Consider the following 72089-nt stretch of genomic DNA (forward strand, 5'->3'; position numbering starts at 1 on the left):
TAAATATAAATATCTATTTAAGGACTAACACATACATTGTTAGCTAACACTTACATTGTTGTGCTTTAGCTACAATGATTTAGCACATTTTTAGCTTCTACAATCACCTAAGCAAAGTGTTAAGTGAAATAAGTGTTATAGTGAAATACCCAGATGAAAACATAACTAGAGATGTTTCCAGACAAAGTCAGACTATTATTTTTGTGTGTACAAGTGTTGTACATTTACAGCAGCCAATGTACCTGTGCAGACGTTAGCTGTTAGCTAGCTTGAAACAGACACGGCCAACACTTGTGCGTGTATTTGTGTGACAGCTAGTCTCTAATCTCGAACCTCACCAAAACCATCATCATTTTATTCCAGTGTCTCCCCTTTTTTTGTCTCGTCTCTTACAGCTATGAATCTGAGTAACAGAATTCAGTGCTAAGCGTACATTTTTAGCTCTACATTTTCAAATCACTATAGGTACATTTCACCACAGTTCATGTTGCCTATCCATTTACTGCATTGCACTAGCCCAGCATTGCTTTAACATCCTAACATCCTCGTAATGACAGTGATAACAGGTTTAATCAAAGTGGATATAATGTTTTAATGTTTAAGTTCCTACGTTAGCATCCTTACACATACATATGCTAACTACAATAAAGACTTATTGTAAAATTTGCAGCAAATGGTGATGGTAATGTCGTTAGTTTTATTTGGTATTCTGTTTTAAGCCAAAGTATTGAACAATTAAAATTCTAAAGTGATAATCTTGTAGACTTGAATTTAAATAAATGTCTGTTAAGTCATTATCTATCGCTGAATGAGGTAACACAATGAGTCTATGGCCAACTGATGAAAGCCTTTGCATTTGCAGTATTACGGACTGGGTGTCTGGTGCCACTTTCCCGGAAAAAAATCACAAGCGGTTAGTGACGCGTTTTCCATCACCCAGCAGTGGTTGGTCTGCCAGAGAGGGTAGGCGGTGCTAAGTGGCTGCTTTTCCGGTCTCTGCAAGTGGTGCGAATAAACAGTAATCTACTATGGCTGAACAAACAAAGAAAAGATCGATGACGACAGATACAACTTCAAAAATAAGTGAAAATCCCCCAAAAAATAAACAAATTTGACGCTCCGATGAAGGCAAACAGTCTGAAAACGAAAGTGTGCTCCTTCAATTACCTTTTATTGCCATAGGTGCCACCAAATAGAATGAATCTAAGATCTTTGAGATTACCACTTTAAACGGATTTTGGCAAAGATGAAAAGTCACGAATGCCAAATGTATAAATTCAGCCAGAGATGTGAATGTGTGTACAAGTTTAAATGATAATCTATGTAACAGACCGTCATCCATAGAGCCATGCAGCTAGTGTGAAAATACATGAACTTGGACAATTTTATTTCCCCCAAATGTAAAAAACAGTGGCGCAAATTGGAGCATCCATCTTTTCAGTATTGCTAGAACACATTAAACTGTAGCCAGGGAGAGAAAAGTGACCAGGGCACCAAATTGCTCAGCACATTGCTCTCCTGTCCTCCCCCTCTCTTTCTCCAGGAGCTTCAGCTGATTGTAGCCCGAGGATAAAGAGGCCTTCTGTTTGTGTAGCAGACTCAAAGCCTCAAACCCTACAGCAACACATCCTTCACATGATAAACCCAAGAAAAGTGGAAATCTAGAACAAAAGCGAATAATAGGCAGAGACATATTCCCACTGGCCAGCTAGGACGGTTTTCACGGTTTCTGTATGCATGCATGCCAGTTTGTGTGTTACCCATTGCTTCTTGCCAGAGAGAGGCCTTTTGTCTGTTCCAATATATTTCCATGATTCTATCTTTAGATTGGTTTCATTGTGATGAGACCAAGTCCACTTTTCTGAATGGTTCCAGCACTGTGCACATTGTGAGTCTCTGAGGCATTAATGTTTTGAGGTGTGAGAGTCCCTTTTCCTGGAGCTGCTTCCAAATTATAGTTCCCTCCACACGCAGGTCTCCCAGGCAGCTCATATATGAGACAGAAGCCTTTATTCAGAGGAGGGTTTGTCCCTGAGTCAGAACAAAGACCAGCGCTATCCCACAGAGCCGACAGGTGTAGAGGAGGACGTTATGACAAGGCAGGAGTATCATATCATCTACTTTCCTGTCATAGTGAAACTTCGCTTTTCTGCAGTAATGTCTTCCTACAGCTCAGAGAGAAAAAATGACTGATATTTGTTCTTTACATGTCTTCTTCTCTCAATCTAAACTGTTCTGTAATAATGGGAAAAGTATCTATGATGGATTTTTCAAAACTTTAGCAATTTGAACCAAAAGTAATGGCAGCTAGAAACCATTTGGGGGTAAGTGAAGTGAAAAATGTTTTTTTTGCGTGTGTCATAGGAGGCAATATCTTGATATGACACATGAAAAGATGCAAGGCTGTGATGTTCAGGTGTTTAAACCTAAATGTTGGATCTTTTAGTGCCCACTGCCTCTATGACAGGTCGATACCCACGATGCCTCTGGCCGCAGAACTGACAACACATTGTGTCGACTTTTATAGCTTCTGTTACAAAGTCAAGAAATGATTCACTTCAGTTCGCTGTGGGCTACATGCGTTGTGCTGTACTGTGCTGTGGCGTACATGTGGAGAATGAGTCATGGTCACGATTTCCAGCGTTTAATGTACTTTTTTTTTTTTTTCTGAAAAAAGAGGGATGGAGAGACAGGCGGTGTGTTTTTTTTGCATGCATTAATTTCTGTGCATGTTGTAATCTGCCGGAGTTATGGGACCGTTTGCACCAATGAGGTCTTTCTTATTACCCTACAGTAATTTTAGCTGTTACTGCAAGCAGTCCCATACTGTGGCTTCTGATTATTTTACTGTAAAATTATTATTGTAACAAATTCACAGACAGGACGAGACTCAGAAAAGTGAAAGGAATGTGTTCTGCCACTCTCAAAGACTTAGGAAATACTGAGTTATGATAAGACTTTACTTACTTAATTTCTTTACTTCAGACACATAGGTCCATATCAAGACTTAATGGTTCATAAAAATGCAATATTTTTTCTTACACAAAACAAATTAAACTAATTTGTTGTGTGAAGCATTATTAAAACAGTTTTATTATGTTCACTGTGGCTATTAAAACCACATCTTTTTTGTTGTGTTGCTGCGGAAATGTTATAAAATGATTTTGAGTTTTTTTTATAGTTTTGCCCGTTACTGCTAATGTCAGATTTTCTACCTATCTAACTAGTTTGGTGATTAGAACAGAGAAGTATACGGTACTACATGCTTGTACAAAGGGTTTGTTGGAATACCATCTGGTGTTATCATGTTTAGTTTTGTATTCAATTTATTCTGTGTGTCTGTCATGATTTAGTTCTAGTTTAGTTCTGTTTTTGATTTGGATTTTTAGGGTTCAAATTTCATTTCCTTAGTCTCTCATGTTGATCCTCTTCCTGCCTTTGTGTGTTTTCCCACTTGTTTGATCATGTGCCCTGCACTTTTTGTTTTCACCTGCCATTGATTGTCTCACCTGTGCCTGATTAGCCTCACCTCCCCAGTTTATTTAGTCTTTTGCTGTGTTCGAAATCAGTTCTATATACTACATACTATATACTGTGTTCGGTGGTAGTATGTAGTATGGAGCTGTTCAAATTTATTTTGCTGTATGCAACGCCAGGCGCCAGTTTCCGGTGATGGAAAGCTGAAGTAAATAATAGCAAAAAGCTGCTTCTTTAGCTATAGCTATATAGCTCCATCTGCCTTTTCAACTACCGTTGTGACGTGTCAGCGCTTTGCATTGTGGGATACAATAGGTGAGGAAGACTGGTCCAATGCATACTGGAGATTTTTTCTGAATCGACATCCGGGTATTTTTGGCATACTGCACATTTTGCTTTTGTTTGCATACTACATACTACATTTTGGCCAAATCAGTACATACTGCTAGTATATTATGGCATTTCAAACACAGCCTTTGTGTTTCCCTGTCTCAGCGTCAGTTCGTTGTTTGTCTTTTGTCTATCCTAGTGAATCTTCTGTCTAACTCTGTGATACCCTTCGTCTAGTTTTTCTCCTGTGGTCTTTATTACCTTCTGCTTGTGGCTCTTTGTGTTCCCTCCCTTTGATGGATTTTCAGTTGAACCTTTTGTTGGATTTATTTACCGGGATTCTTACAGAGTAAGTATTTGTTTTTGTATTTTTTCATTATTAAATATATCCTTGTCCGTATCTGGGTCCTTTCCCCTTTTTGTTTAAATCCCAAAACCTGACTTGGTCTAAGTCTGCTTTACAAACAGTGAGTGTGGAGTTTTGATGACAATGGTATTTTCACAAAAATTCAGGATATCTTTGAGTTGTTTAATAACAACCAAACTTGGTTTACTGGCCTTGCCTGTATAGTTAAAGGGACACTACACAGCATTTAAAAGAGAAAATAACATGTTCTTCTTTATATAATTAACGTAGGATTTATAAGCAATAAAACAAACATGGGGTTTCCTTCCACAGCCTTACTTGGGCTTGGTATGATCAGTAGCTTATGTTGGCTAATGTTAGCATAGTTTAGATAGATTTGTTTGTGTAACTGACATTAATGAATTGTACCAGTAAATTTAAGAAGCCATCCCATAATTGCAACCTGAAGGCACTGTGGCTGCTGTAAACAACCTCTCAAACACTGCGGGCTCTTCTTACTGGTGTACAGTAAAAGTACATTTTTCTTGAAGTGTGTCTTCAGCATGTAATCCACTGTTTTGGAGTTTAATTCCTCATAACATTTCAGAAGAGCAGGCTGAAATGAAGTGTAATGTGTAGCTTTTTATCTGCGAGCCGTACAGCTCTCTGTTGTTTTCATACGACTAAATGATGCCTCTCAGGGCTGTCAGAGTGTCGAGTAGAGGATGTTATCTCAGCTGCCTTTTCCCTCTGATCTTCCTCTGTCTCCGCTTGTTATCCAACAGCTCTTTTATCACTTGAACAGCTCCATCATCACAGTACAGAGTTCCTGAAGTGAGCGGCATGGCATGAAACTATGTTTATGTCACTAATGTTATTGTGTCATGAGGTCACTTATAGTTCCTTATATGTGCAAACCTTATCAACACTCGTAGTGAAAACGGGTGACTAACTAACTGGCCAGCAGGGACGATGATGTGATTACAGCGTGTGTGCATGCACAGCCGATCTGTTGTCATTAACATTTTACACTCCTCTTTGTTACATCAGTGTACCACAGTATTATTGCCTGTGGCCTTGGCCTGCCTGCAACCCTGCCAGCCTTGTTCAGGATCACTGCTGATGAGGGACCATGTTAGAAAACTCTGTTAATGGGCACAACGCAGAGGAAGCGTTTCATTTTTTCACGGCAGCTGTCAGCTTGACTTTGTGCACATACACACACACAGACACGCATCTTTATTGTTGCTCTCCCTCTAATTAAAATTTGAGTTTACCTGTCGTTGTGAAGGTAAATCAGCTTGCAATCTGTAGCATCTGCTTTAAAAAAATATGAATATTTATAAACCATATTTCAAAGCAATTAAATACTGTACACGGTTGCACAAGTATTGAAACACCATCATGATGTAATCACATATTATGCAATACAAAACATTCTGCTGACACATTAAGACGTCAGGAGTGGATATTGTCACTGAAGAGGTTTTAACCAAATTGTCTAAGGATCTTGTAATGTTTAGATAACACTGTAAAAACACACTGACCATTGCAGACCGGGAATACCCCACAAGAGCTGCAGTTTTGGAGAAGCTCTGACCCAGTCGTCTGGCCACCACAATTTGGCCCTTGTCAAAGTCGAAGTCAACTTTTGTTTTTACAGTGAAAAAATGTTTTTTAAGATCTGGTTTTCAGATTATAAAATACTTACACCATAAACTATGATTACAAATAAAAGATGTCATTAGATCATGATTAGGGAAATGATTTGTTGTAATGATGTAACTATGAGGATAGTTCTTATTCTTTACTTAAATAAGAGAATTATAAAGACCATAGATAACAAACTGCAAAGTACTGCAACTTGCATGTTGTATGTCTGAGACGATGCAGCCTCTGGGGATAACGGTGAACATGTCAGACGTGTCCGGTTTAACCCGCAATTAACGATAAAAGACTTCCAGTCAATACTTCCTTTTTCCACGTGCTGCATTGTTTACAGTCCACTTAGCAACTTGAGAAGTGACCGTGTGTTAAGATCAAAAGTGAAGCGAATTTCACCCTCCTCTAGATGTGTCTGCACAATGTGCTGTCATTTCTTGGTTCATTCACTCCCCCGGATGAGCGCCCGTTCAGCTGGTTCTGGTGAGTCTTCTCTTTCTCTGTAAATAGTAAGTTACACAGAGGCTTCACTCTGTCCAATGCTGCGGTATGGTTTTTCTTGTGATTAACTTTAATTAACGGGTCTTACCTCTGCCGAAATGCAGATTTGTAAAAAGGAAAAATTAAGCTTTGTCAGGTCTGTCCTTAAGAAGAGAAGAAAACTACTTTTAAAATGCTCGTTTGTTGAACGGTCGGATCGATCTGATGCACATCGAGAAAGTCGGGAAATCTGAATAGCGGAATAGCTTTCGTGTTAAGTGTCAAGGGAGTTTGTCTCAAGTTGAATTTATGATCTAGAATTGATTGTTAGCTGAACTTAGATGCAGATGTCTGTTCATAGAGATTAATAAGAAGCTAAATTGTCGGCAGATCACCCTGATGGGAACCGGGATGTTTTTACGGCAGATTATGTTCCGCCTGCTTTTGCTCTCCACATGGACTGTTTTTGCTGCATACTCCGCAGCCTGCTCATATGTGATTGGTCAATATTACTCGGACAACAAGCGTACTACAAACGCAAACAAGAAAACTTGCCACACCAAAAATCCACGCCCCTGCCCACATGTTCTACATTTCTATGTAGAATCTGTAGATAGAGATTATAGATCTGGTAAAAAAATAAATGAATATGTTCTATTACACTAATGCAATCCTTGTGTTTTTTACATTACATTTTTCAAATAGGCCTAAAGTTTCGTTTGATCTTGGGAGACATGATTTTTCATCTGCTGAGGAACTTTCCATGGTGTTGAAATGATGAAAAATCCAGTTGTACCATGAGCTCATGTGGGTTTGCGGTAAAAATCAAAGTGTCCCTATTTGGCGGTTTGAAAATATGGTCACCCTAATTTAAGTGCATCAAGATGTCCTTGATGAGATCCCAGTCTAACTATGGTATAAGAGTTAGGTGTATTAAGACTGTGGGTATCAGCGATCAATCCATTGAAACAGTAAGATATTTGAACAATGATTAGATATCGAAATACATCAGGATTTCTAAAAGACTCAATTTTCTAATATGTGACTAAAAATGCAATAACAGATGACATTACAGGAGAACCCTTTTGTATTTCAATATTGGGAGTACACTGTGTTCTCAAAATGACACTCATTGGTAACCATGCATGCTGTTAGAGTTGCTTCATTGCATGCAAATTCAAAGGCAGAGGCACAAAATGGGTTTTCAGGCATCCAAGAGATTTTAATCAAATAACTGCGGGTCTAACAGGTCACACTGAGGGGCAAACTGAAGGAGACCTGGTAGGATTGTAGTAGAAAGAGCTTTTGTGGAGTCACACTACACCTCACACATAAGTGTTTCTACATTGGCTGTAATCCTGATTTTCTATAAGAATTAATTTGAAAGAAATTAATCTGTAACAAACAGCATCTCTGAGGACCGGGAGAAAAAATGAAGTTGAGAAACAAATTAAGGAGAAAGTATCAGGAGTAATGGCACATTTTGTCTCAGTTCATGCATGAAAAATATAAGAATGCAGCAACTTCACCAAGTACCTTTTTGGTTACTGAGCCGACACCTGTTTTGGCCGACCACTCTCGAACCCTCTTTGCCACAGGGCTAATCGTCAGATCAAATTATCTGTTAATGTTCATCCCCACATTGTTTCAGGGATTTGCAAAAGGGCATGATAGATTAACCTGCCTTTAGCTGCAAATTTGGTATACTCCGGTGAATTGCAAGAATGTGGCTTTATCAGGAGAAAGTGGATTATCAACTCAAAATGCCAAGTAGTGGCGATAAACCGAAATAGAAAGGCCTTAACCTGGTTTGTATCCTTACAAAGAAAATATGGAATAAGTGAGCCAGTATGCAGAGAGGGCAGCACTTTACAAAGGGTAATTGAGTTTTTATCCTTCTCATCTCGGATTGGCTCATGTACAGAGGAGTAACCCGATAGATCCTAATTGCCCAAAGCGTTGGCTTGTGAGCGGTAATAGTGGTATCGTCAAGTACTATCTGATATCTACATATAAAGCTCATGTTACACAGCACTTACAGAATATTGCATTTCATCTGTCGGGAGGCTGTCTGAGCCTGTACTGTATCTGAAGCCTATTTCATTATTCTCCAGTGCTGCTGCCAGACTGCTTTGCTGGCACGGAGACTCGTCTCATTTCATAGAGAGAATAGAAAATGACAAGATGGAGCGCAAAGGGGGGAACGACGTTCTTGACAACTATGGGCTGAGATTGTAACAGGAGAAATGTATGATGCAGGAATGTAAGCATTTTCCCATTCACGAAGAAAGGGCTCCATTAGAGGTCTTGGATATATTATACACAGATGTAGAATGAGCCCTCCAAGTGATGGACATACATCAATAAAATCAATTAAAATGGAGTGTTAAATGATAACTAAGCTTTATGATTGTTCTTAGACATGCAGGGAGTTTGTTAAAGAAAAAAAATAGATATATCTTTTAATTTCACTAATTATAGTTTATTTCCCATTTTCCAGCTCCTTTATAATCCGATTTTTGCACCACCCTCAGTGTTTTATTATCACCTCCGGTCCGGTGCAGTTTGTTTTATAGTTTGTGTATCTGTGCGCAGGATAAGAGACAAACTGGTCTGATTTACATGAGCCTTGAGAAGCATTAGTAAATGAAGAACCTGTTATATTTTGGACCAGATTTACCTCACAAACAAGCAATGTTGGACCTGATCTGCAGCCAGCTCAAGAAAAAGAGATAATATTGACCTAACTGCAAAACTGTCGCTTCCAACTCACATACGAGCTGCCATGTACAAGATGTTACTTATTACTACACTTAAAACATATGATTTTGTTCATGAAGGCCTACATGATAAAAAGGGGTTTTCTAGTTTACACAAATGTATGATATGTGAAATACTTCCACTTTAGATTACATTATTGCACGTCTAAGATGATGACGCTTCAGCTAGGATAAACATATTCTACAGAGTTCTACTTGTTTTGAATCCACACATAATGATTGCACATTAGCATATGCTAACAGCAAAATTAGCTTTAGGATACACCTGCGCTCTTCTATTGCCCTTTTACATTATATGACAATGAGGTGCGTGTTTACAAGGTTATCCACAGTAACAATTGGGTTAAATTCGCCTTTCTGCCAAAAGCTATAAGCTATCCATCTCATCTAATTATAGACGAATCCGGCAACCAATTTGTGTGTAGCGCCATCTAGTGTAGCGGCCATTACTGCGGTGGCAACTCAGCCTGCCGACTGACAGCAGCATAGATAGTAAATAGGTTAGACAGCTGCCCCTAGTTACTGATGGTGACAAACTGCTGTGTAACATAACGTTATTCTACTAGCTAGTTAGCTTAATCAGTAACAGCTACAGTTACATTGGCAAACACATTTTTTTATTGATATTATTAAGCTAATTTTTTTTGCTAATGCAACTGGTCTGTAATGATTACATGCAGCTCTTACTTAATTATACCAGCTAGCAAAGGCACTGTTCATGAAGTAAAGGCTCGTAAGTTTGTCACGTCTGTTGGAAGAGCTGAGAACTCCAAAGGTTCTTCCCAATGTCATTTACATCATTGTCGAAGTAAACTTACATAGTAAGTAACGGTAAAAGTAGAAAATTGTTCACTTCTTAGGACAGCTTGCATTGAAATGCACAGATGTTGTAGGGAGACACCACTGCAGTAATGGCGACTTGTCAACGTCCGATAATTCCCTGGATTTGTGTACACCGCTCAGGATAAGACTGTAGCATCACTGTAACGCTGTAATGCATAATTTAAGCCGGGAGGCTAGCGCACAGGTTAGCTAGCCAACACAATTGCATTGAAGTTCACAAACACTAGAGTTCTACTCCATTGCTTTCTCTGTGCATGTCTTTCATGTCTTCATCAAGAATCCAATGGAAGATGTGTAGATGTGTGTGAATAAGATGTTCTAAGTGGAATCACCGCTAGCAGTGCATGCAAATTATTTAATAATTTAAATTCATTAAGTACATATCCTATTAACACATATGTGTTTTGATTATATTATTAAAATGTTGAATTAACAGGATAAAGGGGCTTTCAGAACTCATTGATTCAAACTGCTAACGTAGTTGAACTTTTGTGCGATGCTGCACTGAACCAAGCGGCGCGCATACCGCGTCCTATCTGAAAGCCCAAAGTGTATCAGTTGAAATAAGGTAAACCAAAATGCTTACAGTAATAGTAAACAGCCTATTTTAACATGTTTTACTAATCATGTAAATATATGATTAAAATATATTGAAGGACTGTAATGAGGAGGAGACAGAAACAATTTATTTACAATGATGCTATAGCAATGGGCTATGCAGAGCATGTGGATGAAGTGTACAAAGTTTATGTACACTAAAGAAATTGGATTGTGGTGAGGAAAATAGGAAATGCTGCTTGGGGAAAGAAGAATTGATAAATGATGAAATAGATATAATGAATCTTTTGAAAAATAGATAACAAAACAAGGAGCTGGGGGAAACAGCTAGGAGAGGGGTAAAATACATTATGAACCACTGAACTGGAGGTAACAGAAAAACAACTTCTTGCTTTTCCAAGTAACTGATTGGTGAGCAAAGTTCTGTTTTTCACAAAAGTCAAAAATATATCTGAAGACATTTTTTAATACTGTACTTTACATATTTTCATTTGGGGGCCCATAAACAGGTATGTTTCAATAGTGCTCCTTCTGAAGCTTCCTCTTGGATGGCATAATCTGGAATAAATATAATGTAAAATCAGCTGAACAAAAGGGAAAAAGAAAATGTTTTTCTAGACGGAGCGAGCCCAAGGAGATACAGGTTTTTCAATCTGGCTTCCTTGTCTAGAGAGCTCTGAAAAATCGGGTCATTTTAGGCAACGTAACAAATTCCTATTTCCTCTGTAAGTGCTGTAGCTGGAGGAGTTGAACCATTGTCCACTTTAACACCTCTTGTACCAACAGATTAATGACAGGGACACAGATTTCATACTCTGTGTGGACCTTGTTACACCGTTTCTTCAAGGCCTGCTGAGCATTCTAATTTGCAGGAATAAAAACTACATGTTTTTAAACAAGGGTTCTGCACAACACGACCTTGTGAAAAAGCATTGCAGGATGGCGTGTTCGGGCTCCTCCTGGCTGTCTGCACTCCTGGTCCCTTGCTGTTGCGATGCTGAGGTCATTACTCATTGTGACAACCTCTGCTGATCTACATCATATTACCAAGCGTTTAATGTTGTTCCCTGCTGACCGTATGGCCTCGCAGAACATCCACAAAGCGGACTACCAGGCTGTAGTAAATGCATCATCACCATTGTTAAAGTGCTTCTGTCAGCAAATCCCTCCTCCTGCTGTTCTTCATGGGAACTTTTTAATTTTTGCTTTGCAACTCTGTTTGACATTTTGCTTGATTAGTTATTGATCACCTCCTCTGAAGAACTTAGAGAAAATGCACAATCTATGTAAACAAAATCTATTTATAGTGTGCCTCCTGAGGTGAAAAGTGCTCAGAACTCAGTCTGACAAACAATCCTGGATTACATGAGGCCTATATCACACGTTTTCAATTATTTTGTGCACTCCACTCTACAAAATATGAAAGAAAGTGCACACAAGGAACAGGAAGCAACCAAGACTATTTTCTTTGCAGCCCAGAGGCTTCTGTATTTTCTACAGTTATTCTCTTTTCTAAATCTCTTTCATTTCTTTCTCTAAAGTGCAGTCCAACACACCTGCGATTATATAAGAGCCACTCTAGCTTTACCAGATGGCAAAAATCTGTCACGGTTTATTTGGACATGAGGGTGGAAAAAACTTTACTCTTGGTGGTGGCTCCTTCTTTAATGCTCACGACGTATAGGAGAAATGTACAGACACACATCAAGTGGTGTTTATGCGAGCATGTGAATGTTAACATGTTGACTGTGCGTGCCGGTTGCTGAGAGGATTTAGAAAAGAAAAAAACAACAATGCTTTTCAATGCATTACATACACGTCTCTCTTACTTTGGCTAACATTTATTTTTAGCCTGTTAGCCGATGAAGTTTTCCTTAACCGGAGATATGATGTAGAACAAAAACACAGACACTTACCTGAAAGGAACACTGGAAGGACACACATATTTTGGGTTATTTGCTGTCCTGAAAATTGGATAAGAAGATCCAGACAGGAAACAGTGAAACACCCTGCAGCTATAGCCAGTAAAAAAGAATAAATCTCTTTAATCTGAACAAAAAATTAACTGAATACATGGAAACATTACCTCTAGCAACTGTGGACATGCTGTCAGCTTGAAACTGGTTCCACCACAGGCCTATACTAGCGTCTAGTCTTTGTCATGACGTGTGTTGGTCTTTTCCTTATTCATATGTATGTATGTATTTATTTCTTTTTTTCCTTTATTCTCTTTTTGTATTATTTTTTGTTTGTTTTAGTATAATCATTGTATCATTGACGTTTTAGAGGTAATATGTTGTACTGCTTTTTTTTCCATATTGAAAAAATAAAACATATATTTTTTTTAAATCTGAACAAAAAATTTGTAAAAATGACAAGTTGTAGTTAATGGGGAGTAAATGTGTTGGTGTGACTATTTAGCCTATTGGCTCATTGTGCTATCTAACTGACTTCAACCAAAAACATACTGTACAATCAGCTATCAACATAATTGTGCCTTCAAGCCCTCTGATGCTAAGTTCAGGGTTGGAGGCTCAAATGCCTGTTTAATGCTGTTCTGCTGTGTTCCAAGTTATAAATTGTCTTTATTCAGGGATTATGACAATCTTTATCGTTTCACTTCCTGATGCTTAGTTATCCCAAACAGTGAAAGTGTAGAAGCACATTTGGCACAGTAAAATAACATATCTGATCAACTATGAACTACCATTGCTTAACTCATGTTAGCATTCCCAACATATTATTTAAATTTACAACAACAACTGTTAGAATGAATGCTCCTATTTTATTGCTTTACTTACTAACAGTTTAGCTAGTAAGTGGCTAAAGCTTATGATAGGTGTGGATAGTTAATGGGTTACGAAATATGTAGTTTTTACTTAGAAAAAGGCCCAATTTCCATTCCTTCATTGTCTTTTCAATTGCTGATCAATTTATAAGAGGTAGGGATATCAGAAAAAAACTGTGAATATGGTGCATTTGCCAAGCTTTAAAGCTGATCATGTGATTTAAAACACCATTACAATTATTACATGTGGTGTGATCGTTTTCTTGACTATTGTTACCATGATCTGAACATCAAGTCAATCGGTGAATTAATTCAATGACAAGTGCACATGATATAGCTACATCACATCAATTAAACTTTAAATCAACTCAGTTAAGTCATTAAAAAAAGAACGGTTACAATCAATGTCAGTATATTTGTATCTGTGCCTGTATATTTAATCACAATCAAATATGCAATTGTAATTGTACATCAGTTGTAATCCATGGACTGTGAACAAACTTAACAAAGCAATGAAAGCAAATTCTAACATTCCCAAAAACTAAGGAACTTTCCCCACATTATCTGACATTTACATTTCTTTGTTCATAACAGATGCAATACCTGTAATGTATACCTGTATACCACCACACATTTAGCATAACAGTAAAACAGTTATTAAAGTGTAAACTGACATTGTGAATAGAGCAGTGTGACCAGTAAAAACACAAAGATGGTGTGAGTGGGCAGTAGATTAAACATGCTTTCATGAGCTCAGGGTTGAATGTGTTATCTGGTCCAAATCAGGTTACCGACATCAAAACCCTGATAGAAGCAGATTCTTGACTATTCCAATGTAGCTTCCTTTCTCTGCACTGTTATCCAAATCTAAGCACCAAGTTGTAGTTTGATCATCAACATTAGGCTTCAGTGTTTGAGGTTGATGGACACCGGACACCCATCCAAAAAGTAATTTGTTTCTCTGATTGATTGCTCAGATATGACCAAAAACAGGCCAAGGACAGAGCTGGGACTCTCTTCAGACCGCTTTTTGGTTTTTCTATTTGTAAGCAAAGATGACTTTTAAAGCTCAAGGCAGGCAATGTTTCAGCAAGCTTGTCAAGATATCAGCTCATTTAAGATACAAATTAGTGTAAAAACACTCGGGCCTCTCACTTTCTGTTTAAGAGCGAACACAAGAGAGCACTTGATAGCTGAGCCCAGCATCAGATGTACATGTCCACACATTAATAAGTCTCTAGTGGGTTTTAAAATGCAATGAAAAGGCTACTCTGGTCCCTCCTGTTAGAGCCATTACAAGAGGCAGACTGGGTTTCAAGTTTGAGTTCACAGTAAATGTATTAAAGTTAGAACACCAGCTCCTTTTGAGACTGGCCCATTGATCGGCTTTGCTATTGAGTGCTGAGAAATCAACACGAAAATACTCCATGTGTGCCGGGTAGATTGTCGGCTGCAGCGCTCAGAGGTAACGCTTCAAAACTGACTTTCAAAACATGAAAAGGTTGGTGGAGATTTATCAAAGTCTGACCTCTAGACTTGTAAAACAGAAGGAATGAAATATTTACTGAACTGCTCTGATGTTCCCTGGGTTATTTTGGTTGTTGGTTTTTTGGGGGGTTTGTGTGAGCTTTAGATCATGTTTTATTTCATTTAGCTTGTGAGCTTCAATATGTTCTCATCTTATCAGTATGAAAATATGCCTGCGCGTGTGATCTGGAAGATTTTGGGGACAATAATAAAGATAGGTTGATCATGAAGACACATTTTTCCTGAAAAGGGAAATCTTGTTACATAAAGAAAATGAAATCTTTTGTGAAATTATTAAATCTATTCTCGTAAGTCTTCCTAGAGTAAAGGTCACCATTAAAGGTCAGTATATTATTAACATTTATCCTCAACTATCATGCAGTTACTCATCACTCTGTGAAAACAAACATGTAGTCTTACCTGGGCCTCAGTGCCTGCAGTTCAACAAATAAAGGTCAATCTCAGGATGCATTTTGACATTTTACATGTTCCTCATTGAGTTCCATCTTTGTACAAGATCAGCAAGCGAAGCCGCCAGACATCTTGAGCTGCATTGGCTTCCTGATTCCCCCCTATCTCTGCACTTCCCTGCCACAGTCCCTTAAGCACGTGTGGCAGATGCCGAGCTCCCTCCGAGAGGCCGCAGCGCTGTCAGCTCAGATCCGTCTTCGTTTAGGAGGCCGCTTGTTCATTAAGCCCGACATGGCTCAACAGGAGGCAGGCTTCCACAAACACGCTCATGTATAGCGCCATAAATCCACATTAGGAGAATCCAAAGGCATCTCATGTGGAGGGAGGTTGCAGAGGTGATGGTTGAGGGAGTTTATGACAAGTAGCCCGGGCCTTCAGCAGAGCCATGTTTTCCTAGAGATCAGGAGCAATGGTGGCATATCAGAGGCTGAGTGACTTTCTGTGGCTTTGTTAAAAAAAACCTTATCATAATTTCAGTCTACAAAGCGTGCCCTGTGTGACTGCCATTTACATGGCTGGATTTTTTTCTACGAGAAAGGTCAGTGGCTGGGGCAGCTTGCCAGGTGTTTGTGGAGCAGCAGACCAGTGCGGTGCAGTGAATGTAATTACGGCACTCTGGCGATCTGATAACCTGCCAGTCTGTCTCTCCTCACTGGGATAGTGCACTGGCATATTAAACATGGCTCGAAAAACATAAAACTGTGAGCAGAGAACAGTTTGTGTTCAGTATTATGGACAGCTTCCAGGGTTTGACTTACAATCAGTTATTGAAGAGCAGTATGTTTTTCAAATTTAATGAGCAATTATTCAGTACTTTTATATCTGACTCATTTCATCTGAGAAGCTTTCCAAAATTCTGCTTTATGCAGAAGTGTTAGTCCAATAAATCCCTCTATTAAAGGGATGGGTCAGAGGTTTCAGAAATGTAATACCAGCTTCCCAATATTTACGTCAGAAGAATTAAAACAAAATTGCTGTGATCAGTCTGTCTGGTCAAACTGGATGATTGAGATAAGTGATCTCTTTGTCAGGAAGGGGAAAAAGCCTGTAGTGATGTGCTTGTAGGCTGGTATACTGAATCAACCGAGGGGATGGGAGTGCTTCTCCCTCTACTCTGTGACAGTTGTCAGCGAAATAAGTGCTTTTCTGCGTTTGCATCGTACATGTAGCTGTGTTTATGTTTTGAATATACCAATCTTCCAATCTTCTGTATATATCTCCATAGGGCTCATGCATTATGGAAAGGCAGCAAGGGTTTCAGACTTTTGTTCTCTTCCTCTTGACGACAGGGCTTTTCCCGCAGGCCTGGAACACCCATTGTCTGGAAAGCTAAAGACAGGGAACAAAAGTCTCCTATGTGCAGTTCAAAGCCACAGATTACATGAAAGATTGTAGCATAATTGGCTGCAGACGAGCTCTAGAGGATGGACAGCGACTGGAATCTAGCTAGAGCTAAAAGGAGGTGTAGGAAATGTGAGTTACCAAATTCGCATGGGGATCTCCAACAGTTACAGGGCCTTTTTGTGCTGTTTGGTGTTTCGATGGGAAGAGTTTTCCTTGCTGAGCTGCAGGGGGAAGACACAAAAAGATACCCACTTGATTTGCCTTACACTGTTGCCTTGTTTTAGCTACGCCTGAAACTTGGAATGCAATTTTGTACCGAAGGAAGACCTCTTACGTTGGAGTCACAGCAATTTACTATGAACATTTAAATGTGTGTAAAATAGCATTAAAAAAACCTTGAACCTTTCCTTTAAACTCAGTAAAAATAATAAAGCACATGCAGGCACTTTGAAGGCTTCCAACTGACCAGAATCTCTGTATGTAATATTCATCTGTCCAGAGGGGAATGACATTCAGCTACAAGATTTGTTAAAGCAGTGCTCTACCCCTCGGCGAATAGCTGTTAAAACAAAAGGTAGCCTTTAAAACAATATTTCTGTCTATATCACATTGTAGCCTGAGTCCTGCTCCTGTGTGGACATAAGCTTTAGGTGACGGCTCTAACAGACAGCTGAGAAAGTCCAGGGAGCAGCCCGAGCCTCGCTGCTGCCTCTCTGGATCTCGGTTGACACGATAAGTCAATGACCGGCTATTTAGTCGCCGAAGCTGTTTGGAGACTCGTGTTAACAAGCACAAAGGGGCCACTGAGCCAGCCAGAGAAGGTGTCGCCGTGCTAATAGAACAGAGAGTACTCCCCACACTCGTCTGTTTTATTCTTCTTCCCTTTCAGCCGACCATTCACTCTCTTTTTCTTTTTTTGTTTCCTCGCTGTAATTACACCTGCTCCGCCAAGCGTAGCTCGAGGCGTGGCTGGGCAAAATCACTCGTTAATATGAATCTGCAGAGTGTGTGAGGAGGAGGAGGAGGAGGAATACTCACAGGCAGTCTCTGTGGAAACATTAGGTTGTAAGCAGCCTGCACCTGTGTGGCCCTCCTGGGACAAAGAGGTAAAGAAGCATCACTTTGGGGAATTGTGTGTGTGAAGTGAGACCATCCATTTTCAAAATGAACCTGCAACAATTACAAAGCGGTAGTGAGGAAACAAGCGCTTGTAACTAACAGCCTTTGGGTTTGGGATGTTTTTAACCAGCTGAAATCAATCTGTAAAATCACAATAGGGGGATGTCAGAGAGCCAAAACTGAAGGTGTAATGATCAGAATGGAAGCCTGAGAAACAAGCCTGAAGGCATTAAGGGTGGGGGGGTATTATGCTAATTTCAAGCTTCATATTTCACTCAGTGGTACCTGTGGAGTAGCTTAGCATAATTTACAGTTCAAAAAAACTCATAATTTTTCTCACACTGGTGCTCTGTGCAGGTGTAGGTACCAGATGTGCTCAGCTGCCAGAGCTGCTCGGGGTCCTGCGGTTACAGATGACGTTAAGCATCATGATTGGCTGACGGTCGGAAGGTGTTCGGATGCCGGGAGGTCGCGCCGCAGACTGTCAAATTTTTAAAATGAGAGAAGACGACAATCGCGTAAGAAAACAAAAGAAGAAAAGGACTGAAAATATATCTCCTTGTACCTTATGGCGTACATTCTTGTTCTTACCTCTTAAAATCAAAATTTGACCGTCTTCTTCCCTCGGTTTAAAATTTGACAGTCTGCGGCGCAAACACACATACCAGTTGTGCTTGGCTGCCAGATCGGCAGCGTGAGGAAAAAACAGTGTGAAACCTGGCGTTCACAGCAGCCCGCAGACAGAGCTGAGAAGCCTGGGGATTACTCCAACATACTTTTACCTACAGATTTGAAACTTCACCTACATTTAGTATGAACATCCAACATTGTAACATTATATATATATGTCTTAAAATGTGAAATGGCATAATACTCCCTCTTTAAGAATTGCAACATTGACGTATTACACACAATTACACACTCTCCCTTATCTCCAAGATTAGCAATCCTGCTTTGGAACAAATGTCTCCTAAACAAAGATTTTCATTCACAAAGTGTGAAACTTAAGGTGTGACAACGTTCTCATCCCTCAGTGTCAGTCAGAGCAGCTGCTGTGTTTGTCAGGAGACATTCAGAGCATTAACAGGTAGTGTAACACAGAGCTTCCCTTCCTCATGTCACACGAGCGTAATCAGACACATCCATAGATCACAATTACAGCAGCAGCTGATGGCAGAAATGAGTTTTCATACTGAAATACAAGGATACGCCATGACGACACACCATGCTGTGCTACTGTGAGGGAAATCTGCGCACGAGCCAAGCTATTCTTCTACAGATGACATGTAGCTGCAGGCTGTTAGGCCAGTTGTTAGAGATGCTGTGTGTGCTGTGTGAAACGAGTGAGAGATGAAGGAAGAGGGAAATTATTATCTCTCTAAGCGCTCTTCAACAGGGCAAGGAAGTTCACAGTCTTTCCTGTGTGCAGACACAAAAACACCCTCATTAATACAGACTGCTAGACAGCAACATGCATGGTATACTCTTCAAAAGGAAAACCACACATTAATTATTTATCCATATTATACTGGACGGCATGAAAAGTAGCAATTGGGGAGAAAACACTAATGTAAAAAAAAAACAACAACACTATTTCTAAGAATGTCACTTCCTCTTAAACAGGGTTACACATAAAGCAAAGCTGCTTGAGCTCATTTCCATAATACCTCTGTGTGCCCCAAGAGAATCTGGGGTTCAGTTTGCCTTCATTAGGCATGTGCCAGGGAACAGACATTCACCACTTATTTCAGTTTTTGCAGCTGGAGTATTTTGAAAGGCTTTCAGTGTGTGCTGGAGCCCATTGGATTTGAAACCTGGCTGCAGCTCACAGACGTTATTTTGGGGAATTCACTGCGGAGCCAAGGATTTTTATCAGATTCACAGCAGGAAGCAAATTGGACGGGAGATAACTGTTGGCTACTCTCATCACCTATAGACCTGCAGATAGCTCATTTAAATTCAGAGAGCTTGTCCTCTATTAAACTTCTGAATTTGACTTTATCTTCTACCGCAGAATCTCACTTGTTAACCCGGACCGTAGCGATTCTTTAAGTGCAGACAACTCACACATTTTTCTGACAACTTGAGCACCATTTAGTGTTTGTCACATAGCTCATGTTAGCTGTGGTGCTGCCTCAGGAATGAGTGTCTCGCCTCCCTCAAAGCCTGTGGATCACATTCCTCACTCATAAGATTAAAGGTCCTCAGTCGAGACGGATACCAGCAATCCAGAGGCTTTTTATTTAGCTGAATATCTTCACAGAAAAAAGAGCAATTACATCGACCTATAAATGCAAAAAACTATGCAATGTGCACTATTAATTCAAAAAGAGCATACCGTTTATCACAAATTCACATATTAAAAAGAACAAACTCATAAACAAGCAGTACGGCATTTCTCTGCAGCAGAGGCATAATGACAAGGATGCAATGACCAGCTGAACTTGACAGGTATTCCTCACAAAGTCACTGTACTCCGACCGTTTATCCTTTTGGAAAAGTAAAAATAGAACATATCACTCTTTGCGGCTCTTCAAAAAACCTTTACCACGATTCATTGTCCATGCAATGCAACACGGAAGACACTCAGTTGACATACAGCTGCCAAGTACTTTTATAAGACATGCGGCAGTGGTTGAATGGAGGCTGTGAGAGGGGATAGTAAGGAGCCATGACAGATGTCAAATCTGTATAGCATCAAAAGGGGAAAAGGGGGAAGGGGAGGAAGACTTTCATGCAAATCTTAACAGTACAAGTCATTTTATTTCTCACTGCGAGGTCCCAGACACTGTCCCATCCTTGCTCAGACATCTGAATTGATGCTCAGGTTGGCCAAACGTGGGTCAGAGTTTATCTCGTACCTGTAATGGTACCCCTCCATGTGGTCCCTACAAGCATCCCGGATGTTGTACATCCACCGCTTGATGCCTTTTCTGTTCAGGTAGAGTACCAGCAGGAATATGACGCCGATCAGGGCCAGCACCAGCCCCAGGAAAACATAAGAAGTCTCCAGCACGCCCTCCATGTCGCCCAAACACTTCAGCTGCGATGGCTCCAGTTGCAGGAGCGGCCGGTGTCTCAGGGCCTTGGGGTCTGAACAGGTCAGGTCCTGCCTGTCGATGATCTGAGTGTTGTTTTTCAGCCAGAACAGCATGTCCTCGATGAAGCAGTCGCACCGCCAGGGGTTCCCCGCCAGCCGGATGTGAAGTCCAGGCTTGACGGTGAACTGTGCCAGGGAGGTGGCGGGCAGGTTCCTCAGGCTGTTGTCCCTAAGGTCAAGGTCAAGCAGCGGAGGCACCTTCAGGGTCCCGTTCAGAATGGAGATGATGGAGCTGTTCTGCAGGCTGAGGTTGACCAGGTGGGTGAGGTTGGAGAACATGTCGTCTGGAAGGATCACAAGGTCATTGCTGGAGAGGTCCAGGTCTGTCAGCTGAAGGAGGTTTCCACTTTTTAGGAAGCTTAGGCTCATATCCATGAGGGTATGATTGTGAAAAGAACTACTGAGGTTCAAGAGCTGCAGTTTGTTATCACCAGGGAAAGCTGTTTCACTGAAAGTCTGGATGTTGTTGTTGCTCAGGTCCAGCCGCACAAGGTTTGGCAAGTTATCAAATACCTTTGCATCCACATACTCCATCTCATTCCCACTGAGATAGAGATCTGTTAACAGTTCCAGGCGGGTTGGGAATGAGTCCACACTAATACCGGAAATGTTGTTTCCTGTGACGAACAGCACTTTGGTGCTGTTCGGTAAAGAAGGCGGAATAGCGTCTAAGTCCTGGTTTTGGCATTTAACAGTTTGTGAGGCGCAAAAACACTCGTCCGGACAGCCGTGACAGGACAGTATGACATTTAGGAGAAACAGCAAATACATCATTCCGGATACCTGGGTTCTCCCTCTTATTTGTCCACGTTTACATCCGCACGACGTAATCAACAGGCGCATCTTGGATTTTACAAATCTGTCGGCGTAGACTGTGCGTAAAGATTTCTCAACACCCGACCCAGTCACCGCCTTGTTCTTTTACGGGAAAGAAGGGAAAGTTTTTCTACGATGTCTCCCGCTTTAATCCTTTGGAAAACTGCTCCCAGTTCCAACTCAGACTCCACATAACTACCCCCAAACCATCCTGGTTTAGGATAAGTCTACATTTCCTTGTGGATAAATTAAGCTGGCAAACTTCCAGACAATCCTCTTCGTTTGACTCCAAATCCTCAGGCTGAAGTCCCGGTGAAAAGAAAATGGTCCGAAGTAGAGGGTAAATACGGCAAAGGATTTACTACTGTTTCCGAAGCAGAATATGCTGCCTGTCTTCCAGCGCTGCCATGTACGTACTTCCAGCTTGTGGCTCTCCTGCACGGCGGGAGTATGGAGGGAGAGACTAAACAAAGTAGCACAGTGCACAGCACTGGAAGGTGGGAGCATACCATTTTTTTAGCAACAGGGGGGTGAACAGAACACTCATACAGGTTTATTCCAATTTTAAATTAAGATTTCCACTAAAAATGACCCCATAGTTTTTTTTAAATCTTAACTTTACTGTCAAACATCTAATATGAAAACTGCAAATAGGATTCCTAAACTGACATGGCCAGATGGCTTGGGGTCCAGGGACCACTAAGGGTCCCCGTGACGTCCAAAGCAATGTTCAGCTTTACTAGCTATGTCACTCTTAAATCAAGCGTCAGTTTAATTTCACTTAATAGTCTATAAATAAATAAATAAATAAATACGCTTTTTGGTATGGTAATTACTCCTCAATAGAGTCTATCTCTATTACAACCTGATTCATAACCATATTTATCTCAGAACTTTTGCACTCTCTATTGCACCTGCACTATTATCTAGTGTCTCCTGTCTATAAGTGTTATGTTTTTTAAATAATGTATTTATATATACTGTATATTAATACTTTGTAATATATATTTGTATCCATAGCCCTGTATATAGTAGTTGTAGTAGGTTTTTTAGTGTCTAAGTGTCTGTATTACCTTGTCTAGCCTGTCCTCGTTTTTACGTTTATTATGTCAATTTGTGTGTCTGTATATTGAGAGCAAAGAAAACCCAGAGTCAGATTCCTTGTATGTGCCCACATAATTGGCCAATAAAGCTGATTCTGATTCTGAATATCGTTTGATCTACTGGCCAAACATGGCATATGATATCGAATCTAGCTCAACACAAAACCTAATTCATAGGTTATGGTCGAGTTAAAGACACCCACAGTCTTTAGGTATTGAGAGGTTAAAAGAAAACTGGGGAAGGAAACACATTCATCCTTTTATTTAATGATAATGTCCCTTTACTAATCATTTACTGCTAGGAAGTCAATTTCCCTTTAAGGATCCATGAGGATAATAAGGACTTTATAGCTGCCCAGCAGTGATGTCAAAATATTAAGAGTTATTGTAGGCTATGTCAACTTTCATTTAACATAGAACAGAAACATTTACACAACAAACTCAAATAAAGAGCAATAAAAAAAGATGGCTTATTTTTATCACAGTAAGGTGCCCAGCTCGTTTTTTGTTTTTTAAGATATGAGGTCATTTTATTTTAATGCAAAACACAAATTTGAATCACAAAATGTTGATGAAAAAATCTAAAAAATGATGACTGTATGTTTGAACAATTTCACATGTGATTTTGAAAAATAAGTATCTGAAAGTCTAAACTTATGTGTCGATCAAACTCAGGTCCAGTGATGACTCAGATACCTAAGAAAGGTTTAAAGGTGCGCACACTCAAGATAAGAATGACTAATTTCAGTTAAATTGCAATAACAAAAATGTAAAAATATGAAAATAAATATTTTGGACATTTGAACACTTTCTCTCGACTGTCATCTTTGCACTTAATGCAATCTTCTCTTTTAAGCAAGATTTAGCAAATCAATTTCCTCAACCAAATCATTATTTTTTTTTAAGTTAAGTAACATCCGAGATTGTCAGTTCCAAAACATGAGATTTCATAAAACAATGAAAGATTCCTTTTATCTCTTTACATGCTCTGTAGTTCCACTATTCTTTAAAAAAATATTGTGAGAGAATTGTCTGCTGGATTATGCAGGATTATACTGCTTAGAAGGAAAACTTTGGATGTGTTCATGCATGAATGGTCAGGGAGGGCATGCTCATTAAAATGTCATATTTGGAAGCCCCGGTGTAGATCCCAGTGTAACCCTAGCTTTACCCTCCTTTGACCCCATCCTATTCTTAGCCTGGGTCAATGTGACAATCATTTCATGTCACCTGGATCGAGGATGAAAGTGATACTCCAGTCAAAGTATTGTAAGTATGAAAAGTAGTATGAGACTTTGTTTAGTGACATGTTGTTCTTGTGAAGGTTTTTTTTTTTTTAACTTCTTCAACCAACATTTCTTGGTGGGTGTGGCATGCTTAAATTATTTTTTATATGTCTGATCTTCTAATGCGGGGGGAATCAAAAGTCACACCTGTACAGAAACTATTTTAACAGCCTTATTGTTTTCTCTTATTCTCTTCCTCTTAATTGCATAAAACTAGTGTGCGAGGATAAATGTCCATCAAATAGTGAATAACATTAACCCTTTGTAAAGCCGTCGTGTTATTGGCAAGAATAAAATCTATCTGCGAGGTGCAAAATGTAACAATTGCAATACTTGCAAAGTTTTAATTGTAATTCTTTTGTCATGTAAGATTATGTTATTTTATCCCGGTTTTATAATATGTTATTATTATTATTATTAGTAGTAGTAGTAGTAGTTATTATTTTACAACTGTGCATATAATATGAATTTGACATCAAAAAATAAATATCAAACATTTCCGATGACATCATAAATCCAGCAACAGCGAACTAAGCACAACTAACACCCACAGCAACGAACCAATAGAATGTTGGGATGTACACGCTTCGACCAATCAGAAGTCTCGACACTAGCAAGTGTTTTATCTAACCTACAGGGCTTCAGTTCAGGCGTCCAGTTCTGTCAAAATTTGCGCCAGAGACAAAACCTCCAGTAGTAATGACACAGTGGATGTACGTCCTTGATGCAACTTTCTCCATGTCCTTTTTTTTCTTTATCTAACGGAAGGTAAGAACCGTTGATATCCCTGCGCGTGCTAACGTCCCAGCGTTCGATGATGTGTCAGTCAGGCTAACGCTAAGCTAGCTGTCAAGATACTATTAGACAACGTTAGGTAACAATTAATGATACATTTTCACACCTATACCTCTGAATGTGATTTTGCTTACCATGGGTGTCTAAGCTTGCAGCTGGAAAAATATATGGCAATGTATTAAGTGGCTTGGTGTGTAATGTTATCCTGTGTGCCAACACTTAGCTAGTTGAAGTAGCCTGTGCACAGTTTGCAAACATGTTTGTCATACAATGAGGGATATAAGATCGGTTTATATTATTACAATAACAAATAGGGTTGTTTATGGTTTCGGCAGCCTACTTCTAACGCAGAGGGGTTGAATTGGGGTGCAGCCAAACAGAAAACTAAGAAGCTAATGCTATCTGCTGCTAACTTAGCCTGTTACATAATCCTGCTATTTAGGCAACGTTGTGAACCTTATTATGTCATGGCACCTTATTCACAAAACCTTACCCGCATGTAAACTCTATGCAAAGTTAAAGTGTATTGGCCTCAGTCTTATCTGCACAGCGTTGTCAAACAGCTGTAAAGCAAACCTCTTCAACTGAGCTGACCTCTGCCCTTTGAGTCTGTAATTAGGCCAACCTGCTCTAACCTTTGGATCTCACTACAGCATCCTGTACACTAGGACTGGGCGATATGGCCAAAATCCTATATCACAATATTGTTTTTTTTTTGTTTTAGCTCGATAATGATATAGCATGCTTTCTGGTAATTTAACAATTCTTTATGAAATAACCACATGGTAAAGTCTATTTTTGGATAATCCTGTGTGAATTAAATATTTCTGTTTTCGCTTGGGCTGAGCCTGAATCCTTTTCTGCTTGTTAATATCCATCTTATGGCGCCTCCCACTATGGTTCGCTCAAGGTTCACTCCCACATGCAAGGATTAGAACATAAAGCGTTGTCAAAATAATGAAAAATTGGCGTAAAGCAGTTCAGCTGCTGGTTTTGTGACATCACGATAGAGACGATATAGAAAAAACTTGATTGACATTTTCATATTGTTTTAATGATATACAGTATATTGTCATATTGCCCAGCCCTACTATACACATAGTTTTACATGCATTATAAGGGTTGCAAATTGAGAAGTGTGAGAGTTGGCCATTGTTTTTCATTGATAAGTCTTCACGTTTTCTTTTTCAGGTGCACTCTACAATTATGGAGTTTTGAAACGGAAATTGAGAATTTTGGGGGGAAAGGAGGCCTTTCCCCTCAAGTTTGATGGTTGGACTGCTCGGTGAGAAGGTCAGAGGGTTGTTGGAATACTTGCCTTTTGTAAATTATTATTAGAGTATATAGAAAAAAACTATTTTTGCAAACATTAATATGTAAATCTTTGTATAAAACACACAAGAAGTTTTGTATTTATTAAATTCCTGATGCCATTGTATGCTTTAAGCACCTTAGATTGTGTACGACTTTTGGTTGAAATGGTGGACTGAATTGAGTCACAGAAAGGCTCTGGGGTTGCTAGGGTGCGGTGGAACCTCAACACAAGCACAATTCTAGCACTCCAAACCATCTCTACCTTTTGTTTACACATTTATTTTTCTTCTTGAAGAGCAGCTCTGTTATAGTACACAGTTTTATTGACAGTGTTTTTTGTTTGTCACCGCACATTGTGGTGTATTTAAGTTTGTTTGCAATTGTGGGTGGCGGGCTGTCAGAAGGACTTTATAATACAAAAGGGAGGAGGGTTCACGGTAAAGTTTGGTGGGGGTCAGGATGAGTCTGGCACTGCCGGACTGCACCCCAAAATGCCGCTCACAGAAGCATGCAGATGAGGTTGTAGCTGCACTAACGGGTGGCTCTGAGGGGCAGTTGCGGGCATTCTTGACGTCATACTGCCACAATGCAACCACCCTGCGGGATGCCTTTGGTCGCACTGCCCTTCACCTAGCAGCCTCACTGGGAAAGAAGGCCTTACTGGAGTGGCTGCTGGAGAATAAGAATGCTGACCTGATGGTGAAGGATAAGGAATCTGGCTGGACTGCTCTGCATCGCAGTGCTTTCTACGGACAGATCCACTGTCTCATATCTCTGGTCAAAGTAGGTATTTTACTCCGATTACCAAATTTGTGTCTGTCCAGTTTTATAGGTGCTCCCATTTAAATTGTCTTATTTTACCAAATCATTCAAATAATATGAAAAGTAACCTGTCGTTCCATAAAAATATTCTTACTATTCCTCACCAATTCTTAATCTTGTTTGTTTTTTTCTTATGTTTTTCTTGTTTCAGCATGGCGGCCTACTTTTCACCCAGGACAAGGAGGGTCTCTCTGTCATGGACCTTACAATGAAGGACCGACCATCCCATGTTGTGTTCAAAAATTCCGGTAAGAAGAAATAATAGTGAATTCTCTGCTTAAGTTGAGTAAGAATTTCTGGAGCAACTTCGCTAACTTCCAAGATGCATAAAGGTTGAAACTTAAACAAATCTTGTGATATAAAGAACAACTCAATTGTGAAATTATCCGGGTTTATCTTGTGGGCCATCACAACTGATTAAAAAGAAAATTGTTTGTTCTTAGATCTATATGACATTGGGGATAAAACTATTACCTCTGTAACTTAGTTGTTTTTGTCACAAGGCTAATTAGCAGTATGACTCATTCAAGATAATGAAGCCTTTCACACTTCTACATGCCTGGGATTTGATCCCTGTGTTATATAACGTGTCTTAGTAGCGATTCTGATTTGTTCTTTTCACATTACATACAAAAAGGACTTTCTGAAAATGTATGGAGGCTGAAGTACCGACTGTCGATGAGCAGGACATCCTTGTATAATTATAATTTTTCTTCACTTTTATTTGACCTTTTCAGTATTATGTAAAGCACTTTGAAATGCCTCCTTTTTGATAGGTTTCATACAAATGACTTTCTCTCTCTTAATGGTAGAAGAAACCAGTGGTTAAAACGAGCTTCAGGTGGAAGCAGTGTTGTGGCTATGCTTATAATTGTGTCCTCTTCCTCATTACAGACCCGACAGAAGTATACACATGGGGAAACAATACTAATTTCAGTCTGGGTCATGGTAATCAGGAGAGCCGACAGCACCCTGAGCTTGTGGATGTGTTTGCCAGGACTGGAGTTTACATCAAGCAGGTAGGCTAACAACACTGTGTTATTGTCCCTGCTCTCCAGGGAAGCAGAAAGGTGTTTTCCTACAGCATAGGGCTTCCCTCTCCTGAAAACATAACTCCAATGTTTCACACCAGTAATGACCTGATGCTTAACTCTGTGCCAACATGTATTGCATAAAAAAAAAAAAAGCCAATGCACATGGGTAGTCTAGATAAAGCACACCACCTGGGTAAAGCAGCAAAACACTCCCTCCCCCAGAGTCCTGTGTTTCGCAACCTTCTCTTCAGGTTAGATCAGCCTTTGTAAGAAATGTTTTCTCAAAGCCTTGCCATACAAATTACAGATGTACCAACAATGGTTATCCTTTACACTTTGAAATTGTACTTTTTAACAAATGAATGAAATAAGTGAGTGTACAGCCATGGTACAGAATATAAGGCGTGCTGTGGTGAAGCATGGACTGTGTTCTTGGCTCACTCTGGATTTGGGAGGTGGGGGTATCGGGGGAGAAACCCTCAGCGATGATGTTTGACTGAGTCAAATAGAGGGCAAAGTGGGTATTCGTTTTTTCTTCTCCTTTGTAATATTAATTTGTGACTTTGAGCCCATGTGTGCATGGTTGAACCATGCAGCCAGACTGTGCCAGCATGGCTACAATTTCATGCGTTTGTCATGTGAATGCTCTTAGTGTGATTAATATAGCAACTGGCACCGGTGCAGCTACCCCCAGTGGTGTGAGTACACACCAGGTGCTATTTGTAGTTGATTAAGTAATGCATAAAGACAGTGTTGGATATGCTGTCGTTTTAATCTATTTTAAAGACCAGTTTGCGTGTCTGTTAAAATATTATAATCCGGGCTTCGTCTCACTATATTGCTGGTGTTTACAGAAGAAACCCTGTGTTTGAGGTGTTTTTTCTGCCCTGCAGAACCTGTTATGCTGAGTAATTTCATAAAGCCTAGTGGGGGACAGATGGATCTGATTTCATGACCACACAATGACCCAGTGGCACTGCGTATAGTCTTTGTCTCCCTGGCCCAATCCAGCAGGTGCCAGAGGTTAAATATTAATTCCACAATGACATGTTTTTAATTAAATGAACTAGACTGCTGTGTGTGCATGTGTGTGGATGTCCACATCAATGTGATACTTTGGGAAACATCCCTGCGCTCTATTGAAAGCTTGAGGGGGAGCAATGTATTAGTAATGATGTTTGCTTTTCCACTTGTGCCCTGGCCTTTATTGGCATAGTGTTTTACTATCACTACAAGAGGGCTTGGCCGAGGGACATGGAAAGAGATGCATCGCAGCCTCTACTATGAGGTCAAAATTATAATGACAAGAGCCTTAATCTGCACAAACCATTGTAGTTTAAAATATGAGAACACATATTTATGTGCTTATGTTTGATCGTCTCTTCTTCCTCCAGGTGGTCCTGTGTAAGTTCCACTCTGTGTTCCTGTCTCAGAAAGGCCAGGTCTTCACCTGTGGGCATGGACAGGGAGGACGACTTGGCCATGGAGATGAACAGACTTATCTGGTGAGACCTGTTAAGTACATATTAATTTATCAAAATCGGCCAGTCATGTTGTTCACCACTGATAAAGATGGAGGTTCCTCCCTGACCACAGATACATAAACACAGACTGTAAAATTCTGAATGGTTTTGTGTTTCTGTGTCACCATTTATAAAGAAGATGAAAAGGTTTAATTTTGACACCATAACAGAGATGTTTATTTAACTTTAAATTTACTTTAATTTTAAAGTTTATTATTGAGGTTGTAGTTATCAGTGGTGTCAAAATGATTATTAGATACACCTCTTTGTGAAGCTTTTTCTATTAGAAACATTTTTAATATGTTAAGTAAGTGGACATGAAGTGTGTTTTATATTGGGGAGACAAAGATTCTTTTCATTTGTTGGATACTTCAAATTTTGAAGTATAAGAAGGAAGTGTTGTGTAGTGGGGACTGTAGCTTTCTACATTAAAAGATCAGTATGGAGTTGCTTCCATAATTTATTATGAAACTGTTCATAATATGTACTCACAACTACACATGAGATGCTGTCCGGTGTAAATGTAGAGGAACCTCTGCATCTTCAGTACCGTTTATTGGTCAAATCTATCAAAGAGATAACCATTGAGCGGTGAGCTGTTTAATACCTGCACGTGTTGTTTTCTAACCTTTTTTCAATATCCTCACCCTCTCACTCCTCTACTAGGTTCCTCGGATGGTGGAGGGCCTGATGTCCCATCACTGCTCCCAGGTGGCAGCAGCTAAAGACCACACAGTGGTGCTGACTGAAGAAGGCTACGTTTACACTTTTGGCCTCAACACCTTTCACCAGCTTGGTCTGGCTCCTCCTCCTGCATCAGCAAATGTCCCTAAACAGGTAGGAAAAGGCAGGAAGGGATACGTGAAAGGGGATAACAATCATATTAGGGCGAGTGAAATAGAAATGTAGTTGGATTTCTTCTCTCCTGTCTCTCTTTTACAGTATGAAAGTTTCTTTTTTAGGTTAATGAATATGTTAATCTTCTGATACTTGAGAATTATGTTTGATTTAAAGTGTTATCTGCACAGTGGTTTCAATGTCCTTGTAATATGTTGTCTATGTAGGTGTTCTCCAAGGCGCTGAAAGGCAGGACAGTGATCGGAGTCGCAGCAGGAAAGTTTCACACAGTGCTGTGGACCAGGGAGGCTGTCTACACAATGGGACTCAATGGAGGCCAGCTGGGTAAGTCTCAACATGGAAAGGTCAGCAAAGCACGAGAGATGTGTTCTGCTTTTAAAATAATGAATGCGACAGTTGAGGAAGATGTGTATAAGACCTGCCAGAGTAAAAATAAAAGACTATCGGTAATATTTTAAGTCGGCATGGAAAATGAAACTCTTCCAATGGTAGAATGGTGCAATTGTTTATTTACTTCTGTAGGACAGATTTATGGTGAGATGGGAAGAGCCTCCATCATATCAGAGGCGGATGACACAAAAGGCTATTATGTGATTTTCTTTTTGTATCTTTTACGCAAAAAGCCAAAATTGAACACTCACTACATAAACACGTCAAGTTTATTTAAGCAAAGTTTGATTGTTCTCCATTGTGCGATGACCCCCAGGTTACCTGCTGGATCCTAATGGAGAGAAGTGTGTGACGGCCCCTCGGCAGGTATCAGCCCTGCACCACAAGGATGTTACCATAGCAATGGCAGCAGCTAGTGATGGAGCAACAGTGGTTGTGACTGAGAAGGGGGACGTGTACCTGTTAGCTGACTACCAGTGCAAGAAATTGGCTTCAAGGTAAAGAGGACAGATGAACTTAAGATATATTTATTATACTGCAAAACATTTAAAGATACAAGTTGCGTTTAAGATTTAATAGGATTAAGATTCCATTAAATAGAAATACAAGAGTCACTCTTGCACAGTCTGTGATATTAGAATGATATGCCTCATGCAACATGATATGACTCATTTTACATTCATTTTTGAGAGGTTCCAATATATCCAGCATGCCATTTCTGAATGTTGGTAATGTTCTTGTTAATGTTATGAACAGACGGCATGTTGTGATATAAAGTCAAATGGTTCAGGAAAAGTTTAACATATAATTTCTGTGAAGAATTAAAGGTACAGACTGAGTGCAGCCTTTCGAGCACAACATAGGCTCTGTTCGCTGTGCATCATCTCAGGTATTCAAATATGACCTGATTCGAATAGCCCCAGACAGTAAATCACCCACCAAACTGGAAACATTTAGGTTATCTCTTTCTTTGATTTGCATATTAATTGCTACCACTATGTGTCTTTTAGAAAGGGTAGTGGGGCTCAGTCCACGCTGAAAGCATTGCATTTACCTCCACGCAGATGTTCAAAAAACCAGAAATGATAATTACATGAGAGTCAAAATATGTAGATCTTTATCCATGGACAGACAATTGGATAAGGTATAGTTTCTTGTGTGTACTGTTTGAAGTTGGCCGTACTATCCTTTTTATTTCCTGACAATAGATTTGATCCGTCTCTTTCAGGCAACTGAACATCAAGAAGGTTCTGGTCAGTGGTGGCAGTCTGGACCACCGTGTGGTTCCTCAGATCCTGAACGAGGGAGGGGGTGAAAAGGTGGCCATCTTGGCATTAGATGAAGCCGGGAGGGTAAGTGCATTCATGAAGTATCTAGGAAATATTCACACACACATTCACACACTGATGGCAATCTCCAATCAGTATCTATACACATTGATACCCAATGGCTATGCCTTCGAGCGAATTTGGGGTTCAGTGTCTTGTGTTGTGCCGAGGACACTTTGACATGTGACTGTAGCAGTCAGGGATTGAACCCCCAACCTTCCAACTGAGAGACGACCGACTCTACCACTGAGCCACAGCCGCCCGTATGGGACAGTAAAACTTTACTTTAACCTCACTTCTGCCTCAGTTTTTAAATGTTAGCACAAGAGGGAATGTATAACATTGTTATTTTTAACATTGCTTCACTTCCCCTGTCGTTATCTAACCCATGGTGCAAGTAGACAGTTATACAATCCAAACCCAGGTCGGCCTATATGGAGCCCTTCAGGTGAAAATGGTGACTAAGACTTGTGTTTGTAACTTTTCTTAAATTTCTCCCTCCTCCTCTCTCTGTCAGGTGTTTTGCTGGCGTTCCTGTGGCAGCTCTGTGAGACAGTGCCGGTGGGCGTATGGGCGTCAGGTTTTCATGTCAGACATAGCGCTCAGCAAGAACAGCATGATGTTTGTGACTCAGGAGGGGGAGGGCTTCAGTGGCGTGTGGGCTGGAGAATATAAGAAGTACGAGGAGAAGAAAGGTGAGGAATTTATGTACATGGTATGTTGAATCATAAAGTTGACCAATGTTTTGTACCTGTTGGCTGATGTTTTTAGATTTTTTATTAGATTTTCATGAACTTGTTTTAGACTGTGGTTTAATGTCGTCAGATACTGAACCTTAAACTGGTGAAGCCATTTTTGAAAATGAAAAGTTTAACTTTTTTTAGACACAGGATTCAAGGTGCCTTACATCAAACAACATTATTAAAAGCGACACACATTCAGGAAAACATCAAGAGGAAAAGTTTCTGAAAGAATCGAAAAATCCATATGATAAAATATATATGATAAAAAAAAGACCATCACAAGAAGTACAGTTAAATCCAGAATATAAGGTGCACCGAAATATAAGATGTTTTGGGGGGTATCCTAGTGGAAAAAAGTTTTCTATAGCTATTAATTAATAAAAACATTTTCATTTAAAACGCATTCAAAACACACACAAATTACAGCCTACCATCTGTTTTCGCCATGTCGAGTTTGCAATCCAGCCTACGTTAATGTTGATTGTTGTGAGGGTGGCGTCTGCACTGGTGGTCATGACGGTGCATGTCCTTGACGAAGCGTTAGCTAGCTTTTAGTGCCATCATCTGCGTTTTTTAATTTATACTGGTATATTGGTCACACCGGTAGGTTATATAAGACACAGCCCACTTTTTAGATGAAAAAAAAGTATTAAAAGTGCGTCTTATACACCGAATTTTACAGTATACTACAATCAATCAACAGTCACAGCAACCCATGAAATAGAAACAAAAATGTGATGTTAATTTGATATGTAAAAAACAACACAAGTGTACTAGGATAAGAACAGAGGGGAGAAACAACAATAAAGAACTAGTATGTTGATTTAAATCTAATTGACATGTTTCTTGTATTCTTGCAGAGGTCAGTGTGGAGGTTTGTGGTCACTCAGATGCTGGGACAGTGTACGAGCGAATTCGCCTGGAGAAACTCCCGTATGTCCACAGAGCTGTCAGCATCACCATGGACTCTAAAGGCCGGAATTTTGGAGTGCTTCAGTCTGACCCCAAAACAAGGTAGGAAATGGCCCTTGTAGCGAGGAGAATGATGCACACAATGGAGTGCATTTATTACTTATTTGTCAAATCTGCTCCGTCGCACAAGAATAAGCTGAAACACAACCTGTGTAAACGGGGTGTTAAAACTACAATGGGTGACACTTGAGTGATAATTGAACTGGAGGAAGTACATCTGTGGAATCATCATGAGGCATTTTTTAGGGAACATGCTGAAAGTGTGAGATCCAAATTTACCAATGAGATAATCCCAATTTGTGAAAAGAGGAGGCTAAATAACGCTCAGAGGAGGAAGGGTTACAAATGTAGTGTTTGTGTTTTCTTATTCATCCTCCTGGCACAACAGTACGCTCTTGTTTTACCAACATGCAGTGTAGTTAGGCCCAAGGACTTTAAACAGATTTAAACCAGTAAAAGAACATATAAAGAAATAACTTCACTCATATTACTGTCTCAGGTTCAAACATGTTACTGTGCCATCTAGAGGTAGAAACTTGCTCCTTCATCTGAGGAGTTGGGAAGCAAAAACAATGGACTTTAAAAGCATTATGTCATAAGGGACTGAATATTGACTTACCACTGAATATGATGCTGGTACATTTAGGTTGTTTGCCATAATAGTGGACTCTTTATCTGATATGGTTGGGTCGTACTGTCTTTTTTGAGATTGTCTTTTTCTATTATTATCTTGCCCCTGATAGTAATATATATGCTGCTTTATGTGAGCACGTGTTACAGCATGGTAGCTTTGTGCCCTTTTTTTACACTGTTCTCTTAATGATTATGGCATGACCATTTTTCTGCATTTCTTTCTCTGATAGTCATTTTTATGTGATTGAAAAGGTTAAAAGGTTAACTATATACAAATATACTTTTGTTTAATATGCTCCTGGCCTTTAAGAGATTTATTGCCTCGAGTCTTGGGTCACAGATATTCCTTTCTTGTTTGTTCTTTTTGATCATTTAATTGATTATTTAAACGTGATGTCCACCGTGTCTTTAACTCAGCTTGTTTGAGATCCCCATCATTTCCCCGTCCTCGTTCTCCCAACACTTCCGGAGCCTTCTGGATGAAGCAGACGAAATGGACAGCATCCATGATGTTACCCTTCAGGCCGGCGATCGCACCTTCCCCGCCCACAAGTACATCCTGTCCATGAGGTCTGAGTTTTTCCGGAAGCAGTTCATGTCTGAGCACGGTGGGGATGATGAGGAGCTTGATGGAGAAGTGAGGAAGAGCGAAGATGCGGTGGGCTGCGATTTAATCATTTTGGAGAAGATCCCAGCGGACATGCTGGAGTACACTTTGCACTTCATCTACACAGACTCCTGTGAGCTGCTGGTGCATGGAGCCCGGCCAAGAATCTCAGGGCACTTGATGGGACAAAACCAGGTGAGAAAGAGAAAAAAATATGTACTTTATTTTAGCAACAGAACCCTACTTTTGAAGTATATAGAAAATATTTGCAATAGCTTGGGGATAACTGCTAACCTCTCTGAGTCAGCTGTGGTTAATAGATGAGGACCGTGTTCTTCTGTTTCCATTGCCTTTGCCAGGACTTGGAGCAGGAGAGGCTTATCAGCAGCCTGCAGGACTTGGGCCTGAGAGGTCGCTCAGCTCTCGAAGTGTACCGCTCTCTGCCCCCTGCAAAAGGAGATGGTGACAAGGCCAAGAGCAAGTGCGCCAAGCCTGGCAAGAAGGGGAAAGGAGGCAAAGGTGACAAGGCCGGGGCCAACGAGGGAGGGGCCAACCCTGTGAAAACCCTACAGGGTGTTGCGAAAAAGCTGGGCCTGGGAAGCCTGTCTGCGAGGTAAGAGACAGAGTGGGCTCAAAACCCTGAGACAAGATCATGTTTGGGGTCATTTCCTTGTCAATCATTAATTCTTTATTCCTCGACAGACTGGATGGAGTCAAATATGAAAGTGGAAAGATCAATGTTATCAATAAGAAAACTGGCAACAAACCCAAATTCTACCAGAAAAAATGGTACGTATATAAGTGTATAATAGTTGTTGTTGGATTTTCAGAAAATAAATGTATTTAAATAAATTTGTATATATATCTATATATATAATCTGTTTGTGTCTGTACAGTTCCTATCTTTGTGATGTTACTCTTAAATCTGAGGATGGGAAAGAGTTTCCATGCCACAAAAGTGTCCTCTGTGCTAGACTGGGTAAGATGGATCTAATTGATCTGATTTGGCCTTTATGGCTGTTGGATGTTTTGGAATTGCAGAAAATGACTCACAAATGTTTTTTACTTTTTTGTTTCTATTCTGCAGAATACTTTAACAGTATGCTTGGAAACCCCTGGATTGAGGTATATTTTTCATACTGCCTTATATAAATGCATTTTGATTACCTCACTGTTTCGGTACTGATCGTAATTTTGTGTTGTGCCCTCTCAGGCCACATCCTGCACCGCCCTGGAGATGCCTACTAGTTCAGAGATCCTGCAGGTCATTCTTGAGTATATTTACACAGATGAATCTCCCACCATTAAAGGTAGCTTCTCCATTTTACGTTGACTTACAGCGCATTTTGATTCAGCATAATAAATGAACATATTGATAAGGAGGTACTGTTCTCTTTCTCTGCTCCACAGAGTCTCTGAATGTAGAGTTTGTCTGCAATGTATTGGTTGTGGCTGACCAGCTGCTTATCACGCGACTGAAGGAGATGTGCGAGGTCGTCATCACTGAGAACTGTAGGTTGTTTGTTGCTTCCTCAACGCTTTAATCTTTTAATATTGAAAAAAAGCTGCATTCATTTCTCTTAAAATTACAAATTGATGGGTTTAAAGTTGAGTAGAAAAAATAGAATAGAAGAAAATAGATTTTGTTCATGTACACTAATTTAGTCATTCACAACATGAGGATTTTTGTGCAATCTCGAACAGCTGTCAGTAGAATACGATATGCTCTTGGCAGCTGTCAGTTTCAACTAAATATGACCATATGTTGATGTTCTTCTAACTTACCTCAATAATGAGTTATGAAAGCGAAACATAATAAAGTGATGATGTTTAAAACACTTGATTTTATTCTGAACATCTATGGTTGGCCAGTTCTCAATGACTTTTATAGAAAATAATAACTAAACAGCAAGATTGGCTCAGAAGACAGCTGATTTTATAACTTCTTATGCCTTGTTTTCTACTTCCAAATAATATAAGTAAAGCAGCTCAGTTTATCAAATGGAGGTTATTTAAAAGAAGCCACTGGGTCTAATTTTATTTTCCATGACTTTCTGAATCATCATCGAAGTCTCTTGCTTTGCTCTTCTTAGTGACTCTGAAGAATGCCACAGAGCTGCTGGAGTTTGCTGCCATGTACAACGCAGAGCAGCTTAAACTCTCCAGTCTCCAATTCGCTGTGCTCAACATGGCCGCCTTGCTGGAGTCAAAGTGAGAATTGTAACAATTTTCCCAACGTAATTTTTGAGCATTTGAGCATTTTTTTGTCCTTTATGGTATTTTTATAGCTGTATAAAGATCCTATGAAGAAAACATTTGATTACAATGCTACAGAGAATATCATTACCTTCAGAAGTATACATTGGTCTGTGATAAGTTAACTTGTTTATTATTAGCAAACTGCTGGGCATGGAAATTTGATATACAGCATGACAAGTACTTTTCCCTGCAGGAGAGTACTAAAATATCTTTTCTCATCTGTTCCTGTCGATCTGTCTGTCTGCCCCTTTGTTTTTGTGTTGCCCTCAGAGCGCTGGATATTCTTAGTGATGAAGTGCTGGTGGAGCTTTCTGCAGCCTACAAGAGGATGGTGAGTCAGCCCGAGGCAACATCCTAATCTGCTACATCCTTTCCACGTGTTCAGTGTTTTGTTAAGTGTTCGTCTTGGAGGTTTTTTTTTCTCCAAATAGAGTAAAATTTTGCTTTGGCTTAAATAATCCATCTCTCCACAAGAAGTTACTTCAGTTATCTTCAGACATGTTTTGTCCTGAATATAAGAATTGACTTTGAGTGACCAATGTTGCTGTTTGTGTTTCTTATGCAACTGGCAGCTCAATGCAGCAACGTTTGCCATACCCAATGCGGCTTTTAGGAAATGTACCATATACTGTATATACAAGTGTATAGAAATACAAGTGCACAATGAAACTAAACAATTCTACAATACACCAACAAAAATGGCAAAATTACCTGTCAAAAAATAAAAAACCTTGTAGTTTGACCTGATATACGGCTGTCAGTTGTGCATTTAAGGGCTATGTCTGACAATACAGTATTCAGTGTGTTTTATGCATTGGAGAGTCAAATGTATTATAACTGATTGTAGTCCGTACATTTTAGTTATTGAATTTGACACTTATTTTTTGTCCTTTTGCGGTGGATTAGATCTTTTTTTTTTAATGGTTTGGTTCTCACATCTTTTTTTCAAATGTGCACATGGTCTACTTCTGACTAAGGATGCAACAATTAGAGATTTTGATGGTGCAATTGTAGTCGGAGAACTAATCACAGTTTTAAGAGTATTATGGATTCATGAATTTTACAACATTACTAATGTATAAAATCACATTAACATTCTTTAGAAATGTTAAAGTGTTTATTGATAATATAAGATTAACTTTATTGATCCCCGATAAGTAAATTTGTGAGTAATAAACTGGAGTGTTATTGTCATCAATTCCTATCTTTTAATAATCTATTTTTAATAATTAATCTGATCTTACATCTTACTATGTCTGCATCAAGTTTGATGTGTTTGACACTAACGCTGCAACTTTTTTGCAGCAGGTTTTGCAGATAGGGGATCCGTCGTCTTGAATAACTTCCTGGTTCATTCATAGTGTACCTGAAATGCCCCCACACAGCTGACACTCTTTTCTTCCGTGGGTACAAAGCTTCGCTTCTCGGCCCCTCTGCCATAGTAAAGCTAATGTAGCGTAGCCCCTGTCTCTTGATAAGCACGTCACGTTAAGCTGGTGTGTCACAGGTGTCACTTTGTTTTTTTCATTCCGTGCAGGGTGCGCCAAAAATAATGTACCGGCCCCTAATTTGAGAGTGAGAGCAGTATAAACTGGTGTAGCGGAACCTTCACGATTAAATAAGCATCGTTTTAATGCACAGTTAATAGTGAAACTGGTTAATCGCTGCATCCCTGCTTTTTACAGCAAATATAAAGTGCAAACTTACTCAACAAGTTGTGTTCTTCAACTTCTGTTCGATTTTTCAGATTGTCTGTTTTTTGAATTTCAGATCCCCGCAATGCAAAAGAGGGTTATCACTCCGTATCCTGGCGCCCCAGACCTCAGTGTGTATGAGGATGAAGATTTGGACTCTGCTTTTGGCCCCAGACCAGAAGCAGAAGTGGATCACTCCTGCAGGTACACAAACAGAAATGTTCAGTAGAGTTAGGTTGTGTAAAACATCATTGCTCTAATGTAAAAACAGGTCAGAAGGAAGTTGACAAGAATATCTGCAAGTGTTCACAATCCACGTTTTACCTTCTTAAAGGTGGTATTTCAAATAATTGTATCTGTGAATGATTGTAACTCATTACCTCCCCAGGGAAATCCTTTTGAAGAAGGCCAAGATAAAGGCTAAGAAGAAACCAAGGCGGCGCTCTGACAGCTCAGGGGGCTACACTCTCTCTGATATCATTCAAAGCCCCCCTCCTGCAGGTACGCTTTAACACACTGAGGATGTTTTGTTTTGAAGTATGTTTTTCATTAAATACCATAATTATTGATAAACTTGTACAGTCCATCTGCTCCTTTTTAAAACAACAGACTGTTGTTAGGCAATATTTCACTCTCACACTCTCTCTCCTCTCAGTGGTCTCCCCCTGCCTGGTGAAGTCAGGAAAGGCTAACTCAACAGAGTCCCTGCAGGAGCTGCTCACATCCGACTCAGAGGGCAGCTACATGGGGGTTGGCAGTCCACGAGACATGCAGTCACCCGTCTTCCATGACAGAACTGAGGTTAATGTCCAACCACTTCATCAATAAGATGCAGTCATTTCAGTCCAACCTTGATATAACACGTTCTTTCTGGTATTTAACATGCTGCCTACTGTCTTATACTTGTTTTTATAGTTTGGATAATGTTGTCCATCTGCCATTGTGTAACTGTTAATCATTAAACCAGACATGGAATTATGCATTAGATGGAGGAGTAGATATAACGCAAAACTAAATCTGCAGGATGAGAAGACTCGCAGTCAGAGGCTGAAGACCCCACCCAGCACCCCGACCTCCCTGAAGGACTGCCTTCCAACTCCCCCCAACTCTGCTCCACAAACCATCCCAAAGGTCCTTCCCTGGTAAGAGATGTAATGATCCTTTCTTTAGAGAAAAACAGTTTTATCCTTCCAATCTGGTGGTTTTCTATCCTTCTAAATAAACGGCAGATGGAGCATTCAGAGTCAAAGAGGAAAGTCTGGGTTTTTTTCACAAGCAAGCTTGATATTTGATCCCACGGACGATATGTCCTCCTACTTCATTTTGAGGAGGGGGATTTGAGAAATAAGGAAATGTTATCATCCCTAGTTAATACGTTTTGAAAATTGAGCTTTATGTGTGACTGTGTTATTACAATCTGCAGTCCCGCTCGTCCACCCCCAGTCTTGGATCTGAGAACCATCATGAACATGGAGGCCAGCTCTCAGCAGACCCTCAGAGCCACTCCTAAAAGCCCTGGAAGGTACGAGACATCAGCTGTTCTAATTATACCTGAAAAGATGATTAGCGGTACATTAATGGCTGATTACTTTAAGATTACATTCGTACTGTTGCTTTTTTGTTCTTAAAAGTGATGCTTCTTTTTGTGCCCAGTCTGAACGAAAGCTGTTCTGCCACATAAGATAAAATTAATGTTTCACTGTTGTTTACTTCAGCTAACCTATATGTACATATTTTTCCTCCTGCCTGCAGTGTCAGCGCCAGCATTAAGCACTCTCCTGTTCCCGCAAAACTGTCCCAGAAGCAGAGGAAGATGTTGGCAATGGCCAACAAGGAGGCCAGTGTGGAGTCCACTGCATCCAAACCAACCCCCACAGTCACCCCATCCAAAAGCAGTGGGAAGGCCTGGTGAGTGAGCCCAAATATGAAGACTACTACTCACAGCTATCAACAAATAACTTCCCGCTTCCTCTACCTCAGTTAGTTTTAGGTCACTTACAATTTGTGTCTTGGTATTAAAACACGAGAAAAATATCTTTGTTTATGTGGATTTGGTTGCTTGGAATGACAAATGCTCAGATGATTGTTACCCAGCTACAGTTTCCTTCAGCTCTACAGATGGTTTTAGCGTTTACAGCAACATTTTTCACATGTCTGTCTCAAATGCACGGCTCTCATCAGGACTGTTTCATGTGGTAGCTGGCAGCTGGTTTCTGAAAACCCAGTTTACTCTACCTGCCCAGCGTCAAATGGCAAAGAAAGCTAGTGTCAAGCTGGTGAACATAGTGAAGCATTTAGCAGCTAAAGAGCCAGATATTTGCCTCAGGAGGTGGTGGATGCCAAAACTGAGCTAAGGGCAGAATATATATATTGGGCTGAAAATCTTGTGTTGACCAGAAACTTGACTCCAAATAAATGTTAATGTTGCTCTTATTCGCCTAGATGTGTTTGCTTACATGTTAGCCATATTAACTTCAATAAGGGGATGATATGTCAATGTACACAGTTTTTTCGCACATTATTTTAAGGAAATATATTAAGGAAAACCGTCAACAAAATTCCATGATTTAATTTTTTTTTTTGCCTGGAATCACTATGACAGAAAATTGTGACAGTCCAGTCATATATACAGCATCAGTGACATACTTACAAGTGCAGGCCGATAGTTGAAAAGGTGGATGATTCCGTACATAATATTTGTATTACTGACAAAATTTAGTTTTTACCGAATAGTAATTTCGTGGGTTAATCTGCACAATTGCTCTACAAGTTGTAAAACATGATCCCCTCTGCAGAAGGCAAAATGGAAACGCAATTTTAATACATTTTTTTCATCTAAAAAGAGGGCTGTGGCCTATATACCGGTGCGACCAATATACCAGTATATAATGCAGAAAGGTATTTTATTGTGTTACGGTATTGTACCTAGACGATGGCACTATAATCTAGCCGAAGCTTCGTCACGGACATGCAGCGTCACGATCGTTAGTGCAGCCACCACCCTTACAACAATCAACGTTTGTGTAGGCTTAGCTCAACTACTGTAGTCGTAGCTTGCAGGATTGCAAACTCAACATGGCCAAAACAGATGGTCGGCTATAATTTGTGTGTGTGTTGCGTTCTTATTAATAATAGCTATAGAAAACCTTTTTCCCTCTGAGATTCCCCTCAAACCATATCTTATATTATGTCTTGTATTCCGGTGCGACTTATATTCCGGACTTTACGGTAGTTGTTATTTCTACTGATAGTAAATACCCTCCTGCTCACCTCTGACACATTGTCGATTTAAAAGTGAATTTGGCGATATAAAAGGTGAGGATGGTTTTCCCCTGTAGTATTTTGGCTTTTCAGGCACACAGTGTTTAGAAAGTAAAATAGAAAAGACTTCTAAAACAGCAGGGTCACTACTTTTGCATAGGAGCAGTAACAACAAAATTGCAACCATGTTTTCTTTGTGTTGTGATTTGTGCTCTTTCTTCATCTGTGTCGTTTGTTTCTATCTGCAGGGCAACATTAGTCCAGTCCCCACCCTCCTCATGCTCATTTCGGGCACTGCTGGAGGAGGAGGAGAAGCGCTTGATCAGAGTGGGACAAACAGGAGCCCAGAAGGGCCAAGGTACCCAGGCATCCCCTGTCACTGCTACTCCTGCAGCCAGGAGGGTCACATTCAAATGTGCCGAAAGCAGCGAACCAGAGAAACCTACTGGGTGAGTATCTATACATAACACACACTGGAGGATGGATGCTACTGTTAGGATCTGCTTTTTCCACTTGGTGGCACTGTTGATGTGTTTTTATAAAACTCTTGGAGGGTTGTTTTTTCTTTTTCTTCTAAATCAGCTACCCACAAACACACTATATATATATAGATAAGATACAGGAGATCACATTAAGATTGATTCTCTTGTACTTAAATTACAATTAACCCCATTACAAAACCTAATCTAAGCCATTAAATATAATGAATTATAACCATGGGGCTGTCTGGTCGTGCAGTGGTGAGCACTGTCGCCTCACTGCTAGATAGTTCTTAGTTCGGATCCCGGTTCAGACAAAGTTGGCCTTTCTGTCTTTGCATGTTCTCCCCGTGCATGCCTGGGTTCCCTTGCTGGGATAGCTGGGAAGCTTGAATTGGCTCCTGATAATGGATAGATGGATGGATTTATTTTCTTATATCCCATCAAATCAAGAACTTCTTTTCATTTTTTGTGGCCACTTGGACAACAAACATACACTGGCTTTGAGATGAAGAAATAAAAAGAGGAAGTTGCTATTATTTTTCATATAAGAATGATTCTCAAGGGAAGACGCAAACTGCTGACTGACACGCACTTCTCTTGTCAGAAAGATCAAGAGAGGCGCGATGCTCTGGTCTGAGCGAGGTGAACAGCTTGAAATGACCCAGTACAGCTGGGTTGACCTGCCTGCTGACACTGAGTCACCCTGACCTCTACAACATACCCAGACAGCTGGACAAACACAGCAAACACACAGCAGTGTGAGCTGTGGTTATAAATATAGAAGACAAATTATCTTTTTGTTAATTGTTGACGTTAAAACAACAATAATTTAATGTAGTCCTACCTTTGTATGAGAGGATGGCTAAAAGAAACTACACTAGAGGTCATGTCAGGTCTTAAAAGTAAAATTAATTTACCAGTGTTTCGTAAGCGTGTCTCTGTTATCTGATATCATACTTCCTTCTCCGTATGTTTACCTCCGCTTCATGCTGCAATCTTTAGAGCATAGATATCAAACAGCTGTGCGAGTGTCTCTAGTGAAGGCGGTGATGTTAATCAGTATTGATAAGGGCAGCCCTCATGTCACAACGGATCATCCAGTACAGGGAGCAGGTTCCAGGATCCTCTTGGTGTTTTGATGAGCGGAGAGACAGAAGAGTTGAGGACTCGGCGAGCAGCAACAACCTCGTACATTCTCCTGTCCGCCTTCAGGGACACTGTTTCCATCCCCTGTCTGAATGAATAGAGATGCCTTTAAAATATTTGTGCTTTGATCTTTTGTCAAACTCTTTTTTTCTCTCATGTCTTCTTTGAATATTTCCTGTTGTGTCTCTATGCCAGATTTACATACACACACACAAAATAAGACTCCACGTTCCGTATGGCTTTAACATGCATCATAGTGAGTGATTAGGAAGGCTTTTGGCCACATTTCTAGTAAACTATTAATGGAGTGTGTCTTCAACCCGCACATGGCAACTTTGAAATAGTAAATCACTCCAAGTGCACACAAATCAGCCTGCAAGGAGCTCATGTCATCTCTGTGACGTGTCGTATTTTACATGTCAATTCAACTAGACGTTCAAGGTCCTTGTGGAGCAGGAAAAAACAACACGGGTTTGTTTACTTTCAGAGTCAAAGAATATAAATATTCAGAGGGGAAATAATATTTTATGCAATCTGTTTTTGAGTGTAAGGAAAATGTATATGCCTATCATAAGTATTATACAAGGCAGCGTGTAAGTGCTTTACAGACATTTAAAATAAGGAAATGGAAAGAAACTAAGAGATTGGTAGAAACAAAATTATTACAAAATCTTCCTGCTTTTTTTAAGAGGGTTTACCACATTATGTCACTAATCTAACTGGCAATGAGCGGTTGTACCAGGTGTCAACATCAACTGACATAAGGTCTCCTGTTTTTTGTTTTTCTATTTTAAGCAACTATAAGTAATATTTCTATAATAACATCTGTTAAAGTGATGAATCCACAGAGAATTACCACCTCAAGCTGCAGTTCACCTCAGCTCCATGAATCTATTTACTATCTCTTATGTTTTGATTTTCAAGTCTTCAACAGTTTTGGTTAACTTTTACATCTCTTACAGCTGTTTTCAGATAAATAAACTCCAAAACCTACTGCATGCTTCACATACCCCGGCACTGTACAGCAGTTAGTCAAAGTTGGCTAATAGCTGGAATTAAATTCTTCAGGTGGCCAGAAACGCAATGCAAAGATAAAGCTAATTGCATATTCGCCTTGTGTAAATAGTCAACTGTTTAACAGTTGCAGATATGATTTAAGTTAATTGGGTCCCCTGCATCAGTTAGACAAAGAAGAACAAGGAGAAAAGCTTGCCTGCATCTCTGCCAATGAAATCATCTGTAGAAACTTTGATAAGAGCTGTCTCCGTAATGTGATTCTGATGGAATCCAGACTGTGTAATACACTTGTATTTTTAACGTCAGTCCTATTCATTGAAGAGGTTTGTGAAAGCCAGGTGGACAGGTGGTGGCTAACACTCTGCAGCTTGTCAGTTGTTGTCCCCAGCTTTGTTCACACTCTCAGACTCTTGTTGCTTTACTTTCACTGATCCTCTCCTGCTTTCTCTCTCTGTGTCATCCGTCTCTCCCCTCAGGCCCTGGGTGCTCGGAGCAGTAGGCAGCCCTCCCCCTTCCTCCCTGGTGACCTTTGCCTCCATCGTGGAGGAGGAAAAGCAGCAAGAAGCTGCACTGATCCGCAGCCGAGAGAAGCCTCTGGCACTCATCCAGGTAACGCGTCATGTCTCTGTGCGTTAGTGCTCACAGTCACCTGCACATACACACTCCTGCCATGAGTGAATGTAAAGCATGTGTGCAGCATCCAGTTGGAAAACATAGCTGTGTTTATCTATCCCTTTATATCTGGAAGCGATTAATCTAAAGAGCATCACACTCAGAACGGTGCTGGTTAGAAATGAAGTGCCTGCAGTTTGCTCTTTTGAAATCCTTCTTTGCTCTTTCCCAGCTGTTGCCAGGCTCCTGTCAGCACCTTCACAAAACACTCAGCTTTCTCCTGCAGCTTTCTGGTCGCCATTATTTAAAACATTCTTATTATCATTAAGCACTTAGTGTCAGCGTTTTCTCTTTTATACTTAAATAGAGTGTGGTTTTGTTCCCCACAAAATCCCCTTTTATAGTTTTTTTTCTGTCATTGCAGATTGAGGAGCGGGCAATCCAAGATCTCCTTTGCCATTATAAGGCGCGTGACAACCCGGATGAGCTGATAGTGGTGGAGAGGTCTTCCAAAGGTCCTATTGCAGTCCCAACCTGGAACAAACACTGATGGAAAATCAGCACAGCCACTACATACCATCTGATTGAGAACATCCCCTGCAGTTGTCCCCCTGTAACATCAGCAGATCCATGAGTCAGTGTAGAGATGCGTTTCAGAATCGTCCTGGCCGGCGTGATACGGGTCTGATGCAAAACTAAGCTTGTCTCTGCAGTGTTACTTTAAATTTTATTTTATTGCTGCTCAACATTTAGTTTGTATGGGGTGACCCAGAGAGTAGTGTTTTTCATAACTTATTGCGGTCCTGAAGAGAAGTTTTTGGTTTGGGTTTACTAATGCATAATGTTTGTATTGTTAGGATTTATGGCTCGTCTTGGCAAACAAAGTCTTTGGCAAAAAGTCGCCAACTTTTTCCAAATATTTATAGGTAGCTATGTGAAGTTAAAGGTGCCAAAGACATGAAAAGCAATGGAGATGTTCAAGCCACAAAATGGGTCCAAGCTACATCACCTTGTGGGCTTGAGCGTGTGTTAAATCAGTCGAAGCTCTCAATGTGATTAAGACAGAAAAAGTGCCAATTATCAGCTGTGGCAGAGCAAGTACTAAAGAAGTAAAGGAAGCTGTTTACCAAGGCAATCTATTAGTCTCATTTAATGGTCCTTTTTTTCAGCTTCAGAAGTGTATAGTTTGGACTGGTTGCTTCTGCTCATAACAGTGACGTGGCGAATTTACAGATGTAAGATAATATGTGAATTTTAAATATGGAGCATATTTAAAATACATTATTTGATGCCGTTTCGGTGAATGACAAATGCTCAGTAGAGTTGATTGTGTTGAAGTTCTCACTAGTGTTTTAAAAGAGGTGGTGTGCCTTTATCACATGATGACCACACTCGGCTAAACAGCAGCTGTTACAGTAGCTACAATACGTTTCCTCCTCATTAGTTTCTTTCATTATTCTTTCGATTAATTAACTCCAGTTTGGAGCTGTTCTAAGCTTGGTTGGTACCTCGGATCTGGACCATGTAATCTCATCTTTATGCCATTTGTTTGCGTGTATGTGTGCGTGAGCCATAAGGATGTGAAGAGAAAATGGCATGTAATAAAATCTCTCAGCTGTGCAATGATCCTGTGTCCGGTCTCTTTTTCAGTTTAGATTGCAGTGATGAGACAAAATTAATTTTTGTCAATTACGCCTTGTGTTTTTTTCTTCTTTCTTAATAGCAGAGACTTGGTCCTTTACTGAAAAATGTGGCTCTCACCGCATCTAATAACGAGGACACTTAATCTGCCGACTCCTGACACTTAAGCTGCCCTGCATGAGCAGAGGACCATTATCAAGTCTCAGCCTGTGATTAACTGTGATGACCCTGATCTGAACAGCGAGTGGGGCAATTTAAAATTTTTATTGGATGTAATTACAGGTAGAGCATCGCATCGGAAGTCAGGGAGAGACAGCTCGTGGGGGAAATATTAATTACAGATTAGGATCTATTAGTTGGTGCAGAGATGGCACATGAATCAAAGCCTCAGAGGAAAAGTCTGCCGCTTTACATCACTCCACAATGAGCTGGGCTGATACCACAGGCATGGAAACCAGTGTGGAATCTTTGAAAGGGACTGCTCATCCCGAGCATCTGTGCTTTGAATTATAATGTACTGTTTTTGCAGGTGGTGCAGTGCCACATTAAATGTTTTAAAATTAGACCTCGAGGCACAATAAGCTGCCTACTTGATGTACTTGAGCATGTGCACCTTATGAGTGTGTTTACATTTGCAACACAAGCCTCTTTATTCATATTGCTGTTGCAGGGTTTTTGCAAAAAGAATGTTCAGAAATCTGGGTAAGGTGTTAGGTAGCATGTGCACGTTTCTGACACTGGAAGATGATGCGTGCATGCGCAAATCCTAACCAGGAAACCCCCAAAACGTTATTATAACTAGTGTGAACGCAAACACAGTATGTTGATATTCATCTATATGGTGTAAAGTAATGGTTCACAGATGTTGTAATGTTACTCCCACAGATGTGTCAGGTGAACTCAAGTAGGCCTACATCATCTTCCAAACATGGGTATTGAATTGCAAGTGAATGGGCTTTAACCCATTGATAAGCTTTCAGTGTTAATGTTATTCTTTTATACGACTGAAAATCCTGTCAGTTCAGTCAAGTTTGCATTCGTTCTATCACTTTGAACAGAAGCTGGATGATTCAACATTTTAGGCTAATGTTATCCTTTACTTTTTGCTAATTACTCTATTTACTAATGAAGATTATCTGTGCTATTTATTCTGAACTTTAAAGTTATAATCTCAAAGGTCTCAGTTTCGTTTTCTTTGGCGGCACCTATGGCGAGAAACGGTAATTGCGGGAGCACACTTCCCAGATATCCAGATAGTGTTGCATGTGTGACGTCCACGGTTGGCTCCGGTTGTAACTCTTAATTTTCCTGGCTGACGGTCGCTTTCCTTTTTAGACTGTTTGTCTTCATCTGAGCGTCAAATTTGTTTCTTTTTCTTTGGATTTTCACTTATTTTTAAGTTGTATCTGTAGTCATCCATCTTTTCTTTGTTTGTTCAGCCATAGTAGATTACTGTTTACTCGCAACACTTGCAGAGACCAGAAAAGCAGCCACTTAGCTCCGCCTACCCTCTCAGGCAGACCAACCACTGCTGGCTGATGGAAAACGCGTCACTAACTGGGCGCCACTTCCACTTTTCCACAAAAGTCGCACCAGACACGCAGTCAGTAATTCTGCAAAAGCAAAGGCTTTCATCAGTGGGCCATAGGCTCAATCACCATTGTGTTACCTCATTCGGCGTTAGATGGTGACTTAACTGACATTTATTTAAATTACTTGATGCCAGTTATCTTTTATTTTCAGATATATCTTTGTTCACAATTATGTCAATTACTTTTAATTATAACCATGTATCCATAAAGCTTCATGAACTATTCAGCTTTTTAACTGACGGTTTCAACATCTCTGCTCATTTGACACACTTCATGTCTTATTAGAGTAATCTTAATAATAAATCTTAATTTACCTTTTCAGTTTGGTAGATCTCCACGTTCTCCCCATGTTTTAGATGTTGATCACTGCTGTAGAGCACGTAGTTTTGCAGAGAAGGGCGTGAGCAGTGGAGCCTGTGGAGGGATGGCGGAGGATAGACCCTGGCTGTCGAGCCTTCCTGCAGCAGATGGTAAAGTGATAGGGCTGTCCTCCAGACGGGGAGGATAACTTCAGGATAAATTTGTTTTGGAGAAAAAGGGACCTTCTAGACACTCCGAGGAATAATTCCAACATTCCCAATGTGCTCTGACTGGATAGTGCCAGGTTAAAGCAAAATCAGCAAGGTCAAGCCATTTGTTTATCCAACCTGATTTCATCACTCATCGGGCTGCTTCTCATTGTCATCTGTTACAGTCTAATGATTGTAAATGACTTTTAAATAGTTCTCCGACTTCTTTCACATGAAGTGTACCAGTCCAGTTTTCCTGGCAACAGAAGAATGGAAATATGACACCTGTAGAGTCTGAAATAACACAAACAGGTTCTTGTTAAAAATGGTGTATACTGAAGTTATTCAGGTTCTTGTTTGGCCTTTTATGAGTACATCCACCTGGATAGTCATGTTCCACAACTGTGAACCCGGAAGTTGAAACCTTTTTTGTTTGTTTGTTTTAAACACTGCAGCATCACTTTAATTCTCCTATCGAGGAAGTGGTCAGAAGTCAAAGTCCTGGTCAAGATAAAAATGACAGGATGTTGACAACAAAGATAACATCATCACATACATGGCAGCCTTTTTGTACTTGCATTAATCCAGTGTCACATCAGTGACCATGAATAGAAGAGTGTCATGGCCAGCTTCAATTTAAATGGAGAGAAGTGTTTTTCAGGCGTGATTTTTTTGTCTATTACAGTATTAGAACGTTTGCCTACGTTTTACTGTTTAATAATAGTTTACTTTCATAAAACGAATGTTATTTGATGCATCTAAACTTGGCTTTAAGATAATAGTAATGCATTTTTGTATGTTAAAACTAACGAGTGTTTACTGTAATCCTAATATGGGTTTATTAGATGGGGATCACACCTGGAGAAGTGATAATTGAGTGAATGATTACTTGATCTGTTGTACATGGACAAATTAGTGAATGAATATGAGTGTGTGTGTGTGTGTGTGTGTGTGCGTGTGTGTGTGTGTGTGTGAGAGAGAGAGAGAGAGAGAGAGAGAGAGAGAGAGAGAGGGTGAATGCTACATAGTGTAAAAGTGCTTTGAGAAACTGAAGTCTAGAAAGGCGTCATATAAATGCAGTCCATTTCCTATTTACATATAACAACGTCATATGTACTTTTCCTTCCTCTACTATTTCCTGTACCTACAAGTATTGAACACATGGACAGGCAGCCACGGGTAAATAAGTCCAAATCATGCACTGCAGAAAAGCTTTGTGTCAAGTTTATTTAATCCTCAACAGGAGACCAGAGAGTTTTCAAGGAAACCAGATATGTCAGACTGAATTTTGGAAAAAATGTGTCTTAAATGATACACAAGAATATTTCCATCTGATGGAATGTAGCAGACATACAAGGAGACAAAACACAGATATATTGGTTTGAATATTACACTAAGTTAAACATCATATGGTTTCAAGCAAGGGCTGAAACAACACAATACACTACACAGTATATGATTTGTGTGACACTGTCAGACTGAAGAGGCCATACCGAGAGTGGCAGGTGAGAAAATAAAATCTTATTTGTACAAAATGTACATTTGAGACACTTTTGAGAACATTTTAAAGACCTTAAGAGGATATAAAGGCGAAGAAACCAGTCAAAGTATAAATATTTTCCCTTATTCCCTTATTATAATCTCGAAGTTCTTCTATTTGGCAGCCCTTATGGTGATAAAAGGCAATTACAGGCTCATATGGCTGAGATAACCACAAGTCTACGGCAGGCTCCCTTTGCTACGGTTGTAGCTCTTGATTTTCCTCGCTGACGGTCACTTTCCTTTTTAGACTGTTTGCTTCATCTGAGTGTCGAATTTGTTTCTTTTTCTTTGGAGTTTCACTTACTTTTGAAGTTGTATCTGTAGTCATCCATCTTTTCTTTGTTTGTTCAACCATAGTAGATTACTGTTTACATGCAACACTTGCAGAGACCAGAAAAACAGCCGCTTAGCTCCGCCTACTCTCTTTGGCAGACCAACCACTGCTGGGTGATGGAAAACTGGGCGTAGCTTGTGATTCTTTTCCACGAATGGCAGCACAGTCACCCAGTTCATAATAATACTATATACTGCAAAAGCAAAGCCTTCCATCAGTGGTCCATAGGCTCAATCACCATTGTGTTACCTCATACGGCACTAGATAGTGACTTAACAGACATTTATATACATTAAAATCTTCGAGATTATATCTTTAAGTACATTTATAAGTCCTCATCAGTTTTGAAGACTTACATAAGAGCAAAATAATTGTTGTCATATTTAGAAAATAGCATCCAGCATATATTTAAATGTCTGTGTACTATGAACGTACCTGACTTGATACCTTGATACCTGACCAAGTTGCAGAACAGTTCTCCCAAATAAATTTAAAGGCACTAATGTAAGAAAATGAGACAATTGTAAGATTAATTTGCTAATTTGCATTAGCCAGTTCTACTACTACAACTTTAATCATATGACTCTACTGGTTATATGATGTTGCTTTATTTCAGATAGAATTAAGCTGATGTAAAGAAGACACCAGGGTTTGAACGCTCTGTCATTTATGAGCCTGTTGGTAAATGAAGGGCGGCCCTCCATAATACCTCACTTAAGTAGTTGCTTAAAAGTTATTCATACTCCTCTTTAGCTTGAATTCTGACCTGTGTCTCAAAGAGTCCTCCAGCCGCTTAGCTACTCTCCATAGCCTCAGTCAGAGCAGGGTAAGAGTCCAGCGGGCCCATTCAATCCTATTTAGTGGACACGGAGCCAGTTAGCCGTGGATTACCTGCCCCCTCACGGCCGTCACTCAGCTGGCAGCTTTACAAAGATCATTAGGGCCTCAGGAAGTGTTTTACTCTGAGAATGTGGCAGGAATGTGCAGGCCTTCCTGCTGTCTTGGCTGCCGTGCAGCGTCCTCTTGCTGTCAGTGTGACAGGCTTGCAGCCACGTGTTCCCTGGCAAGGACTGTGGTCCTGTGACGTCTTGAAAGCTTCTTCACAAAGCTTGGGCCAGACCAGTGGATGTGATGACAGCTGTTGTGACTGTGAGTGATCGCAGTTAATTTGTGCAAATTTTAGGCTCCAAATTTTCTCTTGCCGCCGTTATTTTCTCATTGACCTTTTTGCTTCAGTTCACATAGCCTCTTGATTTATAACTAATATCCCAATAAAATATTTTTGAAGAAATGTTTTTTGGGGGTTAATGGGGAAATTATTTTTGTCAAGCATGGAGCTTCAGGCGGGCTACATGGTGGGGCAGTAGTTAGCACTTTCTCCTCACAGCTGGTTCGAAACCCAGTGCATAAGTAGTGGGCCTTTCTGTGGGGAGTTTGCATGCACAGGGGCATGCATGGGTTCCCTTCGGGTACTCTGGCTTCCTCCCACAGTCCAAAGACATGCTTGTTAGGTTAACTGATGACTCCAAAATTGCCTGTAGGTGTGAGTGTTTATATGTGTCAGTCTTGTGACTGACTGGCAACCTGTCCAGGGTGTACCCCACCTTTTGTCCAATGACAGCTGGGATAGACTCCAGCCCCTCTGTGACCTGAACAGATAATGGATGGATGGACGGCGCATCAGGCATTGCAAAACCATTGACCAACTCTGACTGGCTTTGCTTGTTCCTCTTTCCCTTATCTCCTTCTTCCTCTTTATTACCTATTTATCATTTTTTTGTCATCGTTCAACATTCGGATGCTTGATTCCACTCTAATGTCTTGCAGCAAGCTAACTTAGCTTACCTAAGAACAGGAAACCTGGTTCTGCTCAAACGTAGCAAATCCGCAGTCATGCTTCTCTAAATTTCATTAAAGGGGTCATGTATTTTGAATGGAGATTCTCATATTTTGCATGGGTTTCACATTTTTGGGTGTTTACTGTTCAAAATGAAAAAGTGAAAACTGCATAATTCCGTGTTTTCTACAATTACATGTTTAAAAAGGTCGCCTCTGAAATGGACAGTTCAGAACAGCTACAGGTTTCTAAGTAGAATCTTGCTTTCACTGAAATCGACCAATCGTCGTGGCTCAGTGGTAGAGTCGGTCGTCTTTCAATCGGAAGGTTCAATCCCCAGCTCCCTCAGGCTACATGTCGAAGTGTCCTTGGGCAAGACACTGAACCCCAAATTGCTGTGAATGTGATCACTGATTGACAGTTGGGCACTTTACGTAGCAGCCTTTGCCATCAGTGTATGTGTGTGTGAATGGGTGAATGTGATATAGTGTAAAAGCAGCTTTGAGTGGTTGCAAAGACTAGAAAAGCGCTATATAAGTACAGTCCATTTTACCATTCACCGTCATTCACCTCAGGCTGCCTTCTCGCACTAGCATGTAATCAAGTCGTTGTCAAGATTTAAACTTACCATTCTGATACCTCCTGGCGATTCTGGCTTGTACATATAAGGCGGAATAACTGGTCCTAGAGCAGCCATGTTTTCTACAATTTTTGGGGTGACAGTGCAGTGTGGCCCCTCCCCATGTGTGCGATCCCACTCCAAATACTGTCAGCCAATCGTGGCTAAGGTCTCACCTTTGAAACGCAAACGGCTTGTCCATTTCAGGAGGAAGGAGAGGCTCCGAAAAATAATTACATTAAAAAATGTATAGAATTTTAAAAATGAAACAAACTTTACCAACGTGATTCAAAAACACATTTGAATAATAGAAAATTAATTGCAGAGCTAAAATATGTCACTTTTAAGTAACATGTAGCATATATCTGTACATAAAACAATGTGCACGGCCGTGCTGTGAAAAAGGCTTCAGGAAGTAACCGTTCCCGGCCAAGAAATAGTTGTGCACATGACAAAACAATAAATTGTAACTTTTATTAGCTTTGGACAGCGCTAGGTCAACTGTTTTCCATGTTTCTATCCTTAATAAAGTTAAGCTAACTGGCTGTGGGGTCCAGCTTCATGTTAGCTGCACAGATACGAGACGGTGTGGATCCATTTGTCTCACTTTGACCTAAAAGGTGTATTTCTCTAATATGTGGAACTATTTCTTAACTAAATAAAGGTGTCAGGTTTATTCTAAGGCAGATCTTCCTGTCCTTAGCATCTGCCTTGAATCAATGCTTAGACTTGTTGCTGTAAATGGACACACCTGTGAAATATGAAGGGTGCAATTAAGCTGTTACAATGACACAGATTAGAAACCCACGCTGGAAAGCCTGTGAGTCAAAGGTGTGGCTGTTTGAGGTGGATGTTTTCCAGAATGCCTTTAGCGTGGTTTGGATGTCAAGAAGGGAGAGAGGCTGTCATACCTTTAAGGTGAATGCACTGAATGCAAGCCAGCCAGAGACAGCACATACAGTACCAAGATCACAGCACGTCTGTAGCATCTATTAGTCTCTCAAGTGCTTTAGCAGCAGCATCCAGCCCCTTTACTGTCTCAGGACCTGCAGGCTGTGAGGTCACAGAGACCCTATAATAAGGCAGATTAGGTGAGATGGGCCTCTCTATCTCCCTCTGAAACAGGAGCTCCTCTGTTACCTTCAGCATTAATCTGCCAGGATCATTTGAAACCAAACTCACCACACACCATCTCTTGGGACGAAAAAGAGCTGGAATAAAGGGTTGCTCTGTACTGAGGTGGTTGCCGCTGCTTCTTTTCTGCACAGTCCCTATATAACCCCACTGCTTTTCCTTAACGCCGGAGCGATTCTCCAGCTTTTTGTCACTGGGGGTCAGAGGCAGTTTGACTGAAAAGGACTGCAAATCCCATTTCTGTCCTGGTGCTTCTGATCCACAACCAAAACTAACTCTGCCGTCAGCAGAGGGAATATCTCTCCGACAGGCGGGACAAACTAATGTGACCCTCCTGGAAATCCAGTTATCTGTTTGAAAGGAAGGCGAGTGTGGAGGAGAGAGGAGTCAAAGAAATGACTGGATCTTTGTTTTCTAGTTATGTCACCACTCACGTTTCCTCAAGCATCATTGGCTCTGACACCGCTTCGCCCATATGTGCGACCATTGTCACGCTGCATAGTTTCTGAGGTCAAGTGTTTCAGATCGAATTGGACACCCAGTTATTCCGTCTCCTTAACTTGTCGAGGGCACACTGGCAGCAGAGACAGAATTTCCACTTCTGTTTACAGTTTAAAAATGAAATGTCTGTTGGTTGACACTCTATTAAAGTCTTTTCCTGTCATCACACAAGACTCTGCACTTGTGCCAACGGAACTCTTTTGCACCTTGCACAAATAGATTTAACACTCGTCACTTCTTATTGGCCGTTATTGCATTTTGGCTCAAAAAAGAAAGCAGCTCTGTTCTCTCCTTTTCTGCTGAAGGTGAGGTTGAAAGAAAAGGGTCACATTACTCTTAATAAGACAGATATGCTTATAAATGTTCCAGAAGAAGTCTTAAATCTGCATCTCTTCTAGCTGATTCGGTAAAGAGACAATAACACAATTCCACACAACTCTTTCCTTAAAAAATGTGATAACATTTCCAACAGGCTTCTTTTTTATCACAGTCTCTTTATAGAATTTAATCCGTTTAACAAGGGCTCTAGGGATATGATTAGTGAAATAAATGATATCATATTTTAGATCGAGGACAATGGGAGCCATATTAGACTTGTCATAATGTTGGGCTGCACAGTGGTGCAGTGGTTAGCGCTATTGCCTCACAGCTAGAAGGTTTCTTGTTCGAATCCCAGTTCAGATGTAGCAGGCCTTAGCGGGTGTGGAGTTCGTATGTTCTCCCCGTGCATGCTTGGGTTCCCTCCTGGTACTCCAGCTGCTCCTACAGTCCATAGATGTTCATTAGGTTAAAGGGATAGTTCGGATTTTTGGACACCAAGTTGTATAAAATACTTGCTAGTAGTGTAGTGGATGCAAAGCTATTAGCTTACTCACTGAGTCCCGGGGTCGGAGTTCCGGCGAGATGCCAGGGTCCTGAAACAAAAAAGTTTGACCCTACAAAAACAACACGCAGACTATGGTGTTCCATTTTCAACACAAAGTCATCGTCCTAGGATTTGAAATACGGCGCTGTTTTTTTGGCACTATTTTCTCTCAAATCCAGTATCACTATACCTGCGGCAGTGATACTGGATTATACAACTTGGTGTCCAAAAATCTGAACTATACCTTTAACTGAGTGTACCCTACCTCTTGCCAAATGAAAGGAGGGATAGGCTCCAGCCCCCTCGCGACCCTGAACAGGACGAGCATAGAGATAAAGGATGGGTTCATGGATGGATAATGTTCCTGACAGTCAGTATTTCCTCCAAATGTTAAAGGACTAAACAGCACTTGGCCCCCCAGTAAAATTATCCACAAAATGATTATATATTACAGGTTTTCTCAGTTGCATCGGCTCAATACTCAAATGACAGTTAAAGATGTCCAAACAATATTTAAAGGTATAATAAATAAGCTTTTTCCTTGCATTTTGTCAACAACATATTCAAACTGGGCCCCTCCTCCTGAGCTCTTCATCACCAGAAGCTCACTCTCACTCTCTCGTGCGAGAACACGCCCACCCCAGCAAGCTAATACCAACAACATCACGGTTACCTTTGCGCTAGCATGCTAACCGCCGGTTAGCGTGTCCTACCCAGTTTGAGACACCTGTCCAACAGAAAGAAGGCCAACTCTGCATCGATCTTTCACCATGTTCGCCGGTCTGAATGGGGCCCAGACGCTATTTGAAACACTCCCACACTCACCTATACGCTCACATCCTGTGCAAAGCAAAACAACAGAATAGATGCAGAGGGAAGGGTCTCACAAGGGTCTGCACACACACTCACCAACACACATAGAGGCCCGTAAGTGATGATTTATGTTATATTATATTTGTAAAAGTCTATATTTTATTTTTCTAGGAAAATCCAACTTATTATACCTATAAGCAATATCACACTCGAGGTCATGATGTTGTACTGAATATCATCACTGTTGTGATTCAGACATGAAACTGGACTTTTGTTGCTAAGATACCTAAACATTCTCCTGCCCTCTGTGTCTTCAGGTTACCACAGATCAGCTGTTTTTATCATTTACATTTATCTGTATGTATCTGAGAGCTGTGTTGAATTGACATGAACTAAGATAAGAAAAAATAAAAGTATAACATCAGTGCTTTTGTTTTTACTGGATCAGGTTAAACCACAGGAGCAGGATCGGTGGTCCAGCCCAGCAGACAACCTTAACCTTAAGAAAAGAGCTCAAAGCCAGTGGTGATGTTACACTTTATGGTAGATAAATCCATCTCATGCAGGCAGATAAATGGCGCTGCAAAACAAAACAAGTCTCTCTCTTTTCTTTTTATTGGGCTCAACTGTCCAGGAGATGTTTCAGGGACCCCAGAGAGAAGCTCTATAAAAGAATCCTTTATGAGGAAAAGAAGAAGAAGTCTCTCCCACATACATCACCGCATGGAAACGGTGCTCTGTTACGGAAATCTTCTTTTGAACTTTCCATATTTCAATCTGCTGAAGATTAACACTAAATGAATACAAACCCATTAGAAGCAGGGAAAGACATCAGCATCACCTGAGGGGGAAAGGTGTCTATTGTTTTTGAATCCGTGCTTCCATTTATTTTCTGACAACATGATCTTGTGCGTGTCTTTCGGTAACCACAAACCAATGAATCATCCATTTTACGGTGAGTAATGAGGTGCCAGGTAATATTTACACAAAACAACTCATCAGCAGAGCTCTCCTTTTGGACGTAAACTTTATGCACATAGCTGCTGTTAGTCTCTGACAGCAGCTTTGATTTAGCTTTGCAGTGTGCATTGTGGAGCACTCATCCCTCCACACCTGGGAAAGCCATCGACGTGGCTGTAACCGACTAATAGTTCCATGTACATTTCCAGATGTGGAATTCACTCTCAGAGATCTGTGATCAACCTGTCTGACACGTGCCAAAGAAAAGTATGAAAACAAAACAAAGTTCTATCTAGAAAATGGGTCTGATCATCCATTATTCAAAACTACACACAACAAAATTCCTCTTGTCTTTCTTACCTCTTAATTTGTCCTGTCTGTGTTGATTTAGAGCTCATTTCATGGCTTAATCACTGTGAACGCAGCAGCAGGTGCTCATAAACTTGATTAAAAGTGACTGTGTGCTTCCTGCAGAGGGAGTGACACTGTGCAGAGGCAGATGAGCTCCTGTGTGGGCGTCTGTGTTAAGACAGTGCAATGGAGTAAATGAGATAATCGGGGTTTACAGATCTGGGTGGCTGTAGTGACGCAGGGCTTTACACCTGCCTAATAGAGAGGCCGTGACAGCTGCCACGCCCTGACTGCCCTGTTTCACCAGACTCCCTGACCTCCTCACATACTACCTGAACCAGGGACTGTCCACTGCCTGCAAAGGATTCTGTCTCCATAAGAAAGATGTCGCCTTTATAGAGCAGCAAGGATACATAGTCTCTGTACGAACACCACATGGTTGAGGAAATGGCATAAAGTGCTACCTACAGTATCGATGCTATCCTAAGATGTGTTTAAGGTGTTTGCAAAGGTCAGAGGGCAAAGTCACATACACATATGTCGTCAGAAGCTGAGGGGTCAGACCCTGACCTGAAGGTGTTAGCAGTCTGGGGGTAACAGGCTTATGGGATCACAGAGAAAATATTTCCTGTGTGTTTTAAACAGCAAGGGTCCCATCTCCTTCATGGCTATTCTAGGTGGTTTAATGTATAGGCCTATACATCAAACCACCGACTTTAATGTGACAATTGAAATGAAACAGTCCCTGTAAACAAGAACCAGCCCACAGAGGGCGACATTGCAACGTCAAGTGAGCTTAATGCAGCTCACAACCAGTTGAATCAGACAGAGATAATAAAACATACTTGTATATTTCAAGTTCATTCTTTTTGTTTGACTTTTTCAGTGTTGTATCTGGTTAAAGAAGGATAGTAAATGTGTTATTTATGAATGAATTCAGGGGTTTATTTTGGATAATACGCATAGATTATTTCATGAGGTAATATCTTCTTCATGTCAGTCATCTCTTCAAGGTTTTCAGATTAAAAGCCTTGCAAAAAAGATAAGATTTAGATTCTAAAAGAAGATTGGCTGTGGATCTGCTTCATTAAGTTGAGCTCTACAGTGTGATCGTGTTGTGCAGGCTTTTCAGCCAGCAGCAGACTGTCAGAGGGGGCGGGGTGAAGTACAGCTGACATCCTCAGACTACAGACCTGACTGTTGCAGAAGGACGCAGCGTGCCAAGTGGGCAGGTAACGGTTAACTTCTGCACAAGTGAGAAAAATATGTTCAACTAGACAGAGTAGGGGTAAGCAAGCTGGATTTCCTGAGCACATTCAAATTGCATTATTTGGATTATTTGTTGGCAGCAGGGAGAGAAATTAAAAGAATGTAGGAGCTGTGCGTAAAAATCCACAAGATTCCACTGAGGGTTTGATCGTCGCAGGGAGGATTGTGCCAAAGTGCGACTTGAGGAGCAGCTTATTCATGCAAATTCATAAAATCATAGGCGTGCCTTTGGGCGATGGAGTCACAGCCGGAAAAGCAAGCCCCCTCCTGGATCATCAGCGACCTTCAAAGACTGTGATGCGCAGCGCTCGGACGCATTGACGGCGGCACCGGAGCAAATGTTTTAAAAGCGCAGAGAAACAGAAGAGAAAGTTATCGCTCGTTTTCTGCACGCTTCTATTGACTGGATGCACTTCCTCCTCAACAAACACCAGCTTTGACTGCTGCGCCACTGGATCTCCCTACACAGGCTTTTTGCGTTACACTGTAACGCATTGCTGCAACTATCACTGTTTGCCTTGAGTCTTTTATTTTTTAATTTAATTTTTATATGTTTACAGTAAATTCGGACGACTTCAAATACTTAGATTCCTCTTTTGGATGAACTTTTTGCCCCTCTACGAAACAGAATTTGTGCGTAAAAATCATTTTAGGAACATTTTTGTTATTTCTTTTTTTATTTTATTTAAATCTCTGAGGACTTTTCGCCTTCACCATGTCAGACGACGACAGTAGCTCCACCACCAGCTGCAAGTCTGACACAGAAAGCAGCAACGTTAGCGTCCTCAGCTGGGAGCAAGTGCAGCGGCTGGACTCCATCCTGACGGAGACCATCCCGATTCACGGCCGCGGAAACTTCCCCACTCTGGAGATGCAGCCGCGGCAGATCGTTAAAGTAGTGCGCAGCCGGATGGAGGAGAAACAGATCCACGTCCGGGACGTTCGGTTAAACGGCTCTGCAGCCAGCCACATTTTGCACGAGGACAGTGGACTAGGCTTTAAGGACCTTGACCTCATATTTTGCGCAGACATGAAAGGTGAAAGTGATTTCCAGATCGTGAAAGACATAGTTTTGGACTGTCTCCTGGACTTTTTACCCGACTGTGTGAATAAAGAGAAAATAACCCCGTTAACGTTAAAGGTACATTCACTTTGTAGAGTTGTTATTTGTTTTGTCTTTTTGCTGCTTCTCGTTTACTTTTAGACATGTGATAAGATGTAATTGCATTTGTACCCATTCGGCTTTGCGGCCATTACCCCCAGCTTAATGTGCAATTAGATTAGTTAAGTGATAGTAAAATGTTGGTTTTCTGTAGTTAAGAGGATTGAGTTAAACCAATTTGGAAGGGATCCTGAGCTCAGCCACCTAGATCCTGTATCCAAGTACATTTAATATTGGGGGCAACACTATAAATAACACAAAGACATTCAGCTGTTACTTATAGATGTAGAAAATCAGCACAAAGCATAATTACTCCTAAATGTGCATGCATACAGCTCTGCTCATAAATGATTTTCACTTAAAGGCTTTCTTCTTAATAATTAAACTCTTTGTCTCTCTCCCCTTTTGTCTCTTTCTCTCACACACACAAACACACAGGAGGCCTATGTGCAGAAGATGGTGAAGGTGTGTAATGACTCAGACCGCTGGAGCCTCATCTCCCTCTCCAACAACAGAGGAAAGAATGTGGAGCTGAAGTTCGTGGACTCTCTCCGGCGGCAGTTTGAGTTCAGTGTGGACTCTTTTCAGATCAAACTGGACTCCCTGCTGCTGTTCTACGAGTGCTCAGAGAACCCGATGGCCGAGACCTTCCACCCCACCATCATGGGTGAGAGCGTGTACGGGGACTTCAGCGAGGCCCTGGACCACCTACGTCACAAGGTCATCTGCACCCGGAACCCGGAGGAGATCCGAGGCGGGGGTCTGCTGAAATACTGTCACCTGCTGGTGAGGGGTTTCAGGGCCGCCTCAGAGTCAGAGATGAAGTCCCTGCAGCGCTACATGTGCTCTCGCTTCTTCATTGACTTCCCTGACATCGGTGAGCAGCAGCGCAAGCTGGAGTCCTACCTGCAGAACCACTTTGTGGGCCTAGAGGACCGCAAGTACGACTACCTGATGACCCTCCACGGAGTGGTCAACGAGAGTACGGTGTGCCTGATGGGACACGAGAGGCGGCAGACCCTGGGGCTCATAGCCATGCTGGCAGTGCGAGTTCTTGCAGAACAGAATGTCATCCCTAACGTGGCTAATGTTACATGTTACTACCAACCTGCTCCTTATGTGGCAGATGGCAACTTCAGTAACTACTACATAGCACAGGTACAGCCGGTGTTTGCCTGCCAGCAGCCTGCATACTCCACCTGGCTGCCCTGTAACTGAGTGAGCCCCGAGCAGAGGAGGAGGAAGGCAGTCTGATTTGTTTAAACAGGAGTGAGCGGCACAGTGGCCGCCTCAAACCTGCCCAGTGTTTGACAGCTGACACAAAGCTTGCGTGTTTGTTCATACATCAGTATGAACACTTGGCTTTCACTTCAAGTGTTTCAATGTGAATATCTCACATTTGTTGAAATTGCCGACGTCTCCTGATCCTGCCCAGGCCAGCCAGCTGTGGAAAAGACTCATTAGTGCAGCTTTGAAACAAACGCTAAATGCAAGTGTGCGACGGCTTGAATGCAAACGGCCGAACTGTCATCAAATCTGTACGAGATCGATCGTATCTGTCAAGAACCGATTAGCCAGCACATTCCAATTGCAGACCAAACAGCTGTATCAGTTGAAGTAGACAGCTACTCCAACACACACACACACACACACACACACACACACACACACACACACACACACAGACACACCAGTTGAAATCAGAAGTGTGTGCAGGGCTCCAAATTGAGCACCTAGACTCTGCTTTAGGTTTGCTGAACTGAGGCGAGATGTTGTTAAACTAGTTTGGATAACAAAGTGACATCTCTGCCTTGCATTTGGATATAATTATGGTTGTTTACAGACCAAAGATTTTCTTTTTGATTGTTTCTAACATAAAAACCCACTTTTGATGGGGAAAATCAACAAAATATGAAGCTGTGTCTATTTGTATATGTGAACATATTTGTGTTTTTAAGTGCCTATTGCCTCTCAACGGGCAGAGAAAAGAATAAGCAGGCCATATGATTCTTGTGAATTCGACCCACTCTGTTTATACACATGACAAAGGCACCCCAGAGGCTTGTGAATGTATATTAGAAATCATGCACATGTCAATGTTTGTGTACGTTTGGATGAAAAAGAGCACCATGCGTTAGTGTGAATTTTGCAGTAAAGGAGCATTCAAATGTTGTTGCAGGGGTCACATTTTCTGTGTGAAAATTTGGACTTACTGCCTGATTAACCAAACTGTAATACAAAAATGAATACTGGAGTTGCATTATTGCTGTAAGAAAGAATGACAAGCATTTCAGATCATTTGCAACTAAGAAAACTGTCACTTAAACACAATTTCCTGTATATTTCGTAAAGTGGTGCTTCTCTTTTTTCTCATCCGTGACAAGAGTTGACAAGAAAAAGATGTGAGACAGAGAGAGGAAAGACTGCGTTCAGAGAGAGGGTCCCACACAGTGCTGATGTGTGCTTCCTCATACAGTGGAAGGGTATTTACAGAGACACCTCAGATGATGAGACTCTATTTGCTGTAGCACCCGGGCAGGGAATTCCTCAGCTGCTGCTGAAGAGCTTGAACTTAGCTGGGGTTGCGTCTGCAGACGCTCTGTGCGAGGTTCAGAAAGTGTTGTGCCAAACATTTTGCAGCCCTGCTGATAGCCCAAAAGTTTGATGAGGCAGTTTGTTGATGTAGAAAAATATGCTGAGTCGATACAGAAGACAAGGAAATAGACAACAGAGGAAGAAAAGGGGAAGGAAGTATAAATATAGAGGTTTTAAAGGCAGAGGGGGAGAGTGAGTCAGTCTGGAGAGATGGGTGCAGCTGGTGATGGGGTTTATCTCTGCAGGGCTACCATGCTTTACTGTACTAACTGTCTCTGCTAAGGTCACATTATGACTTAATGAACAGTGATGCAGCTCTTCCCTTTATTCAGGGGGACCAAAACATTCTGTAATCAGCATCTGCATTGTGTTTTAATCATGCAATCATTAGAAACTGAAGAAATCTGCATTCCTCAACAGCTTGAGGAGACTTTAAGTTGCAACTTTGGTTTCATTAGTGAGGTTGCTTTATTGATCCTTATTAATGTTTTTTAATGTTTCATTGCAGACCATTAAAAAAAACTGTACATATATGATAACATGCTTCAGCTTGCCAACTCACATACTTCTTGCAAAATGTACTGCAGCCTTCCCTGAGCAGATAAAAAAGGAAAGGATGACTTTAAGCATAAAACGGTGGGTTTGGCCCAGAAGACCAGCATCAAGTTAGCAACTGCGCTGAAAAGGGACATTTTCTTGCTGAAGAAGCATTTCTTTCTCATCCTCGCCTGATACTAATTATCCATAACCGCTCTGTTCAGTTGTTTCTTCTTCTCAGTGACTGTCCATGTTGATGTTATTCTTTGGATTGTGCAGGCAATGTATTGTCATTTTATACTCAGTGACGTCCTAACAGCTGACTAGCTAGCTAGCTGCAGTCAGTTAGTGATTGTGCCTATCAGTTAGAGATTGTGGGTTACTGCATTGTCTTGTTGCGTTGTCTCAAATATCTGTTTCTGGTCATGCAGTCTTTTACAAATCACACTTTGAAAAAGGAAGAAAAAGATCCTCGTCTTGTATGTATATTTTTTATGATTGTTATTTTTATAAATGTATCACACTGCAGGTGTTGCAGTGCTTTTGAATCTGTGATCGGGCTTCAGAGGATATGTTCTCAATAGCTTTTTTGCTATATAATGTTATGTGTCCAATGGGTCAAAAGGTTAAAGATGTTTTCATCAATAAAATATCTGAAAATCAGATTTGCAAAGTCTCTTGTTTTGTTTCTGTGTGAGTCTAAATCAAGTTTACTGCCCTGGTTTGGTCCAGACAGAAAGCTGCTGCCAAACATGAGAACATGCTCATTTGTTGACTCACTTCAGCTCCTTTTTTCCCAAAAGAGAGAGAGTTTCTCTTCTCACCAAAGTTAGCCATTCAGTGGCTTTCAGATGGTTCCCTGCTCACTCACACAGAGAGGCAAATCCCTGTCATGGCCTGCCGGGCCCGACAGGCCCAGCCAGAAACCCGTCCAGAACTGCTCGGCCGCTGCCAGAAAGAGCTGTTGTTGAATGTGAGGGGATTTGCATGCACCCAAAAGAGAAACTTCAACGCTTTTGTAGAGTGAATATCTTTGCGTGCTCATCAGATTCTCTCTGTTAACAGCCAACCCCCCAAATACACCAACAGCAATGCAATGACGAGCAGAGCTAAGGCCTGCAGAGACCAGGCTCCAACTTCGTCGTGGTTGTCAGGCTGAAATAAAACTCCACAACAGAGCTGACTGCCACTCGGGTCATGTGACAAACTGTCCTAGATACTCAGGGAGATGGAGAAGAAAACCCACAATGAGTAAGAGATCCGCTATATTTAGCAGACATGATAAGGGCATTATCTTTTTTACTTAAGCGCATTAACAGCTCATTAATCGGAGCCACGGAAGGAATGATTGACAGGTTTGGGCTGAGCAATAATGCACATACAGACATATACAGAGACGTGTGTTGTGTACGTGATACTGGTTAAGCTCACAGCTCATTCATGTTCCATTGGCCCTTTCATTCCCAAACTCAAACTGCCTAAACTAAACGTACTTGTCTTACTATCATGCCCGTGTGTACACTGAAAGGGTGGGAATTTTTTCAAAGACTTTAGAAGGAAGCTCTTGGTTTGACAAACTCAGATTGCTGACGCCTCGTATTTTATTCAGCTGAATATAGGACTGTATTTTTGCACACAACAAGCACTGTCGGTTTTGTCCCTCAATGGTGAGTATGGACAGGAGACCACAAATTGTAGAGACCGCAAACCCTTTCAATGTACACATGGGCGTGTTGGTATTGTTTTAAGACAGACAAATGTGAACCTCCTTTAAGTGACATTTTTAAATGAAACATAAGCTCATATTCATCTCAAATGTTTCTGTTATTGTTTGAATTTTAAATAAAGTTGTTAAAAAACAACAACAAGGATGTATCGCCACTTCCCTGCTGAGGAGGTTCCACTGCCAGAGGACAGCGACCTAGATGACCAGCCAGATGAGGTCCCTTGGCCTCCAAATCCACCAGCTCCGCCGATTGAACAGCGCCGACATATATGTTATGTATGGTTTCCGTCAGTGGACGATGAAATTGCCTTTTTCAAGGCCCAGCATGTAAACATCAAGGCTTCTGAGGTTCAACGTCATGAACCTGCAGATTTGCCAAGCCTGTTTCCTGCTGTGGAAGAAGAAGTGCCTGGTCTGATGCCCTTCAGTCTGCAATCACAGATTCCTCTGCCTTCAAGTCCTACACCTGCAGATGACACCGTGTTGGACGCTGGAGACACTGAGGAGAAGAGCCCAGATACAATCAACATTGGAACTCCATCTTTGGATGAGGATAGTGATAAAGAAAACAAAAATCAGTTGTCCCAGGAGGTTCCTCCACCTTCAAGCCTTCCACCAGCTGACGCCGTGTTGTACGCTGGAGACACTGAGGAGAAGAGCCCAGATACAGTCAACGTTGGAACTCCATCTTTGGAAGAGGACACCGATAAAGAGGACAAAAATCAGTTGCCCCAGGAGGTTCCATCGCTTTCTAGCCCTCCACTAGCTGACGCCGTGTTGGATGCTGGAGACATTGAGGAGAAGAGCCCATAACCAGTCAACGTTGGAACTCCATCTTTGGAAGAGGCCAGTTGTTGCCCAGTTGATCAGTTGCCCCAGGAGGTTCCATCACCTTCAAGTCAACCTCCTGCTGAGGCTCTACATATCGGAGACATTCATGAGAAGAAGAACCCTGAATTGAAAGACATTGGGTCTCCTTCCACTAATGAGGAGTGTATATTGACTCCAAGTCAAACTTCTGCTGAGGCTCTGTCTGACAGTAAAGACACTCTGGAAAAGAAGTATCTGGATGAGATGGACATCGAGTCTCTGTCTATGTGTGATGAGGACATTTCAGATCCTCCATTGTTGTTGCCTCAGCCTCCAAGTAATTGTTCTGCTGTGGCTCTGTTTCACCCTAAAGACACCCAGGACAAGAAGTATCCGGATCACATGGACATTGGGTCTCCATCCATGGATGATGAGAACATGTCAGATCCTCTGTCTTTGTTGCCTCAGCAGTGCCCTAGATTTTCCATGGTTTATACGCAGACGGTGATTCAACAGCTGTTTGTATTGCCTCTGTGTCATCCTTCAGCTGCAGGGCCTCAACGCAATTTGAGAAACACGAGGAAGAAGAAGAACGTTTATATGAGAAAGAGTGGGTTTCCTTCCCGGAATGTTTACAACCACCATTCCAGGTCGGTTCCATCACCTCGGCCTCATCCCCGTTCTGCAGAGGCTCATCATCGTTTTGTATGAGGAATGTTGGATGTCCTTCCTCGGATCATGACAGAGGCCGCAAAGATTCAAATAAGCGGTCCCGAATGGTTCCCTTGCCCCGGCGTCATCCTCCTGCTCCAGGGGCTCTACGCCATTTAAGAGATGCCCGGAAGAAGAAGTCGTCCAAGTACATGAAGAACATTGGGTCTCCTTCCCAGGATAATAACAATGGCTGAAAAAATTTCATCAAGCGGCCCCAGGTGGTTCGCTTGCCACAGAGCCATCCTCCTGCTCCATGGGCTCCACCGTATTTTGGAGACACTGACAGGAAGAGGAAGAACATTAAGAACAGAGGGCGTCCACACCTAATAATGAAAATCGCCGGAAAAGAACAAACCAGCGGGCCGCGTGTGGTCAGATTGCCTGGGCATTATCTGCCTGCTCCAATGGCTTATCGCAATATTGGAAACACCCACCAGAAGGAGAAGTACCAAAATATAAGAAATGTTGGGTCTCGTTCCGTGGGTAATGATAATCGCCCAAAAAATGTAAACCGACGGCACCATGTGGTTCGACGCACTCAAAGTCATCGTCCTGCTAGAGACACCAAAGCAAACAAGAATGCACACTTGAGATATGTTAGGTTTCCTTCTACAAGCGCCCGAAACGTCTATTGCCTAGACGTCGTGGTGGTGTCAAGTCAATGCATCAGAAAAGTGAGCCTAAACAAGAGACCCTCACACATGTAAAGTCCAGAAGATCAAGACGTGCCAGAAAGCAGAAGAAAACGGATCTATCTGTTCCTGCTTTATCAAGTGTCTAACAGACATGATCTGATTAGACCCCCTCCCTTATAATAATAATAAATGTAAATAAATGTTTCAAATTAAATGTAATACAGATGTGTTGTCACTATTGATTCTCTTATTATGTTTTGCATATGAATCTGATTATTAGACTATGTGTTTACTTGATACCTTGACTCAAGTACAGGTTTTGGTTACTTTAACACCTCTGGTAAGCAGAGTAGCGTTTAACAACATTCCAGCTACCAAAGATTCAAAATAAAGTTACTACAAAAAGATTTCCTCTGAACAGCTCAGCGGTTTACTCACCAGCGAATCATCCAAACTTCTAAAAACACTTCTTCAAAGCAAGGTGCAACATTGTCACATGCAGGAACCCAAACTTGAACCTCCCGCCTAACAAAACAAATAAAGGTGACACTCACCTGCCTAATAAGTTCATAAATAAACCCCTAGTTCAGCACTAACCATGCTGAAACGACCCTAAAGCGTCTGTTTTCTTCCTTTAAAACAGGTGGTCTGATCTACTTTAAGAATCCCTTTAGCCTCTGATTTAAATTCAGTTTCCTTCTTCTTAAAGAGGCAGTTAGGTTTGCTTTTACAGTACAACTTTGTCACGATCCCACCCCTGTGAGTCCTGTTTTCCCCTGCCTTCCATGGTAACAGCACAGCTGTGTGCAATCGGATGATTGGACTGCTGAGAGCACACCCGTGGAGGATGATCGTTAGGAGTTTATTTAAGTTGAGAGCTGGCAGCAGCATGCTGCCAGAACGTTGTAGCTCCCTGTCTAGACATTAGTTGACAGTTGTAAGAAGTTTTGTCTTTTCTACCTTTGAGCATTTAGTAAATCGAAATTAGACATTTTTGTAAAGTCTTTCAGCCTCTCAGTTTTTTAGGTTTTGTGCTTTTGTTTTACTTTGAGAGAGCTCCTGTTTTGTACTTTTTTTTTGATGAATCTTCAGTAAAAGATTGCAACGTACCAACTCTCCTGTCTCTGAGTCTGCTTCTGGGTCCATCTACAAGCCCTGGTCAATGATGTCCTTCGAGACATGCTCAACCACTTTGTGTTTGTCTACCTAGATGACATCCTCATCTTTTCCAGTAACCCTGAGGAGCATGAGAAACATGTCCGCAAAGTTCTCCAACGTCTCCTGGAAAATCGACTGTATGTGCATGAGCATCCCTTTATTGTATGGACGGACCACAAAAATCTTGAATATATAAAGACTGCCAAGAGACTTAACCCTAGACAGGCCAGATCGGCTCTTTTCTTTGGTAGATTTAACTTTGTGCTGACCTACAGGCCTGGGTCTAAGAACGGCAAGCCAGACGCACTATCCAGGCAGCATTCTAAAGATGGACCGGATGCTCCACCTAAGCCCATAATCTCGGAATCTTGTGTTTTTGGCTTGGTAAACTGGGATATAGAAAAGGAGGTCCAAGAGGCTCAGCATCAGCAGCCAGATCCAGGCAATGGCCCACCCAACAGACTGTTCGTGCCTAATTCCATAGAGTCTTGTGTGTTGGAGTGGGCACACTCATCAAAACTTACCTGTCACCCCGGGGTAACTCGCACACTCTTTTTCCTTCGTAGACGGTTCTGGTGGCCGTCTACGGAGCAAGACACCAGAGAGTTTGTTGGGGCCTGTCCAGTCTGTGCACAAAATAAGGGATCCAACAAACCAAGCCCTAGCCTCCTACGCCCCTTGCCAGTGCCCCGTCGGCCATGGTCTCACATTGCCATAGATTTTGTAACCGGCTTGCCTGAGTCAGATGGTAATACAGTTATTCTTTCTGTGATAGACAGATTCTCCAAGTTTGCCCACTTTGTAGCTCTTCCCAAGCTCCCCTCAGCCAAAGACACAGCTGACGTCCTAGTAAAGCAAGTGTCCAGGCTCCATGGTCTGCCCTCTGACATTCTGTCTGACCGTGGACCCCAGTTTACTTCTTCAGTATTTCCACCCTCAGACAAATGGCCAGGCTGAGAGAGCTAACCAGGAGATGGAGGTTACTCTACGGTGTCTCGTCTCTCAGAACCCCTCAACGTGGTCCACACACCTGCCTTGGATGGAATATGCCCACAATACGTTGCTCAGCTCTGCGCCTGGTATGTCACCCTTTCAGTGTCTCTATGGTTATCAGCCACCCCTATTCCCTTCCGAGGAGAAAGAGTTGGAGGTCCCTTCTGTCCAAGCACACATGAGGCGGTGCCATCGCACTTGGCGTCGAGCCAGAGCAGCTCTTCTGAAAACTGGGGGACAGTATGAGAGACTTGCCAACCGCCATCGGTCAGTTGCACCCACATACACCCCAGGGCAAAAGGTGTGGTTGTCCACTAAGAACCTACCTCTGCGAGTTGAATCCCGCAAGCTCGCTCCCCGGTTCATTGGCCCATTCCCTGTGGAAAAAGTTCTTAACCCTGTGGCGGTCCAGTTAAAGCTCCCAAGGTCCATGAGAGTCCATCCTGTGTTCCATGTGTCTCATGTTAAGCCAGTGATCTCTAGTCCCCTGGTCCCCCCCGATATGCCTGAGCTTGTATTAGTTCTTTAAAACTCATTGTCAGGTATAATGAGGGATGTTTTAAGGTACCCTTTTGCATCAGTTTTCTTCTTTCTAACTCTTGTAAGGTTTGTTTGTCTGGAGGCAGGTTGGGGTGGTAAGGATCCTCTTTCACATGGGGTTGATGTAAGATCGTGTTTCTCTTAACTGTAAGACATAGGCTACACAACACACAATTAACACAATCAAAGCCAGCACAAACAGGAAAAACAACACAACTCAAAAAACAATTGAGCAGACCTAAACAAATAAAACAAATGTTGAATGCATATATATCTTACCCTGTGTTATTTTAACACATATTGATATAATGTTGCCGACTGCAGCTTTAAAACGTTCAAATGATAACCACTGTGTTAAACTTTAATGTTCTGCACCGCCATGGTGCAGGAATATCTTATGATTTATGTTCTTCTTCAATGAGGCACCTACTGTATTTCTGCCATTTAAAGATATATTTTGTTGTCTTGTGTTGTGTCAAATGTATTATCTTCTTATCCACTTATCCATTATTGTTGCAATATAGCCCCCATCCATCAGTGGCAGCACTGAGCAAACTGAAAAGTAATTAAAGTAATAATTAAAATAAAAGTAATAATTAAAGTAATAATCTGGAAGATTTTAATTTAAATAAATATCTGTCACTATCTATCGCCGAATGAGCTAACACAATGGTGATTGAGCCTATGGCCCACTGATGAGGTAGGTGGAGCTAAGCGGCCACTTTTCTGGTCTCTGCAAGTGTTGCGCGTAAACAGTAATCTACTATGGCTGAACAAACAAAGAAAAGATGGATGACTACAGATACAACTTCAAAAATAAGTGAAAATCCAAAGAAAAAGAAACAAATTCAACACTCAGATGAAGACAAACACTCTTAAAAGGAAAGCCACCGTCAGCGAGGAAGTGTGCTCCCGCAATTACCGTTTATCACCATAGGTGCCGCCAAAGAGAATGAAACAGAGATCTTCGCGATTATATCTTTAAAGAAGATATTGCGTGACATGTTAGATTTCATGTTTATTCTGTTCAGTTTAAAGAATTCTCCACCTCTTTTAGTTGCTTTTGTGGAACTTTAGGGGATTCAGTTATCTGACAAAAACTTTTAAGGTGCCATAACCATTTTTTTAACACTAACAGCAGATTCTATTTCTGTGTTTAATGTAAACGGTGTTGCCTTCAGAACTGATCACACAAAGAATTATTGCCTGAGAGTGTTTCAGGCTTTTTTTCACTGTTTTCATTCAGTCCCACTGCTCTCGTCAACTTGTGTTGTCAACTTGTTTTCCAGCCGCAGGATTCAACTATTTTCAGGGTAAAAGCTCAGGAAACCTACCATGAGATACCTGGTCAACACCAAACAGCAAACATGGGCAAAAGGTTGCAAAAAGCTGGTGAACATAGAGCTTTGAGCATTTACCTCCCCCTCCCTTTAATTACCTTCAGAGCTGGAGCTGGTGGAGACCAAAAACAGAGCTAAAACTCAGGATGTCAATGTAGTGAATGCTTAAACTGCTCTGTCTCTGCTTGATGTGTTTACTTACACATTGCCCATTTGAACCCAATGAGGCAATATGCTTGGTGGCTTGTTGCACTGCTCCCAAGAGACCGGTTTAAATGTCAGCATAAGTGCTTCTATCAATCATCCATCTGGGACCATGACACAATATTTAGCACAATGGTTATTATTGCTGGATATCTGTCTGAGTACATGAGAGCCAGTGAGCAGAAAAC

At 41.1% G+C, this 72089-nt stretch overlaps 3 protein-coding genes across 3 annotated transcripts; 2 read left to right on the forward strand and 1 right to left on the reverse strand.

The window, feature by feature from the left end:
* Positions 1–19950: 19950 nt before the first annotated feature.
* Positions 19951–22072, reverse strand: tpbg (trophoblast glycoprotein). The gene has a single exon (XM_069656694.1). It carries the CDS (start codon positions 21666–21668, stop codon positions 20529–20531), a length of 1140 nt encoding a protein of 379 aa, XP_069512795.1. The 5' UTR covers positions 21669–22072; the 3' UTR covers positions 19951–20528.
* Positions 22073–24655: 2583 nt separating this feature from the next.
* On the forward strand, positions 24656–47146 carry ibtk (inhibitor of Bruton agammaglobulinemia tyrosine kinase). Its single transcript, XM_069656170.1, has 29 exons — positions 24656–24798; positions 26017–26922; positions 27113–27209; positions 27856–27980; positions 29390–29500; positions 30185–30355; positions 30583–30700; positions 31083–31263; positions 31995–32118; positions 32612–32789; positions 33698–33851; positions 34860–35244; positions 35409–35662; positions 35752–35838; positions 35946–36028; positions 36137–36174; positions 36263–36359; positions 36460–36561; positions 37143–37260; positions 37579–37639; positions 39079–39206; positions 39391–39503; positions 39658–39803; positions 40026–40144; positions 40426–40524; positions 40755–40910; positions 42512–42712; positions 45385–45517; positions 45945–47146. Exons 2-29 carry the CDS (start codon positions 26599–26601, stop codon positions 46068–46070), a joined length of 4029 nt encoding a protein of 1342 aa, XP_069512271.1. The 5' UTR covers positions 24656–24798; positions 26017–26598; the 3' UTR covers positions 46071–47146.
* Positions 47147–59704: 12558 nt separating this feature from the next.
* tent5aa (terminal nucleotidyltransferase 5Aa) lies at positions 59705–64336 on the forward strand. Its single transcript, XM_069656058.1, has 2 exons — positions 59705–60628; positions 61088–64336. The coding sequence occupies exons 1-2, from the start codon at positions 60203–60205 to the stop codon at positions 61865–61867; spliced, it is 1206 nt and encodes a 401-aa protein (XP_069512159.1). The 5' UTR covers positions 59705–60202; the 3' UTR covers positions 61868–64336.
* Positions 64337–72089: the final 7753 nt, after the last annotated feature.

Source organism: Semicossyphus pulcher, unplaced genomic scaffold (assembly GCF_022749685.1).
Source record: "Semicossyphus pulcher isolate SPU_LCO1_2020_fin unplaced genomic scaffold, fSemPul1.0.p SCAF_9, whole genome shotgun sequence".
Lineage (NCBI taxonomy): Eukaryota > Metazoa > Chordata > Actinopteri > Labriformes > Labridae > Semicossyphus > Semicossyphus pulcher.

What these genes read in the sequence shown, in the direction of transcription:
- tpbg (XM_069656694.1), bottom strand. Translation starts at nt 21,668, where the DNA reads ATGCGCCTGTTGATTACGTCGTGCGGATGTAAACGTGGACAAATAAGA.
- ibtk (XM_069656170.1), top strand. Translation starts at nt 26,599, where the DNA reads ATGAGTCTGGCACTGCCGGACTGCACCCCAAAATGCCGCTCACAGAAG. An exon ending in CAGCAAATGTCCCTAAACAG is followed by an intron (nt 30,356 to 30,582) that starts GTAGGAAAAGGC and finishes TTGTCTATGTAG; the next exon opens with GTGTTCTCCAAGGCGCTGAA. An exon ending in CATTAGATGAAGCCGGGAGG is followed by an intron (nt 32,119 to 32,611) that starts GTAAGTGCATTC and finishes TCTCTCTGTCAG; the next exon opens with GTGTTTTGCTGGCGTTCCTG.
- tent5aa (XM_069656058.1), top strand. Translation starts at nt 60,203, where the DNA reads ATGTCAGACGACGACAGTAGCTCCACCACCAGCTGCAAGTCTGACACA. An exon ending in TAACCCCGTTAACGTTAAAG is followed by an intron (nt 60,629 to 61,087) that starts GTACATTCACTT and finishes ACAAACACACAG; the next exon opens with GAGGCCTATGTGCAGAAGAT.